The sequence below is a fragment of the Aegilops tauschii genome, chromosome 4 (genome assembly GCF_002575655.3).
Source record: "Aegilops tauschii subsp. strangulata cultivar AL8/78 chromosome 4, Aet v6.0, whole genome shotgun sequence".
Classification (NCBI taxonomy): Eukaryota; Viridiplantae; Streptophyta; class Magnoliopsida; order Poales; family Poaceae; genus Aegilops; species Aegilops tauschii.
The window spans coordinates 470,262,846-470,334,934 of NC_053038.3; the positions used below are offsets into that span (position 1 = coordinate 470,262,846).

General features: G+C 45.3%; 3 protein-coding genes across 3 annotated transcripts; all 3 read right to left on the bottom strand.

The window, feature by feature from the left end:
• Nucleotides 1-10,704: 10,704 nt before the first annotated feature.
• On the bottom strand, nt 10,705-25,614 carry LOC109733100 (probable ubiquitin-conjugating enzyme E2 24). Its single transcript, XM_073497833.1, has 4 exons — nt 25,573-25,614; nt 14,875-15,072; nt 11,481-11,559; nt 10,705-11,384 (listed from the first exon to the last, which is right to left on the bottom strand). The coding sequence occupies exons 1-4, from the start codon at nt 25,612-25,614 to the stop codon at nt 10,705-10,707; spliced, it is 999 nt and encodes a 332-aa protein (XP_073353934.1).
• Nucleotides 25,615-41,063: 15,449 nt separating this feature from the next.
• Nucleotides 41,064-42,044, bottom strand: LOC141021967 (probable ubiquitin-conjugating enzyme E2 23). Its single transcript, XM_073497834.1, has one exon. It carries the CDS (start codon nt 42,042-42,044, stop codon nt 41,064-41,066), a length of 981 nt encoding a protein of 326 aa, XP_073353935.1.
• Nucleotides 42,045-43,669: 1,625 nt separating this feature from the next.
• LOC141021552 (uncharacterized) lies at nt 43,670-44,812 on the bottom strand. Its single transcript, XM_073497375.1, has 3 exons — nt 44,452-44,812; nt 44,156-44,373; nt 43,670-44,052 (listed from the first exon to the last, which is right to left on the bottom strand). The coding sequence occupies exons 1-3, from the start codon at nt 44,705-44,707 to the stop codon at nt 43,774-43,776; spliced, it is 753 nt and encodes a 250-aa protein (XP_073353476.1). The 5' UTR covers nt 44,708-44,812; the 3' UTR covers nt 43,670-43,773.
• Between the last annotated feature and the right edge of the window lie 27,277 nt (nt 44,813-72,089).

Genomic DNA, 72,089 nt, shown 5'->3' on the forward strand with positions numbered 1-72,089 from the left:
TATGATAGATTGAACGGAAAGAATAGCTTCATGTTATTTTAATACGGACTCTTGAATAGATCGATCAGAAAGGATAACTTTGAGGTGGTTTCGTACCCTACAATAATCTCTTCGTTTGTTCTCCGCTATTAGTGACTTTGGAGTGACTCTTTGTTGCATGTTGAGGGATAGTTATATGATCCAATTATGTTATTATTGTTGAGAGAACTTGCACTAGTGAAAGTATGAACCCTAGGCCTTGTTTCCTAGCATTGCAATACCGTTTGTGCTCGCTTTTACCACTTGTTACCTTGCTGTTTTTATATTTTCAGATTACAAAAATCTATATCTACCATCCATATTGCACTTGTATCACCATCTCTTCGCCGAACTAGTGCACCTATAAAATTTACCATTGTATTGGGTGTGCTGGGGACACAAGATACTCTTTGTTATTTGGTTGCAGGGTTGTTTGAGAGAGACCATCTTCATCTTAAGCCTCCCACGGATTGATAAACCTTAGGTCATTCACTTGAGGGAAATTTGCTACTGTCCTACAAACCTCTGCACTTGGAGGCCCAACAACGTCTACAAGAAGAAGGTGGTGTAGTAGACATCAGCCCCTGTTTCGAGTTGCAAATATGAGCAACAGAACCAGTATCTAATACCCAGACGCTACTACGAGCATTAGTAAGGTACACATCAATAACATGTATATCAAATATACCTTTCACTTTGCCATCCTTATCCGCCAAATACTTGGGGCAGTTCTGCTTCCAGTGACCAGTCCCTTTGCGGTAGAAGCACTCAGTTTCAGGCTTAGGTCCAGACTTGGGCTTCTTCTCGGGAGCAGCAACTTGCTTGCTATTCTTCTTGCAGTTTCCCTTCTTCCCTTTGCCCTTTTTCTTGAAACTAGTGGTCTTGTTAATCATCAACACTTGATGCTCTTTCTTGATTTCTACCTCCGCGGCCTTTAGCATCGCGAAGAGCTGGGGAATTGTCTTTTCCATCCCTTGCATATTATAGTTCATCACGAAGACTTTATAGCTTGGTGGCAGTGATTGAAGAACTCTGTCAATGACACTATCATCAGGAAGATTAACTCCCAGCTGAGTCAAGTGGTAATGGTACCCAAACATTCCGAGTATGTGTTCACTGACAGAACTATTCTCCTCCATCTTGCAGTTATAGAACTTGCTGGAGACTTCATATCTCTCAACTCGGGCATTTGCTTGAAATATTAACTTCAACTCCTGGAACATCTCATATGCTCCATGACGTTCAAAACATCTTTGAAGTCTCGATTCTAAGCCGTAAAGTATGGCACACTCAACTATCGAGTAGTCATCAGCTTTGCTCTGCCAGACGTTCATAACGTCCGGAGTTGCTCCTGCAGCGGGTCTTGCACCTAGTGGTGCTTCCAGGACGTAATTCTTCTGTGCAGCAGTGAGGATAATCCTCAAGTTACGGACCCAATCCGTGTAATTGCTACCATCATCTTTCAACTTAGATTTCTTTAGGAACGCATTAAAATTCAAGGGAATGGTAGCACGGGCCATTGATCTACAACAACATAGATATGCAAAAAACAATCAGGTACTAAGTTCATGATAAATTAAAGTTCAATCAATCATATTACTAAAGAACTCCCACTTAGATAGATATCCCTCTAGTCATCTAAATGATCACGTGATCCATATCAACTAAACCTTGTCCGATCATCACGTGAGATGGAGTAGTTTTCAATGGTGAACATCTCTATGTTGATCATATCTACTATATGATTCATGTTCGACCTTTCGGTCTCAGTGTTCCGAGGCCATATCTGCATATGCTAGGCTCGTCAAGTTTAACCCGAATATTCTGCGTGTGCAAAACTGGCTTGCACCCATTGTATGTGAACGCAGTGCTTATCACACCCGATCATTACGTGGTGTCTCGGCACGACGAACTGTAGCAACGGTGCATACTCAGGGAGAACACTTATACCTTGAAATTTAGTGAGGGATCATCTTATAATGCTACCGCCGTGCTAAGTAAAATAAGATGCATAAAAGATAAACATCACATGCAATCAAAATATGTGACATGATATGGCCATCATCATCTTGTGCCTTTGATCTCCATCTCGAAAGCACCGTCATGATCTCCATCGTCACCGGCTTGACACCTTGATCTCCATCGTAGCATCGTTGTCGTCTCGCCAACTATTGCTTCTACGACTATCGCTACCTCTTAGTGATAAAGTAAAGCAATTACATGGCGATTGCATTTCATACAATAAAGCGACAATCATAAGGCTCCTTCCAGTTGCCGATAACTTTTACAAAACATCATCATCTCATACAAAAACTTATATCAAATCATGTCTTGACCATATCACATCACAACATGCCCTGCAAAAACAACTTAGGCGTCCTCTACTTTGTTGTTGCAAGTTTTACGTGGCTGCTACGGGCTTCTAGCAAGAACCGTTCTTACCTACACATCAAAACCACAACGATTTTTTGTCAAGTGTGTTGTTTTAACCTACAACAAGGACCGGCCGTAGTCAAACTCGATTCAACTAAAGTTGGAGAAACAGACACCCGCAAGCCACCTGTGTGCGAAGCACGTCGGTAGACCAGTCTCATGAACACGGTCATGTAATGTCGGTCCGGGCCGCTTCATCCAACAATACCGCCGGATCAAAGTAAGACGTTGGTGGTATGCAGTATGACTATTATCGCCCACAACTCTTTGTGTTCTACTCGTGCATATCATCTACGCATAGACCTGGCTCGGATGCCACTGTTGGGGAACGTAGCATGCAATTTCAAAAAAATTCCTATGATCACGCAAGATCTATCTAGGAGATGCATAGCAACGAGAGGGGAGAGTGTGTCCACGTACCCTCGTAGACCGAAAGCGGAAGCGTTATATTAACGCGGTTGATATAGTCGAACGTCTTCAGGATCCAACCGATCCAAGTACCAAACGTACGGCACCTCCGTGTTCATCACACGTTCAGTTCGATGACGTCCCTCAAACTCTTGATCCAGTAGAGGGTCGAGGGAGAGTTCCATTAGCATGATGGCGTGGCGTCGGTGTTGGTGATGTGATCCGCGCAGGGCTTCACCTAAGCACTACGACGCTATGACCGGAGGCGTAAACTGTGGAGGGGGGCACCGCACACGGCTAAGACAAATCTTGGTGTGCCTTTGGGGTGCCCCCGCCCCTGTAATAAAGGGGGGGGGAGGAGGAGGCCGGCGGCCAAGGAGGGGCGCACCAAGGGGAGGTCCTACTTGGACTCCTAGTCTAAGTAGGACTTGGCTCCCCCTCCTTCCTTCCAATGGAGGGGGAAAGGGGAAAGAGGTGGAGAGGGAGAAGGAAAGTGGGGCCGTGCCCCCCACCCCTTGTCCAATTCGGATTGGGCTTGGGGGGGGGGCGCCACCTCCTGTGGCTGCCTCCTCCTCTCCACTATGGCCCATGGGGCCCATTAACTTTCCCGGGGGGTTCCGGTAACCTCCTGGTACTCCAAAAAATCCCCGATCTTCTTCGGAACCATTCTGGTGTCCGTATATAACCTTCCAATATATGAATCTTTACCTCTTGACCATTTCGAGACTCCTCGGCATGTCCGTGATCTCATCCGGGACTCCGAACAAACTTCGGTCACCAAAACACATAACTCATAATACAAATCATCATCGAACGTTAAGCGTGCGGACCCTACGGGTTCGAGAACTATGTAGACATGAGCGAGACACATCTCCGGTCAATAACCAATAGCGGAACCTGGATGCTCATATTGGCTCCTACATATTCTACGAAGATCTTTATCGGTCAAACTGCATAACAACATACGTTGTTCCCTTTGTCATCGGTATGTTACTTGCCCGAGATTCGATCGTCGGTATCATCATACCTAGTTCAATCTCGTTACCGATAAGTCTCTTAACTCGTTTCGTAATGCATCATTCCGCAACTAACTCATTAGTCACATTGCTTGCAAAGCTTATAGTGATGTGCATTGCCGAGAGGGCCTAGAGATACCTCTCCGATACACAGAGTAACAAATCCTAATCTTGATCTATGCCAACCCAACAAACACCTTCGGAGACACCTGTAGAGCATCTTTATAATCACCCAGTTACGTTGTGACGTTTGATAGCACACAAGGTGTTCCTCCGGTATTCGGGAGTTGCATAATCTCATAGTCAGAGGAACATGTATAAGTCATGAAGAAAGCAATAGCAATAAAACTAAACGATCATTATGCTAAGCTAACGGATGGGTCTTGTCCATCACATCATTCTCTAATGATCTGATCTCGTTCATCAAATGACAACACATGTCTATGGTCAGGAAACATAACCATCTTTGATCAACGAGCTAGTCAAGTAGAGGCATACTAGGGACACTCTGTTTTGTCTATGTATTCACACATGTACTAAGTTTCCGGTTAATACAATTCTAGCATGAATAATAAACATTTATCATGATATAAGAAAATATAAATAACAACTTTATTATTACCTCTAGGGCATATTTCCTTCACCCTGGAATGCCCTTCTTTCACTGGAAGAACGATGACGATAGCGGCGGCAGCAATGGCAGAAGATGACGACGGATGTGCCGGCGGCCTCAGATCGTCAAGTACATAGCTTACTTTAGTTTAAGTTTAATTTAAATCTCGTTCGGTGTAGTTGAACTTTATTAAATTTAATAAATATCATCCGGTTTACATGAATTTTGTCCATCTTTTTGATGTTTTTGGTTTGAACTAGCGTGGATATTTGGTGCACGCGGTTGGATGTTTGGCTCTCAACAGACAGATCCAAACACGTTCGCGGTCATTTGGTGTGTCCGTTTTGGTGAACCGTGTTGAAGTTCCATCATACTACAAATTATCCACCAAGTGTGTATTCTAGTGGGCTGTGGATTCCTCTAGGCGCCGGGCGATACTGAATGAACACTAGTAGAAAAAGAGGCTTCCATACGCCCCCATTAGTCCCCAAAATAATCGAACCGCGACCAAAGGGGTCTTTAGTAGCGGTTCGGGAGGAGACCCGCGACCAACTATCTGGGCCCAGCGCGCTCGGTCGACAGCTGGCGGACGGGAGGGGCTTTAGTCCCGGTTGACCTGGCCAGCCGGGACTAAAGGTCCTCAGGCTGGCCCGAAGGCCTTTAGTCGCGGTTGGCCAGACCAACCGGGACTAGAGGTTAGTCCTTTAGTCGCGGTTGGCCAGACCAACCGGTACTAAAGGGCCCATCAAACTCTACCCCCCCCCCCCCCCCCGCGTGGACCGCCTTTTCAGTTTTAGAAAAACCAAAAGAAAATGATGGAAATGTCAAAAAAATAAAATAAAATAAGTTTCTCATGTGATATGTGGTCTAGTTGTTGGGAAAATTAACAAATATGAATTTCGACTTTATTTGCAAAATCTCTCTGGAATTTCTTAAAATGGGCATAACTTTTGCATACGAACTCGGATGAAAAAGTTTTTTATATGAAAAATCATCTACTCGAAAAGTTACATCCGAATTACACCGGGGAAACCGCGTTAAACATTTTCAAAATCCTCAAAAACCTAACAGAAAAAAGATACGGGGCTTTTAAGATCTGGAGAGGCAAAAAAATTCAAATTTTTTTAAATTGTGGTCAAACTATGGTCAAACAATGGTCAAACTAATTATTCTAGAATATTAGTGTTACTAAATAATTATTTCAGTTTTTTTTAAATTTTGGTCAAATCTGGTCAAACTGTGGTCAAACAATGGTCAAACTAATTATTCTAGAAATATTAGTGTTACTAAATAATTATTGTTTTTTAAAACAATAGTTTCAAACTCAAACAGTGAAATGTGTCACTTCATGGTCAAGCTAAATTCCTGAGGGTTAATAGAATTGACATCCTACTATTGTCAGGAAAACAACAAGTGCAGACTTGGAAACGAGGGAGAATAGAACCCGGAAGTTAAGCGTGCTCAGGCTGGAGTAGTGAGAGGATGGGTGACCGTCCGGGAAGTTAGATGATTTGGAATGATGAGGGGTGATTAGATTTTAGAGGATAAATTGAGCAGTGATGAGGGGTGGTGATTAGAGATTAGAGGTTAAAATAATTCAGAAATTTGAAAATAAAAAAAATTAAAAAAATTCGCAAAAAAACCAGGTTTAGGGGGGCTAAAACCCTAAACCTGCGGAGGAGGCCTTTAGTCCCGGTTAGCCACGAGAACCGGGACTAAAGGTCCTCCGCCCCGACGGACCCCTGGCGCCCACGTGGACGGGTCTTTAGTCACGGTTCGTAAGAGGCGCGACTAAAGGGGGGTCTTTAGTCGCCCATATTTAGTCCCGGTTGCACAGTCGGGGACTAAAGGCCTTTGCGAACCGGGACTGAAGGCAAGTGAACCGTAAGTGGACGAATAGGAACTCACTGTAAGATCCACTAACGTTGAGATGTAGATCGAGGATAGCAGGATGCACGCTCCTAGTTTAACCACAACTCCACAAGTGTCACAGGTTTCTCGAACCTTCTGGTGCACTTGCTCGTCACCGCATTGAAAGTTTCAAACCAGAGGATCCGGAAAACAACCAGTAGAATTAATTGCTAGCTGCCCCATCGGCCCACTTGCAATCCTCATCGTCAGCTTAACAAAGACGGGAGCACACACTCATTCACGAGCTCTACCATCAAGAGAAATCAGAGAGCCCGTGAGATCCGGATAAACACACAGCCAGTGGCAGTGCTAATCACAGGATAATGAATGGAGCGGCCGGTCGTAATCGCGCGTCGCGACGTACGCTAATTAACCACGCGCGGCTGGCTGCTGAAGGAAGTGAAGGAAGCCACGGTGCACGCGAGGCCACGGCACTTGGGAGGAGAAAAGCAGAAAGCAGCGCGGGTTCTCTGCACTTTCAAACACCACCGCCCGATTAATATACTCTTTACTTTCTGATCGAGGTGATTAGAATACCGCGCCTTCGCCAACCTTGATGCTTATCCGCTGTAACAATGGCCGAGGGTTTGGATTAGGTATTTTATGTGGATTGGACGACAAAGGTGCGCAACGTACGTGATGGGCTCCTCAGTCCTCACCCACCTCGAGCTTGAGGATGTTGGAAACGGCCTGCGGCCGGCCACTGATATTATCCAGTTTCTTCCGGGCTGGTAGATAACCAAACAATATCATAGTGTAAAGTTGTCCTGAGACATGGCGTCGATCCAGAAAGCTATATGCATGCAGTGCGTGCCGAACCCGGCGCACTGAAGGCGGTCGGGGCTCCGGCGCAAAGGAAAAGCGCGGCTAGCCCACACCCTCTGGTGAAAAGTCAAGATTTTCTTTCCCGACTCGCCTTCCATCTCCCGCGCCCTCGGCCGCCACTAGCTATATCCCGATGCCGCCCGCCGCCCTTCACCGCTAGATAGCCATTTCCCGCCGGAAAAATAGCAGAGGTTCGCCGCGGCAGCCCCTCCAACAGCAGCTGGGCGTTTCCGGCCGCGGAGGGGCAATTTAGCGGCGGGTGCACGCCCACCGGGCGCAAGGTGTTCGGCGATTTGCCTGCCTCGGCGATGGACTCGGATGACGAGGAAGCGCTCGCCGCGCTGCTGGAGGAGGAAGCCGAGGCCGACGTCCAGGAAGAAGAGCATCTGATGATGCTCGCCGCCCTCGCCCAGCTGCCGGCGAGCAATGAAAAGCTGCGGCGAGGTGGCTCGGCGCCGGGGCGGGTGAAAGCAAAAAACCGGCATCGTCTCGAAGGCTACTGCATGCTCTACTCCGACTACTTCGCCGATGCCCCGCTCAGACCTGGTCGAAAGATCAAATGTGGGAGATTATGACTTGCTGTGTCATCTTGCACAACATGATCATCGAGAGCGAGCAAGAAGACCCAGTGTTTGACACTGAACCATACTACAGGCAGGGTCCTCTAGCCGAAGTTGATCACCAGCTACCGGCAACCTGGACTGCCTATCTCAGTATGCGTCAGGAGATCCGAGACCCAGAGGTGCATCATCAACTGCAGAAAGATCTGATTGAGCACCTATGGAGGCTCAAGGGAACACCGGGCGCGACGTGTGATGAAATATGAGTTTTTATTTATTGAACTATATAATTTGTACTGAACTATTTGTTGTTGTACTATTTTGTTGAAGTATTTGATTTTTCTGTGATGAAATAAGTTATAAAAAAATTTACATTGATAATTGAACGCCCAGCCACGGCGAACCACGCCGAATTTGGGCCTATTCTCGCCCATATGGGCCCTTTATTCGCCGAAATGGGGCTGAAAAATAGACCAATTTCGGCGTCTGGGTCCGACGACTGGGCGCAAAACCGCCCCAGCGCCGTTTGTGTGGCCGGCTCACCCCAGGAGCGATTTTTATGCGTCCAGGGAAGATGGTGATGCTCTAAGGTCGCCGTCGGTCGCAAGAGCCAAGATAGTGCGGATTATTACTCGTATCAATAAGAAGATGGTGGGAAGCAAGCGCATCAGAGTTGAAGTTTAGATTGGACGATTGACTGACTGACGTTGAAGCCAAAAAACAGCATGCAATCCCGGCTTTTCGTGGAATCAATGGAAACAGTGTGTCAGTGTACCCATAATTTATCAAGATTGAATGAATGATACCAGTCAGCTATGTCTGCCATGATTCACATGCAAAGACGTAAGAAAGGTGATTGTGATTGATAGGGGACCATACACTCCAAGTCAACACCACCTTCAGAAAAAAGGGTCAACGCCGGTGTCAGTGCTCGATGGTGCAACTTGAGGGCCCTGTTGATTATCATTTCAATCTCTTTTCTTCCCGTACTACTTGGTGCTTTTGGTGGTCTCATGCCTCTCTTTCGTCCTAGAGTTAAGAGCTGAAAAAAAAAGAGTGAATTCCGTTTTTTACCCCATATTTTAACATTTTTGACACTAATTACCCTATTTAGCATGATTTCATCAATTTTACTCCATTTAGCAAAAGTGTTGCCACAGTTTATCCTATTTAAAATTTTGTGTGCGTTCTGACCGGCTGGTCCCAATTGTCGGGTCCAGGCCACACCGACGGGTTTTTTCCTACCTATTTTGTTACTGATATAATCTGAAATCATGTATTTTTTTCTTAATATTATCATACACGACCTTAAGTATGATTCCATGGATCAGATTAAAAGTGGTGTAAATATACTACTTTACTAACTCTGATGCACCTACATATCTGAATATTTGGACGGTGATGTAATCGATTAGGAGTGAGCCAGTTGCGTAGCAAGGATCAATGAACGCCCGGGCCAACCTTGCATCTACACTAGCTACAGTGGTGAATAGTAGCTGTAGAAATGAACAGTATACAAAGGATTATGTCTCCACGCCCCCAAGCCAAGGCCCCCCTTGCCTGGGGCTTGTCTACACCATTAGCAAATTCTAACAAAACTTTTGCTAAATTAGGTAAATTTCATCCGTTTACCCCATTTACTCAACGCAAGCTAGAAGCGCCTGGAGGCGAGGGCGGCACGAGGCTGACTCAGACGTTGTGACACGACGCACGCGACCTCCATCCACCCTGGCCGGTTGGGAGAAGTTATGAGGACCGGTTCATCAAGGAGAAAATTAGGCAGGGAAAATATGTTGATGTGGCATGCTAGCTGCACTTGACAATTGGGACATGCTGACAGAACGCGCACAAAATTTTAAACAGGGTGAATTCTGGCAAAACTTTTGCTAAATGGGGTAAAACGGATGAAATCTCGCTAAATGAGGTAATTAGTGTAAAAATGTCATGATCGGGGTAAAAACCAGAATTCACTCTTTTTTTTATCTCTCCACACTCTCTTGCTAGGCCCTCAAGATGTTGGGGCGAAGACCTTGTTTTTTTTATGAAGACCTTGTCAGGATACCGCCAGATGCTAATAGAATGATTAGTAATTTTTTTAAGGGTGATAGAATGATTAGCACTCCACATTTATCCACAAGATGCCGCCACGAAGGAGTGAGATCAATTTCTTTTTGTGGTGAAAGGAGTAAGATCGGTTTTTTTTTTAGACAAAGGAGTAAGATCAAATGATATACCATAGCGTGAAACTTTGACCCTGGGCCGGGAATTTTGGGCCAGACGTTAAACAGCCCAGTCTGTAAATATCAAGCCCGAGTACGACCTGTCCTGGCCCAAAATATATAAATAATAAAAAATGAGTTTTTTTACAAATTAAAATACACTATTAAGCCTATTTTGAAATTAAAAATTGTGAGGCGGGCTTGGAGTAGAAAACTGGAGTCGAAACTTTCTACCACCTACAAATCTTCGCTCAAGCAATAGTTCACACATGCTGATATTATTTTTCAACCCACCATTAATTTTTTTCGAAAAGGAACCCACCATTAATTGCTTAACTAAAATACATTTTTGTCCAAAGTTTCAGTTCATTACACAAACTAAAGATAAGCTAACAAGCAATAATTGATGGAGGGAAAGGGGACAACGAGTTGAAACAGTAGCAGGAAAAACCTGCTGCCAAGAGCTCAACATCAAAACTCTAGCCATAGGGCGAAAACCTGCTATTGACACATGCTGGATGGTTTAATAATCATTAGACAATAGTAAACATTTTGGCTGAAGCAATAGTTGACACATACTGTCTGCCGGTTACGAAGTTCAAAGTTTCATTGCTCGTAGTCATCTTATGTTAACATTACTACTTCCTGCCTGCCTCCAGTGGTCTAACCCAAGTAGCGTGTCATACAAGAATATCTGGATTTTAATGCTTGGTGGTAGTGCAGTGGTCGCACCCTAGGGCGCCAATCTGCGCGAATGCTGTCGTGAGCTTGGGCATGACATTTGCAAGCGCGGTCCTAAAGCCGGTCGAGCACGGCAGCTCCATGCTCCCATGACCGGCGTCCACGCATCCCTGCAGGTACGCCTCGCACGTTTCGAGCACGGACCTCCCACGTCGGCGGAAATGGTCCATGACAAACCCATCGAAGCCCTGCGGCGGCCGGCGCAACAGGTGGATCATGGTCCGGAGAGTGAGCAAGAAGGCGTTCTCATTATAGGGCAGCTCATGGCGGTGGCCCTCTGGTCTGTCGATCAGGTGCTCATAGCCGGCCTCGTTGTAGAAGGGCTGGCTATTGAGGACGAGGGCCTGGATGGAGACGACGACCTGAAGGAGGCTTGATGTCCCTGGCACCCAGACCTCGGTGCCCTCGCCGCTGAAGGTATTGAGCAGGCTTAGGCACACCGTACCGTCGGTATACAAATTTGGGTTCAGACGGAAGCCGAAAGCGTGGTAGTAGACTTGCGGTGGCACGTCCGGGTAGGACGGCGGCATCTGCAGGTCAAAGAAGAAGAGCCCATCCTGATACGGCGTCCCACTGGCGCCCACCATCGCCACCCGGAGCAGGTCCATACGGTCCTCGAACGCCTGTACGTAGATCGTGTCTGCATACATAGATTGATATACCAACTATTGAAATATCGAGACATATACATTACATGCAAATGCCAATCTCGGGATTGTGTCACACTGCACCGTACCTGGTAAGCTGTCGTGTAGTATTTTCCACTCCTTGTGCACCCTTTTTACGTGTACCGACCCCTTTCCGCTGCTGCTGCCCTGCAGTTCATTTGGTAAAAGAAAGGACACTGGTTAATGCATGTTTAATTCCGGTTTGTCGTACCATGACATGATTTAGATTTTAGAATATATTTCGTTATAGGAAACCCTACTATATATACTATAGTTTTTTTTTGGCTAGATATATTATAGTGCATTGACACCAACCAACGATGTCCTGGATGTAGTGATCTCAAGTGTTCAACCTAAAGGACCTGACTAGATAGAACTACCAAATACATTTTTTTTGCAGGGTATAAGATATATTATATATTGTGAACTGGCCCATCAGGGTGCAAGTCCTACACCATATATTAAATGTTTTGTTATCAATAGTAGTATCTTAAGATAAATATTAATTGTTACCGCCTCCATGCTAAAATATAAGGTGTATTAGTTTTTCAAAAAGTCAAAGAATTTTATGTTTAAGCAATTCTATAGCAAAATATATCCACATCTATGATACAAATAAGTAAAATGTAGAAATATATTTCATGATAAACCTAATGATAATGATTTCATATTGTGGACATCAATATTTTTCTCCCATAAACCCGGTCAAAGTTAGAGAAGATTATCTTTTTGAAAACTAATCCAACTTGTTATCTGGAACAGAGGGAGTATATACTTTTCCAAACTATTAATTAGGAGTTGCCTTTGCATTCCCAAACTAAAAATTTAGGGGGGGGGGGGGGGGGGAGTTAAAGTTCATCTTCTTTTGTAGAAAGTGAGATGCACGCCTTTTTGGCTTTTAAGTTACATATACGGGAATAGTTAAGCCATTAGAAAAGGAGAAAAATTCAACTCGACAATTTACAAGATAACCCGCGCGTTGCAGCGCGAGTGCTAACTAAAAGTAATAGATAAATCATGTGGATTTCACATGATAAGATCATGCTGATGACGTGGCAAACACACATGAATTATTAATGTAGATGCATTACATGGATAAGAAAAATATGTATAAATTATGAGGATTAACTATAATGAGATGTCATGTTGATGACATGGCGAACATGCATGACTCATTGATGTGAATGAGTTGCATGCATAGAGAAGATAGGTATAAATTGTGAGAACTAACTATGATGAGATGGCATAGGCTGGTGATGTGGCAAACATGCATTACTCATTGATGTGGATGGGTTGTATGGATAGCAAAACCAGACAGTGAGATAGATCATGCAACTAAAAAATAGGAAAAATAAAATAATTAATGATGTCATGTATGATGAAGTGGCATATGTGCATGTTGAGAGGAATATAAGTAGTGGGGATCAACTATTTATGTATACTAGATGATACCTCGCACGCTGTTGCAAGAATATTTTGCAATATATTTTAATGATATTTGATCATATGTAACATAAATATTCAGAGTAATAATATAAGAACTAAAACTAAAAATAACATATCCTTTTATTGTCTTTGATTAGTGTATAGTTGTATTAAATATAAATAGTGTTGTGAACGAAAACTTCCATGGATGTTTGCATATTGTGGTGAACCTTTTTCCATGCATGTTGTTGAGGTGTCATGCTTATGTTGAAACAATATGTTAGCGTAGGCTAGCTATTTAGGTAAGTATATAAGATAGGAAAAAGAAAAGAATATAAAGAGAGTACTTTTTTTGGTGCATGCACCAACCTGGTCTGCGGTGTCAAGGTAATGATGATCCGGAGGGCTCTTCACCACATCAAAATTTGGGAACTTAAACGGGCGCCATCTCCAGTGGCATCCGTGGCCTTGAACACCACATCATTGGCAGAGTCATCACTAGTAGAAAACAGGGCTTTGGTCACAGGGCAGTATTCACATTAGTCCCGATTCAGTCATGAACCGGGACTAATGTGAGCATTCGTCCCGGTTCGTGCGGCTAAGGCATTAGTCCCGGTTGGTGCCACGAACTGGGACTAAAGGGTGCGATGCCCATTAGTCCCGGTTGGTGGCACCAACCGGGACTAAAGGTCTAACCTTTAGTCCCGGTTGGTCCCACCAACCGGTACTAATGGGCTTTGAGGCATTAGTACCGGTTCATGGCACGAACCGGTACTAAAGGTCCCATTTTCAAACTCTACCCCCCTCCCGTGGACCGCCTTTTCAGTTTTAGAAAAAACAAAAGAAAATGATGGAAATGTCAAAAAATATAAAATAAAATAAGTTTCCCATGTGATATGTGGTCTAGTTGTTGGGAAAATTTACAAATATGAATTTCGACTTTATTTGCAAAATCTCTCTGGAATTTGTAAAATGGGCATAACTTTTGCATACGAACTCGGATGAAAAAGTTTTTTTATATGAAAAATCATCTACTCGAAAAGTTACATCCGAATTACACCGGGGAAACCCCGTTAAACATTTTCAAAATCCTCAAAAACCTAACAGAAAAAAAGTTACGGGGCTTTTAAGATCTAGAGTGGAAAAAATCGATTTTTTTCAAACTTACTACCATTTGCTAGGTGCGCCACTAGTAACAGAAAAAATATAGTTTCAATTTTTTTTGGAAAAAATGTGGTCAAATCTGGTCAAACTGTGGTCAAACAATGGTCAAACTAATTATTCTAGAATATTAGTGTTACTAAATAATTATTTCAGTTATTTTGAATTTTGGTCAAATCTGGTCAAACTGTGGTCAAACAATGGTCAAACTAATGATTCTATAATATTAGTGTTACTAAATAATTATTTCAGTTATTTTGAATTTTGGTCAAATCTGGTCAAACTGTGATCAAACAATGGTCAAACTAATTATTCAAGAAATATTAGTATTACTAAATAATTATTGTTTTTTAAAACAATAGTTTCAAACTCAAACAGTGAAATGTGTCACTTCATGCTCAAGCAAAATTCCCGAGGGTTAATAGGATTGACATCTTACTATTGTGAGGAAAACAACAAATGTAGACTTGCAAACGAGGGAGAATAGAACCCGGAAGTTAAGCGTGCTCAGGCTGGGGGAGTGGGAGGATGGGTGACCGTTCGGGAAGTTAGATGATTTGGAATGATGAGGGGTGATTACAGATTAGAGGATAAATTGAGCAGTGATGAGGGGTGATGATTAGAGATTAGAGGTTAAAATAATTCAGAAATTTGAAAATAAAAAAATTCAATTTTTTTTAGAAAAAAATCATAAAATTTCCTTTAGTCCCGGTTGGTGTTACCAACCGGGACTAAAGGTGGAGCTCCACGTGGCCGCAGCCTTTAGTCCCGGTTCGTGTAAGAACCGGGACTAAAGGGGAGAGGCATTAGTAACGACCCTTTAGTCCCAAAAGCCCCTTTTTCTACTAGTGCGTCCTCGCTATCATCGTTACTTACATCGCCTCTTGTCACTAGATCAACGAGGTCGGCCTCGGTGGCAGCGCCACCAACATCAGGATCTTCGTTACTACCCGTGGGTGCGTGCATGGGCACTTCCGCATTCTGCCTGGTTTCAGCAGGGCCATATAGTTCATTCACAGAACCGTCATCACCTTTGACGTTTGTAGCATCTGCTGGATCATGTGGATCATTGACCTGTAGTTAAATATGTTCACATCATTTAAACGCTAATGCATGCTACACTAGTAGGAAAAGGGGCTTAGGTCACAGGACAGTTTTCACATTAGCCCCGGTTCAGTCACGAATCGGGACTAATGTGAGCATTGGTCCCGGTTCGTGCGGCCAGGGACCTGCCGAGCCTCGTGGGGGCATTGGTCCCGGTTCGTCCAGACCCTTTGGTCCCGGTTGGTGGGACAAACCGGGACCAATGGGCCACGCTCCTGGCCGACCACCCTTTAGTCCCGGTTCCTACCACAAACCGGGACTAAAGGCCTGGTCCTAGTTGCGGCCAGTGTTTAGTCCCACCTCTCCAACCGAAGGGCGCTCACATCAGTTTATAAGGCCGTCCCTCTCTGCCTTGTTGAGCTTCTCTTAAAGTGAAAATAGATGCCCTTATACAGGAAATTTGACCTAAATTCATAGTAAATTTCATAGAAATTTATTATGAATTTAGGTTGAATTTTCTCTATAAGCGCATCTATGTTCATTTTTTTATATTTATAAAATAAATAAACCTTAATAAAATAAATAAAACTAAATAAACCTTAATAAAATAAAATAAAATAAACTATAGTAACTACAATAAATAAACCTTAATAAATTAAGTAAAAATAGTAGCAGTAAAATAAATAAAAATAGCAGCAGTAAAATAAATAAAAATAAAATAATTAAAGTAAAATACATAAGTAATTAGAAATAAAATAAATAAGTTTTTTGTTGTAAGTAGAAACAAAACAAAACAAATAAAGTAAAAGAAAAAAAACACGAGCCATCAACTCCATAACCGCCATATCTGGGATAGAGAAGGGCGATCCCTTGGAGTGGGATTCACATACAGTTGCCCGTAACATCTACCATTCGAGCCTAGCAGGTGGAACTCGGATCTGTCAACAGTGTCAAAGCGGCAAATAGCAGGCGGAGGAGAAGCCACCGATGTCATGTGTAGATCCCTTCTAGGTCTTGCGGATCGTGCTATTACAGCAATTTGGTTGGTTGATCCCAAAAAAAGGAATTTGGTTGGTTTTCTTGAAGCCCTAGCTTGTTGTGCCGTCCTATTTTCTCAATGCAATTTAGCAAATGCTACTATAGTACAGTAAAGGGCACAAAGAAAAAGCACGCAGTGAAGGAAAATACCTCCATATCAAAGCTGCTACTTATCTTGTTGGTTATCAGGATGTGGATATGTAGAATTTTCTCTAGCCACGGCAACAGACATGCATTCATCGAGGGGGTTCACTACAGAACAAAATAAATGCTGACGTTAGTTGTTGAGGGTACGTTTGACATCCCTGAGAGACTAGATAATGAAAAGATGAATCGTCAAACCTGGATGAACAAAGACACTACCAAGTGGATGAATCTGATGGCCTGTCCTCCCTTGAAGATCATGCGTCCTCCCTTAAAGGCGCCACCAGGGCCATCGACGCCTCATACACCGCCGCCGACGTGTTGTAGTGATGAGGTATCTGTTAGAAATATGTCCTAGAGGCAATAATAAATTGGTTATTATTATATTTCCTTGTTCATGATAACCGTTCATTATCCATGCTAGAATTGTATTGATAGGAAACTCAGATACATGTGTGGATACATAGACAACACCATGTCCCTAGTAAGCCTCTAGTTGACTAGCTCGTTGATCAATAGATGGTTACGGTTTCCTGACCATGGACATTGGATGTCGTTGATAACGGGATCACATCATTAGGAGAATGATGTGATGGACAAGACCCAATCCTAAGCCTAGCACAAGATCGTGTAGTTCGTTTGCTCAGAGCTTTTCTAATGTCAAGTATCACTTCCTTAGACCATGAGATTGTGCAACTCCCGGATACCGTAGGAATGCTTTGGGTGTACCAAACGTCACAACGTAACTGGGTGGCTATAAAGGTGCACTACAGGTATCTCCAAAAGTGTCTGTTGGGTTGGCACGAATCGAGACTGGGATTTGTCACTCCGTGTAAACGGAGAGGTATCTCTGGGCCCACTCGGTAGGACATCATCATAATGTGCACAGTGTGACCAAGGAGTTGATCACGGGATGATGTGAGTTACGGAACGAGTAAAGAGACTTGCCGGTAACGAGATTGAACAAGGTATAGGGATACCGACGATCGAATCTCGGGCAAGTAACATACCGATAGACAAAGGGAATTGCATACGGGATTGATTGAATCCTCGACATCGTGGTTCATCCGATGAGATCATCGTGGAACATGTGGGAGCCAACATGGGTATCCAGATCCCGCTGTTGGTTATTGACCGGAGAACGTCTCGGTCATGTCTGCATGGTTCCCGAACCCGTAGGGTCTACACGCTTAAGGTTCGATGACGCTAGGGTTATAGGGAAAGCATGTACGTGGTTACCGAATGTTGTTCGGAGTCCTGGATGAGATCCCGGACGTCACGAGGAGTTCCGGAATGGTCCGGAGGTAAAGATTTATATATGGGAAGACCTGTTTTGGTCACCGGAAAAGTTTCGGGTGAAATCGGTAATGTACCGTGACCACCGGGAGGGTCCCGGGGGTCCACCAAGTGGGGCCACCAGCCCCAGAGGGCTGCATGGGCCAAGTGTGGGAGGGGACCAGCCCCAGGTGGGCTGGTGCGCCCCCCCACAAGAGGCCCAGGGCGCAGGAAGGGGGGGAAGGGGGAAACCCTAGGCACAGATGGGCCTAAGGCCCATCTAGTGGGGCGCCCCCCTCTCTCCACCCGTTGGCCGCCCCCCCAAGCCCCATCTAGGGCTGGCCGCACCCCTTGGGGGGGGACCCTAGATGGGGGCGCAGCCCTCCCCCTCCCCTATATATAGTTGAGGTTTGGGCTGCCCAAGACACACGAGAACGTCTCTCTTTCGGCGCAGCCCTACCCCTCTCCCTCCTCCTCCTCTCCCGCGGTGCTTGGCGAAGCCCTGCGGGATTGCCACGCTCCTCCATCACCACCACGCCGTCGTGTTGCTTCTGGACGGAGTCTTCCCCAACCTCTCCCTCTCTCCTTGCTGGATCAAGGCGTGGGAGACGTCACCGGGCTGCACGTGTGTTGAACGCGGAGGCACCGTTCTTCGGTGCTTAGATCGGAATCAACCGCGATCTGAATCGCTACGAGTACGACTCCTTCATCCGCGTTCTTGCAACGCTTCCGCATCGCGATCTACAATGGTATGTAGATGCACTCCCCTTCCCCTCGTTGCTAGATTACTCCATAGATTGATCTTGGTGATGCGTAGAAAATTTTGAATTTCTGCTACGTTCCCCAACAGTGGCATCATGAGCTAGGTCTATGCGTAGTTTCTATGCACGAGTAGAACACAAAGTAGTTGTGGGCGTAGATGTTGTCAATTCTTCTTGCCGCTACTAGTCTTATCTTGTTTCGGCGGCATTGTGGGATGAAGCGGCCCGGACCGACCTTACACGTACGCTTACGTGAGACAGGTTCCACCGACTGACATGCACTAGTTGCATAAGGTGGCTAGCGGGTGTCTGTCTCTCCCACTTTAGTCGGAACGGATTCGATGAAAAGGGTCCTTATGAAGGGTAAATAGAAATTGGCATATCACGTTGTGGTTTTACGTAGGTAAGAAACGTTCTTGCTAGAAACCTATACAAGCCACGTAAAAACTTGCAACAACAATTAGAGGACGTCTAACTTGTTTTTGCAGCATGTGCTATGTGATGTGATATGGTCAAAAGGATGTGATGAATGATATATGTGATGTATGAGATTGATCATGTTCTTGTAATAGGAATCACGACTTGCATGTCGATGAGTATGACAACCGGCAGGAGCCATAGGAGTTGTCTTAATTTATTGTATGACCTGCGTGTCAATGAAAACGCCATGTAATTACTTTACTTTATTGCTAACCGTTAGCCATAGTAGTAGAAGTAATAGTTGGCGAGACAACTTCATGAAGACACGATGATGGAGATCATGGTGTCATGCCGGTGACGAAGGTGATCATGCCGCGCCTCGAAGATGGAGATCAAAAGGGGCAAGATGATATTGGCCATATCACGTCACTTTATGATTTGCATGTGATGTTTATCATGTTTACATCTTATTTTCTTAGAACGACGGTAGCATAAATAAGATGATCCCTCACTAAAATTTCAAGAGACGTGTTCCCCCTAACTGTGCACCGTTGCGAAGGTTCGTTGTTTCGAAGCACCACGTGATGATCGGGTGTGATAGATTCTAACGTTCGAATACAACGGGTGTTGACGAGCCTAGCATGTACAGACATGGCCTCGGAGCACATGCAAAACACTTAGGTTGACTTGACGAGCCTAGCATGTACAGACATGGCCTCGGAACACAAGAGACCGAAAGGTCGAACATGAGTCGTTTAGCAGATACGATCAACATGGAGATGTTCACCGATGATGACTAGTCCGTCTCACGTGATGATCGGACACGGCCTAGTTTGACTCGGATCATGTATCACTTAGATGACTAGAGGGATGTCTATCTGAGTGGAAGTTCAATAATCAGATGAATTTCATTATCATGAACATAGTCAAAAGGTCTTTGCAAATTATGTCATACGCTTTAGTTCTACTGTTTAAGATATGTTCCTAGAGAAAATTTAGTTGAAAGTTGGTAGTAGCAATTATGTGGACTGGGTCCGTAAACTGAGGATTGTCCTCATTGCTGCACAGAAGGCTTATGTCCTTAATGCACCGCTCGGTGTGCTGAACCTCAGCGTCGTCTGTAGATGTTACGAAACATCTGACATACACGTTTTGATGAGTACGTGATAGTTCAGTGCGGTTTAGAATTGTGGCACCAAAGACGTTTTTGAAACGTCGCAGAACATGTGAGATGTTCCGAAGACTGAAATTGGGATTTCAGACTAGTGCCCACGTCAAGAGGTATGAGACCTCTGACAAGTTTCTTAAGCCTGCAAACTAAGGGAGAAAAGCTCAATCGTTGAGCATGTGCTCAGATTGTCTGAGTACCACAATCGCTTGAATCGAGTGGGAGTTAATTTCCCAGATGAGATAGTGATAGTTCTCCATAGTCACTGCCACCAAGCTAGTAGAGCTTCGTGATGAACTATAGCATATCAGGGATAGATATGATGATCCTTGAGCTATTCGCGATGTTTGACACCGCGAAAGTAGAAATCAAGAAGGAGCATCAATTGTTGATGGTTAGTAAAACCACTAGTTTCTAGAAGGGCAAGGGCAAAAGGGATACTTCATGAAACAGCAAGTCATTTGTTGCTCTAGTGAAGAATCCCAAGGTTGAACCCAAACCCGAGACTAAGTGCTTCTTAATGAGGGGAACGGTCACTAAAGTAGTACTACCCTAGATACTTGGTAGATGAGAAGGCAGACAAGGTCGACAGAAGTATATTGGATATACGTCATATGAATGTGTACTTTACTAGTACTCCTAGCAGCACCAGGGTATTAGATACCGGTTCGGTTGCTAAGTGTTAGTAACTCGAAATAAAAGCTGCGGAATAAACGAAGACTAGCTAAAGGTGAGATGACGATATGTGTTGGAAGTGTTTCCAAGGTTGATGTGATCAAGCATCGCATGCTCCCTCTACCATCGAGATTTGGTGTTTGCGTTGAGCATGATTGGATTATGTTTATCGCAATACGATTATTCATTTAAGGAGAGTAATGGTTACTCTGTTTATTTGAATAATACCTTCAATGGTCTTGCACCTAAAATGAATCTCGATCGTAGTGATACACATGTTCGTGCCAAAAGATATAAAATAGTAATGATAGTTCCACATACTTGTGGCACTGCCATTTGAGTCATATTGGTATAGAACGCATGAAGAAGCTCCATGTAGATGGATCTTTGGACTCAGTCGTTTTTGAAAAGATTGAGACATGCGAACCATGTCTATTGGTATATATGCATGAAGAAACTCCATGCAGATGGATCGTTTGGACTCACTTGATTTTGAATCACTTGAGACATGCAAATCATAGCACATGGGCAAGATGACTGAAAGGCCTCGTTTTTAGTAAGATGGAACAAGAGAGCAACTTATTGGAAGTAATACATTTTGATGTATGCAGTCCAATGAGTGCTGAGGCATGCAGTGGATATCGTTATGTTCTTACTTCACAGATGATTTGAGTAGATGCTGAGTGTATTTACTTGATGAAACACAAGTCTGAATTATTGAAAGGTTCAAGTAATTTCAGAGTGAAGTTGAAGATCGTCGTGACAAGAGGATAAAATGTCTGTGATATGATCATAGAGATGAGTATCCGAGTTACGAGTTTGGCACACAATTAAGACATTGTGGAAAGTGTTTCACAATTAATACCGCCTCGAACACCATAGTGTGATGGTGTGTCCGGACATCATAGCTGCACCCTATTGGATATGGTGCATACCATGATGTTTCTTATCGAATTACCACTATCGTTTATGGGTTAGGCATTAGAGACAACCGCATTCACTTTAAATAGGGCACCACGCAATTCCGTTGAGACAACACCGTTTAGAGAAACCTAAGTTGTCGTTTCTTAAAATTTTGGGGCTACGAAGCTTATGTGAAAAAGTTTCAGGCTGATAAGCTCGAACCCAAAGCGGATAAATACATCTTCATAAGAATACCCAAAACAGTTGGGTATACATGCTATTTCAGATCTGGAAGCAAAAGTAATTGCTTCTAGAAACGAGTCCTTTCTCGAGGAAGAGTTTCTCTCGAAAGAATTGAGTGGGAGGATGGTGGAGACTTGATAAGGTTATTGAACCGTCACTTCAACTAGTGTGTAGTAGGGCACATGAAGTTGTTCCTGTGGCACCTACACCAATTGAAGTGGAAGCTTATGATAGTGATCATGAAACTTCGGATCAAGTCACTACCAAACCTCGTAGGACGACGAGGATGCGTGCTACTTCAGAGTGGTACGTGATCCCGTCTGAGATATCATGTTGTTGGACAATACTGAACCTACGAGCTATGGAGAAGCGATGGTGGGCCCATATTCCGACAAATGGTTAGAAGCCATAAAATCCGAGAGGATCCATGTATGAAAACAAAGTATAGACTTTGAGAGTACTACTTGATGGTCGTAAGGCTGTTGAGGTAAATGGATCTTTAAGAAGAAGACGGACATGGACGGTAATGTTACCGTCTATGAAGCTCGACTTGTGGCAAAGAGTATTTCCACAAGTTCAAGGAGTTGACTACGATGAGATTTTCTCATCCGTAGCGGTGCTTATGTCCGTCGGAATCATGTTAGCATTAGCTGCATTTGTGAAATCTGGCAGATGGATGTCAAAACAAGTTTCCTTACCAGTTTTCGTAAGGAAAGGTTGTATGTGATACAATCAGAAAGTTTTTGTCGATCCTAAGGATGCTAAAAGGTATGCTAGCTCCAGCGATCCTTCCATGGATTAGAGCAAGCATCTCGGAGTCAGAATATACACTTTGACGGAGTGATCAAAGTTTTTGGGTTTATACAAAGTTTGTTAGAAACTTGTATTTACAATAAAGTGAGTGGGAACGCTACAACATTTCTGATAAGTATATGTGAATGACATATTGTTGATCCGAAATGATGTAAAATTTCTGGAAAGCATAAAGGGTTGTTTGAAAGGAGTTTTTCAAAGGAATACCTGGATAAAGCTGCTTACATATTGGGCATCAAGATCTATAGAGATAGATCAAAACGCCTGATGATACTTTCAAAGAACGCACACCTTGACATGATTTTGAAAGAGTTCAAAATAGATCAGCAAAGAAGGAGTTCTTGGCTGTGTTACAAGGTGTGAGTATTGAGTAAGACTCAAGACCTGACCACAGTAGAAGAGAGAGAAAGGACGAAGGTCGTCCCCTATGCTTCAGACGTAGGCTCTACAGTATGCTATGCTGTGTACCGCACATGAAGTGTGCCTTGCCATGAGTTGTTCAAGGGGTACAATAGTGATCCGGGAATGGATCACATGACAGCGGTCGAACTTATCCTTAGTATCTAGTGGACTAAGGAATTTTCTCGATTATGGAGGTGAAAAGGAGTTCGTCGTAAAGGGTTACGTCGATGCGAACTTTGACACTAATCCGGATGACTCTGAGTAGTAAACCGGATTCGTATAGTAGAGCAATTATTTGAAATGGCTCCAAATAGCGCGTGGTAGCATCCACAAGATGACATAGATATTCGTAAAGCACACGCGGATCTGAAAGGTTCAGACCCATTGACTAATAACCTCTCTCACGAGCATAACATGATCAAACCAGAACTCATTGAGTGTTAACCACATAGAGATGTGAACTAGATTGTTGACTCTAGTAAACTCTTTGGATGTTGGTCACATGGTGATGTGACCTATGAGTGTTAATCACATGGTGATGTGAACTAGATTATTGACTCTAGTGCAAGTGGGAGACTGTTACAAATATGCCCTAGAGGCAATAATAAATTGGTTATTATTATATTTCCTTGTTCATGATAATCGTTCATTATCCATGCTAGAATTGTATTGATAGGAAACTCAGATACATGTGTGGATACATAGACAACACCATGTCCCTAGTAAGCCTCTAGTTGACTAGCTCGTTGATCAATAGATGGTTACGGTTTCCTGACCATGGACATTGGATGTCGTTGATAACGGGATCACATCATTAGGAGAATGATGTGATGGACAAGACCCAATCCTAAGCCTAGCACAAGATCGTGTAGTTCGTTTGCTCAGAGCTTTTCTAATGTCAAGTATCACTTCCTTAGACCATGAGATTGTGCAACTCCCGGATACCGTAGGAATGCTTTGGGTGTACCAAACGTCACAACGTAACTGGGTGGCTATAAAGGTGCACTACAGGTATCTCCAAAAGTGTCTGTTGGGTTGGCACGAATCGAGACTGGGATTTGTCACTCCGTGTAAACGGAGAGGTATCTCTGGGCCCACTCGGTAGGACATCATCATAATGTGCACAGTGTGACCAAGGAGTTGATCACGGGATGATGTGAGTTACGGAACGAGTAAAGAGACTTGCCGGTAACGAGATTGAACAAGGTATAGGGATACCGACGATCGAATCTCGGGCAAGTAACATACCGATAGACAAAGGGAATTGCATACGGGATTGATTGAATCCTCGACATCGTGGTTCATCCGATGAGATCATCGTGGAACATGTGGGAGCCAACATGGGTATCCAGATCCCGCTGTTGGTTATTGACCGGAGAACGTCTCGGTCATGTCTGCATGGTTCCCGAACCCGTAGGGTCTACACGCTTAAGGTTCGATGACGCTAGGGTTATAGGGAAAGCATGTACGTGGTTACCGAATGTTGTTCGGAGTCCTGGATGAGATCCCGGACGTCACGAGGAGTTCCGGAATGGTCCGGAGGTAAATATTTATATATGGGAAGACCTGTTTTGGTCACCGGAAAAGTTTCGGGTGAAATCGGTAATGTACCGTGACCACCGGGAGGGTCCCGGGGGTCCACCAAGTGGGGCCACCAGCCCCAGAGGGCTGCATGGGCCAAGTGTGGGAGGGGACCAGCCCCAGGTGGGCTGGTGCGCCCCCCCCACAAGAGGCCCAGGGCGCAGGAAGGGGGGGAAGGGGGAAACCCTAGGCACAGATGGGCCTAAGGCCCATCTAGTGGGGCGCCCCCCTCTCTCCACCCCTTGGCCGCCCCCCAAGCCCCATCTAGGGCTGGCCGCACCCCTTGGGGGGGGGGAACCCTAGATGGGGGCGCAGCCCTCCCCCTCCCCTATATATAGTTGAGGTTTGGGCTGCCCAAGACACACGAGAACGTCTCTCTTTCGGCGCAGCCCTACCCCTCTCCCTCCTCCTCCTCTCCCGCGGTGCTTGGCGAAGCCCTGCGGGATTTCCACGCTCCTCCATCACCACCACGCCATCGTGTTGCTGCTGGACGGAGTCTTCCCCAACCTCTCCCTCTCTCCTTGCTGGATCAAGGCGTGGGAGACGTCACCGGGCTGCACGTGTGTTGAACGCGGAGGCACCGTTCTTCGTTGCTTAGATCGGAATCAACCGCGATCTGAATCGCTACGAGTACGACTCCTTCATCCGCGTTCTTGCAACGCTTCCGCATCGCGATCTACAATGGTATGTAGATGCACTCCCCTTCCCCTCGTTGCTAGATTACTCCATAGATTGATCTTGGTGATGCGTAGAAAATTTTGAATTTCTGCTACGTTCCCCAACAGTATCGTGCAGGATCTAACACAGGATCACCTTCAGGCAAGATGAATAGGTCTTCAGGGGCACGACGGCGGCCACAACAGGCCCCTGCCATGGACGGCGCCGCCCGAGCCACAGCCGCTCGCCAGCTCGCCTCTGGAGCAGTCCAAGCTTATCCGCGAGCTCGTCCACTAGTGGCCGTCGCCGCCACGACGTCCTGCAGGCTAGAGAACGGCGGTTCGCCGTTCTTATCCACGGCCGCCGTTGGAACCGACTCCGGCCGCCTATATAAGGAGCCCCCGAGTCCGTCCAGTCCCTTTGGCGACCTCAAGCCACCCCACCTAGCACCCCCATAGCAGGCAATCGACCAGGGAGGGTCTTCTTCCCCATCTCCGGCCAGTACAGCCGCCGCCGCCCTCCGGTCCATTCAGTCGCAACCAGAGCCCCCCCGTCCGTATAGCACCACCATCCTCCTCCCCTCAACCGTGCGGAGCTGCCCAAACCCTCAGCTGCGTCGGGGAACCACCGTAGGCCAAAGCCCCAAACCTCCCGAAGCTGCCGTCCGCCGCGGAGCTCGCCGCCGGCGACTCCCTCCATCCCCGCCACCTCCTCGACCACCGGGAGGACCGCCCCGGCCTGGCGGATCCATCCCTGCCCTCAGGACCCCGCGAGGAGCCGCCGTTCGCCGGCGTTGATCGCCGGAGCCCTGCCTCTGTTCGGCCAGAGGAGGAAGGAGGCGGGGGCGACTGGTCAAACCTGACCAGTGGGCCCAAGGGACCCACTGTCAGTGACCCACGAGCCGGTCCACGCGGGTTAAGTGGAGGATCTGACACAGGATCACCTTCAGGCAAGATGAATAGGTCTTCAGGGGCACGACGGCAGCGGCGGCGCCATGGCCGGGACTGGTGACGACGGCGGCGGCGAGCGAGCGGGAGGGTGGCGGCGGCTGCGTGCGAGTGGGAGGCCGGAGGATCACCACTCATTGTGCTCGACATATCACTACAAGAAACCTGTTAATCCATGACGGATTTCTAATGACATTTTTGGAAACTCTCATCGATGACCTGGTAAAACCCCACAAGCCCGGTGAAAGCCCGCTAAAGCCCGTCTAACCGTTCCCGTATAAAAACTTAACCCTAAATTCCCTCCTCGGCCCCTGCATCGTGTCCCACAGCACGCAGCCACCCCTCGTCCCTCCCACAGCTCGTAAACCTTAATAAAATAAAATAAAATAAACTATAGTAACTACAATAAATAAACCTTAATAAATTAAGTAAAAATAGCAGCAGTAAAATAAATAAAAATAGCAGCAGTAAAATAAATAAAAATGAAATAATTAAAGTAAAATACATAAGTAATTAGAAATAAAATAAATAAGTTTTTTGTTGTAAGTAGAAACAAAACAAAACAAATAAAGCAAAAGAGAAAAAAACAGAGGAAAAAAATTATGCCACCTACTAGGCCACCACGGCCTGAATACGACTAGAAACCCATCCATGGGCCAGGATTCAGGCCCGCAGAAGGCCCAGTAGGCCCACAGGCAAATAGTGACAGAATAGGCCCGTAAGCCTGCATTTGAGAGGAGCTCGAAGTGGTCAGCGCAGCTGCGCTTATAAACCACTGTCGAAGCCTCTCGGCTAGCGAGGTGGGACTAAACATCCCACCGCACCGCGCCAGTTCCAGCACAAGGCCTTTGGTCCCGGTTGGTGCCACCAACCGGGACTAAAGGGGGCATTGGTCCCGGTTCGTGGCACCAACCGGGACCAAAGGCCTTTAGTCCCGGTTGGTGCCACCAACCGGGACCAATGAGTTCCCTATATATACCCCATCGCCACAGCAGAGCACTCCAGAGTGCTCTGTTTTTTCTGGCCGGCGAGGGGAGGGCATTTGGGTGCTTTAGCTCACCTCCTATGCACATGAGGTGTTCGATGAAATGTCTGAGCCACACTAGTTAATCTTAGTCCTCTCGAAACTCGACCTCCGAGCTCCATTTTCCCCGAGATTTGTCTAGGTTTAGCGGTCCGTCACGTCCCGTCCCTGTCTTCACCGCCGTCGATCGCCCGCGCCGATCTCGTCGCCAGCACCACCGTGGTGAGCCTCTTGTTCTTATCTTCTTTCTGAAAGGAAAAAATTCTTACTTTAGATAGTTAGTTGTCTAATTTTGTTACTTTTATTATTCCTTCTTATTACGTAGTGCGATGGTTTTGGTATCCGCCCCCGTCGGCCCTCGTCCTGTCTATGATTCGGATGTGGTATATATTATCTTTTTATAACTATTTGGTTCATTTATTGTTTATGACAAATATACCGACCAACGTGACATAGATTTTATTTATCTAGGAGGTGGTTGAACTGGAAATTCTAACCGACCCTGTTGTCGAGAGGTTAAATTTAGTTGAAGAAGAAAACAATTACTTGAAGGAAAAAATAAAAAAATTGAGGAGGAGAAGATGATATTGGAGTTGCATGTTGCGGATGTCGTCGATGATCACAAGATCAAGATGGATGCAACGCGCTTGAAGATTAGAAAGATTAGAAAATATGCCATTCATACCGAGGCTTGGTATCATTATGCCGTTGGATCAATTGTTACCTTGGTTGCGATTATGATCGCATTTGTTTTCGCATTGAAATGTTTTACATAGTTTCAATGTATGGTTTAATTAATTAGATGCTCTAGAGAGCTATATATATATATGTTGTTAGATGAGAACTATGTATGTACTTTGGTTCTAATGTGATGATGAACTTCTATTAATTTGGTCACTTAATTATCTATTCATGATGTTCTGTAATGGTTTTTGACACACTTAATTATATATAATGCACGCAGGTGAACCGGCAATGGATGTACGGTGACAGACACACCTCCGAGTACATTAAGGGCGTGCATGATTTTCTCGAAGTGGCTGAGGCAAACAAGCATAATGGTTTTATGTGTTGTCCATGCCCTATATGTGGGAATACGAAGTCTTACTCTGACCGGAAAATCCTTCACACCCACCTGCTTTACAAGGGTTTTATGCCACACTATAATGTTTGAACGAGGCACGGAGAAATAGGGGTTATGATGGAAGACGGCGAAGAAGAAGAGGACGATGACAACTATGTGCCCCCTGAATACGGTGATGCTGTAACGGGGGAAGCTGCTGAAGATCAAGAGGAACCAGACGATGTGCCCAATGATGCTGCAAGGGGGGAAGCTGCTGAAGATCAAGAGGAACCAGTGCCCGATGATGATGATCTCCGCCGGGTCATAGTCGATGCAAGGACGCAATGCGAAAGTCAAAAGGAGAAGCTGAAGTTCGATCGCATGTTAGAGGATCACAAAAAAGGGTTGTACCCTAATTGCGAAGATGGCAACACAAAGCTCGGTACCATACTGGAATTGCTGCAGTGGAAGGCAGAGAATGCTGTGCCTGACAAAGGATTTGAGAAGCTATTGAAAATATTGAAGAAGAAGTTTCCAAAGGATAACGAATTGCCCGACAGTACATACGCAGCAAAGAAGGTCGTATGCCCTCTAGGATTGGAGGTGCAGAAGATACATGCATGCCCTAATGACTGCATCCTCTACCGCGGTGCGTACAAGGATCTGAACGCATGCCCGGTATGCGGTGCATTGCGGTATAAGATCAGACGAGATGACCCTGGTGATGTTGACGGCGAGCCCCCCAGGAAGAGGGTTCCTGCAAAGGTGATGTGGTATGCTCCTATAATACCACGGTTGAAACGTATGTTCAGAAACGAAGAGCATGCCAAGTTGATGTGATGGCACAGTGAGGACCGTAAGAAAGACGGGAAGTTGAGAGCACCCGCTGACGGGTCGCAGTGGAGAAAAATCGAGAGAAAGTACTGGGCTGAGTTTGCAGCTGACCCAAGGAACGTATGGTTTGGTTTAAGCGCGGATGACATTAATCCTTTCGGGGAGCAGAGCAGCAATCACAGCACCTGGCCCGTGACTCTATGTATGTATAACCTGCCTCCTTGGATGTGCATGAAGCGGAAGTTCATTATGATGCCAGTTCTCATCCAAGGCCCTAAGCAACCCGACAACGACATTGATGTGTACCTAAGGCCACTAGTTGAAGAACTTTTACAGCTGTGGACTGGAAACGGTGTACGTACGTGGGATGAGCACAAACAGGAGGAATTTAACCTGCACGCATTGCTGTTTGTAACCATCAACGATTGGCCCGCTCTCAGTAACCTTTCAGGACAGACAAACAAGGGATACCACGCATGCACGCACTGTTTAGATGACACTGAAAGTATATACCTGGACAAAAGCAGGAAGAATGTGTACCTGGGCCATCGTCGATTTCTTCCGACCAACCATCAATGTCGAAAAAAGGCAAGCATTTCAAAGGCGAGGCAGATCACCGGAAGAAGCCCGCCATGCGTACCGGTGATCACGTACTTGCTATGGTCAATGATTTACACGTAATCTTTGGAAAGGGTCCCGGCGGACTAGCTGTTCCGAATGACGCTGAGGGACACGCACCCATGTGGAAGAAGAAATCTATATTTTGGGACCTACCCTACTGGAAAGAGCCAGAGGTCTGCTCTTCAATCGACGTGATGCACGTGACGAAGAACCTTTGCGTGAACCTGCTAGGCTTCTTGGGCGTGTATGGGAAGACAAAATATACACCTGAGGCACGGGAGGACCTGCAACGTTTGCACGAAAAAGACGGCATGCCTCCGAAGCAGTATGAAGGTCCTGCCAGCTACGCTCTTACGAAAGAAGAGAAAGAAATCTTCTTTGAATGCCTGCTCAGTATGAAGGTCCCGACTGGCTTCTCGTCGAATATAAAGGGAATAATAAATATGCCAGAGAAAAAGTTCCAGAACCTAAAGTCTCATGACTGCCACGTGATTATGACGCAACTGCTTCCGGTTGCATTGAGGGGGCTTCTACCGGAAAACGTCCGATTAGCCATTGTGAAGCTATGTGCATTCCTCAATGCAATCTCTCAGAAGGTGATTGATCCAGAAATCATACCAAGGCTAAGGAGTGATGTGGCGCAATGTCTTGTCAGTTTCGAGCTGGTGTTCCCACCATCCTTCTTCAATATCATGACGCACGTCCTAGTTCATCTAGTCGACGAGATTGTCATTCTGGGGCCCGTATTTCTACACAATATGTTCCCCTTTGAGAGGTTCATGGGAGTCCTAAAGAAATATGTCTGTAACCGCGCTAGGCCAGAAGGAAGCATCTCCATGGGCCATCAAACAGAGGATGTCATTGGGTTTTGTGTTGACTTCATTCCTGGCCTTAAGAAGATAGGTCTCCCTAAATCGCGGTATGAGGGGAGACTGACTGGAAAAGGCACGCTTGGAGGGGGGGACTCAATAATATGCAGGGACGGATATTCTTGGTCTCAAGCACACTACACAGTTCTACAGAACTCTACCTTGGTGACCCCGTATGTCGATGAACACAAGAACAGTCTGCGCTCCAAACACCCGGAGCAGTGTGACGACTGGATTACATGTGAACACATCAGGACTTTCAGCAGTTGGTTGGAAACACGTCTCAGAGGTGACACCACTGTTTGTGATGAGTTGTACTCGTTGTCCAGGGGACCATCTTTGACTTTATTGACTTACAAAGGATACGAGATAAATGGGAATACATTTTACACGATCGCCCAAGATCAAAAGAGCACCAACCAAAACAGCAGTGTCCGCTTTGATGCAGCAACCGAGAGGGGAAAGGACACATATTATGGTTACATAATGGACATATGGGAACTTGACTACGGACATGATCTTAAGGTCCCTTTGTTTAAGTGCAAATATCTGTCAGGAGGCGGGGTACAGGTAGACCCACAGTACGGAATGACAACAGTGGATCTGAACAATCTTGGGTACACTGACGAACCGTTTGTCCTAGCCAATGATGTGGCATAGGTTATCTATTTGAAGGACATGTCTACCAGACCGAGGAAAAGAAAAGATAAGGAAGCGAATACATCATACGATGAGCCAAAGCGCCACATAGTTCTTTCAGGAAAAAGGGACATTATGGGAGTGGAGGGCAAGACAGACATGTCTGAAGATTATGAAAAGTTTCATGAAATTCCTCCCTTCAAAGTCAAGGCTGACCCAAGCATCCTGATAAACGATGAAGATTATCCATGGTTACGGCGCAATAAGCAAATGACACAAGCGAAGAAAAAGTGAAGACTTTCTCCCGCAACTATTATGATGATACCATGCCAACTTTGTAATAGACGAGTATGATACCATTGTCCGTTTTGTACAAGAAGTGCATCTAGTTTTTGCACCCTCTCAACTTTCTTGCACATGCTATGTGGATGAAATGATGATACCAAGCCAACTTTCAACCTTTTCAGAGTTCATTTGAGATGCTTTTCAATTTTAGGGTCTTATAGCTCAAAATAATTAGTAAATGCATGAAAAATAACAGGCCAAAAATTAAAAATTATGCCACCTACTGGGCCACCACGGCCTGAATACGATTAGAAACCCATCCATGGGCCAGGATTCAGGCCCGCAGAAGGCCCAGTAGGCCCACAGGCATGTACAGAGAGGTTAGGCCCGTAAGCCTGCTTTAGAGAGGAGCTCGACAGCTCAGGCGCACCGCACCTTATAAACAGGTGCGACTCTCTCTTAGCTAGCGAGGTGGGACTAAACTCACCACCACGCCGCTGTGCAAGGCCATTGGTCCCGGTTGGTGGCACGAACCGGGACCAAATCCACCCTTTGGTCCCTGTTGGTGCCACGAACCGGTACTAATGAGGCTGTGGCCCCACGAGCACCTTTAGTACCTGTTCGTGGCACGAACCGGTACTAGAGTTTCTTACTAAGCAGTTTTTTAGTCCCACCTCGCTAGCTGAGAGGCACTAAGAGCGGTTTATAAGCCCTGAGTGCAGAGACGATGAAGAAGAGGCGCAATGCTCACGTTGCTTAGCTTCAAGCCTTGAGGAATAAGGTAGACTGCATCGAGCTATGTGCAGTGCAGGCTACACTATTCCGAAAGGCTTGAAGCAAATCAACGAGCATTGCGCCTCTTTTTTATTTTTAATCATTAAAAGCAAAAAGAATTTTCATAAAGAACTTTTTTTGATAGAAACTTTAATAGCAAAAAGAATTATCATAAAGTAAAATAAATAAGTAATTAGGAACAAAATAAAATAAAATAAATAAGTTTTTTATTGTAAGTAGAAACAAAACAAAATAAATATAGCAAAAAAGAAAACAAAAAAACTAAATACAGCAAAAAGAATTTTCATAAAGAACTAATGGCACTAATAGAAAGTTTATATTTTTTCTAAAACTAATGGCACTAACAGACAGTTTATAATTTTGCTGACCTAAAAGCAAAAAGAATTAAAAAATAAAGCAAAAAACAAAAGAAAATAAATAATGCAAAAAACATAACCAAAAAACTGGATTTTTTTTAAAAAAAACTGCCACCTATTGGGCCACCACGGCCTGAATACGACTAGAAACCCAACCTGGGCCAGGATTCAGGCCCGCAGAAGGCCCAATAGGCCCACAGACAGCACAGTGTGACATTAGGCCCGTAAGCCTGCATTTGAGAGGAGCTCGAGAGGGCAGCCGCAGTGGGGCTTATAAACCACTCCGAGCCCCTCTCAACTAGCGAGGTGGGACTAAACTTTTGGCCGCGGGCAGCGCAAGGCCTTTGGTCCCGGTTGGTGGCACCAACCGGGACCAATGCCCCCCTTTAGTCCCGGTTGGTGCCACCAACCGGGACCAAAGGCCGCCGCTTCCCGCCCTTTGGGCTGCTGAAAAGGGACCTTTGGTCCCGGTTGGTGGCACCAACCGGGACTAAAGGGTGGCATTGGTCCCGGTTGGTGCCACCACCCTTTAGTCCCGGTTGGTGCCACCAACCGGGACCAAAGGTGTGCCTATATAAGTCAACACTTGGGAAATTTTCACATACCTCGCGAGTTGCCCCCGACGCCGCCAGGCTGCCCGTGCTCGCTGTCGCCGCCCGCTCCTCGTCGCCGTCGCCCCGCGCCCTTGCCTCGACGGGTCGCCGCCCGGTGCTCGTCGCCATCGCCCTGCCCCCACGCGCCGCCCCGCCTCGTGCTCCCCTGCTCGCGCGCGCCGCCTCGGCGCCCCGAGCCCCCTGCCCGACCCGCGCGTGCTCGCCGGCGCCCTCGCCGCCCCCGCCCCGTTCCGCCCCCGCGCGCCGGCGCCCTTGCCGCCCCCGCCGTCGCCATCGTCCTAGCCGCCCCCGCTGTGAGAGCCGCCGCCCCGGCTCTGTTTTTTATTAGTTAATTGTTTTTTGATCATATATATATATATAATGTATATGTGTATGTATGTGGCTATATGTTTTTGTTCATATGTAGCTATATGTTTTTTTATTAGTTTAATTTTTTTGTTCATATGTGATGTATATGTGTATGTGGCTATAATGTATATGTGAACAAAAAAAATTTGTATGTATGTAGATGTTCAAAATGTATGAATATATATGTCAAAAATGTTTTTTTCTTCATAGAAAGTTTTTTGTTCATATATAGAAAGTTTTTATATATGACAATGGATATATATTCGATATATATGAGAAATGATGATACACATGGAAAAGTTTTATATATGCAAAAGTTACAATTTTAGAAAAGTTTTATATATCTAGCTAGGAAGGGAAGAAGAAGAAAAAGAAGGATAGGAAAGAAGAAAATAAGAAGAGGAAAGAAAGAAGAAGAGGAGAGGAAGAAGAGGAGAAATAAATAAGAAGAGGAAAAAAGAAGAAAAAGAAGAGGAGAAGAAGAAAGGAATAGAGGAGAAGAAGAAAAAATAGAAAATTTTCTATTTTTTCTTCTTCTCCTCTATTCCTTTCTTCTTCTCCTCTTTTTTTTTCTTATTTTTTTCTTCAATCCTCTCCTCTATTCCTTTCTTCTTCTCCTCTTTTTATTTCTTCTTCGTTTTCTTATGTTTTATCTGGTCTGTCGTCATCGATATATACCCCTCCCGATAACTTCAACACGAGGGGGGATAACTTCAACACGACGGGGGTCGATATACCCCCTCCCCGATAACATTATTTTCCTGTGTATATATGTCGTCGTTGTCGATATAACCCCCTCCTGATAACTTCAACACGTGGGGGGGGGGGGGGGGTCGATATACCCCCTCCCCGATAACATTATTTTCCCGTGTATGTATGTCGTCGTTATCGATATTACCCCCTCCCGATAACTTCAACACGACGGGGGATAACTTCAACACGAGGGGGGTCAATATCCCCCCTCCTCGATAACATTATTTTCCCGTGTATGTATGTCGTCGTTGTCGATATAACCCCCTCCCGATAACTTCAACACGTGGGGGGGGGTCGATATACCCCCTCCCCGATAACCTTATTTTCCCGTGTATGTATGTCGTCGTTGTCGATATATATAACTCCCTCCCAGATAACTTCGACATGATGGACGGTCGATATGTATACCCCCTCTCGACCGTGATAACTTATACCACGGGAGCACCCCCCGGCCCTCTCGCTCGACCAAAACTCTCGAGGACACCCAAACCCTAGAAAAAAACGATGTCGGTCTCCTACCCCCTCCCGCCGCACCCCTACCCTTGAAGCGTTGCCTAGGCCACCCCAAACCCGGAATAAGCTAGGTCTACGTTTGCACTAATATATCCACATGCTGTCATGTTTGTGTAATAATTGCCATGTTGTAATATTTGCAGAAACAATGGAGCACGGACGAGATGAGCAAGCAGAAGAGGTGTTGGGGGACATAATCTTAGCCGGAGGTGATATCTTGTCGTATCTTAACGACAATGATGGTCTGGAAGAACAGGGTGAAGAAGCAGGCTACGGTGATCGAAGAGTGGAGGAGGAAAGACATGATTATGATGGCTCCGGTGACCCAATGCTGGTGCAAGAAGGAGCCCGTGGTGACGGCTCCGGTGACCGAACAGAGTCCGGCCAGGTAAATATATTAGTTAAGCCTGTGCTGAATAGCTAATTGATGCATTCATTGTTTTGGTATGTACACATATTAATTAACACTCGTCTTTCTTCTTTTTTCTAGCCCTCCAGATCGAGCACAACTGCGGTAAAGAGACGAGACCCGAAGAGAAAGTTGCGCTCGGATGAAAGGTTTGAGATCACAGCAATCGCACGCGATGGCCAACCGATTGAACCCCTCCGGACAAAGGATGCTTTTGCTGCTCAGTGCGGGGTTCTAGTTAGGGACAAGATCCCGATCAGCATCCACCAATGGTATAAGCCTAAGAAGGAAGACCCTGAGGTGTCTTATGTCAATGATATGCAGAAAGATGATCTTTGGACTGAGCTAAAGGCAAATTTCACCCTACCGCCAGAGGAGGATCCGGAGAAGCCAGTTATAGAGCAATTAATCAAGTCTCATGCTCTTAAGAAGATGGCAGACCTATTCAGGAGGTGGAAGAATGAGCTGAAAACGTTTGTCGACAAAGAAGAGACACCAGAATTCATCGGCCGGTATGAGAAGATCAGAGATCACTGGCCCGCATTTGTGGCCCACAAGACATCGGAAAAGAGTAAGAAGATGTCAGCGACAAACAAGAAGAATGTTGCGAAGAAGAAGCTTCACCATCGCACGGGGTCAGGTGGCTACCTCAAAGCCCGGCCTAAGTGGGCCAAGTCTGAGAGGGATCTGCTTGATAAAGGGATCGAACCAGAGACAATGAACTGGCCAGACCGTTGCCGGACTTGGTTCTTCCGGGCTGGCGGAACCTTGGACCCTGTATCAGGGAGGTGTCGTTGGACGGACGAGCAACTTGCAATACCCGTGAAGAAGCTTAAGCACTATATCGATGCAGCGCAGCAAGGGACGTTCGTTCCAGACAGAGAGAACGACGAGCTCACAATGGCCCTCGGGAATCCTGAGCACCCTGGACGGACACGAGGCACGCCAGGCTCCGTTCCGTGGAAGGCTGGTTTTTCGGACGCGGGCGGTTACAAAACCCAGGAGAGGAGGAAAAAAGTGGAGCAAATCCAAATTCAGAAGCTGCACGAAAGGGTTCAAGCGCTAGAGGAACGAGACGGCAATCGAGATGCCGAAACTGCCCCCGAAGCTACACCGCCATCTCAGCGGAGAAGCAGCGTGGCTTCCACCGAGCTGCCTTAGCTGGAGCATGCGGCTCCTGCTAGCTACCCCATGGATGTTATCACGGAGTCTCAACATTGCCACCTTATGGCGGAATGGCAGAACTTGAAAGTCAAGGCGGCTGTTGGCTCTGTTTTACCTACTGAACCCGGCGCAACCTACCACTGCCGGCCGATTCCAGAAGGATATGCTAGGGTGATGGTGGATGAAATAACGGAGGGATTTGAGGAGCTCCAGCTTGACCACCCTACCGGTGAAGGGGAGACTTGGCTGGGTTCTGCTCTGAAGACTCCATGCCTATGGCGAAAGGAGCTCATCAAGCTTCCGAACTGGACGGCTCCGGCGAGTAAGGGCACTCCGCCTCCTCCTCCGCCTCCTCCTCCGGTGAGTGATCAGGGCACTCAGCCTCCTTCTCCGGCGCTTTGCGGCACTCCGCCTCCTTCTCCGCAGTGCCGGTGCGCCAGAGCAGCCAGCCTCCTCCTTTTCCGCCTCGTCAGCAAGGGCGGAAGAGACCCGCCGCCGCTGCGGCTGCTCCGGCGCGTCATAGTCCTTCTCCTCCGGCGCGTCATAGTCCTTCTCCTCCGCCTCGTAAGCAAGGAAAGAAGACAGCCGCAGCCACTCCGTCTGCTCTGCCGGCGTCTAGCAGTACAGCTGCCAGAGGCGGGAGGCAATACAGATTCGGTCCTTCTCTGAAGACTCCAGAGAAGTTACCATACGAGAGGACCGAGGAGGAGAACGCGAAGATCGTGCGAGCCGAAGTGAAGAACTTCTTTGAAGGGGTGAAAGCAAAGAAACATCCACCTCCAGAGGAGAAGGTAGATCCGGTGAAAGCAAAGCGCACTCTGGCTGCCCTGACAAAACCACCAAAGTCTTCGCCGAGAGGCAACTATGAGCGCGTTCTTGCAAAGACATATGCCGAAGCAGAGCGGTCGGGAAGTACTGTTAGTGATAAAAGGATGAAAGAACGACGAGCTGGGAAAAAAATTGCCCAGCTCGGCGAACAAGCGAACCAATCGTGCCCCCCGCTCAAGGTGTCAAAAGACATCGTCGCTAATGATCCGAGTATGATGCCCGGTTATAGCAATCTTGGAGATTACCTGCCCGACGATGTACATTATGAAATCATGGAGGTGGACGGACACAAATACCATTACGGGAAGCCTCTCGTCAAAGATGAAAGATCTCTAAGCACGATGATGCGAAGACTACATGATTGGTACATGAAAACCTGCAGAGAGTCTGATGGGATGAGTACTTTGACGCTGAGAGTTAAACCGGAGCATGACCTTGTTGGAATTGAACTGCTGAATGTTCCATTTGAGGATTTCTTCCAGTTTTACAATCAAAAGGCCCTCGATAAAACAATGATCACTTGCTACTGTCTGTAAGTAGTACTACTTCTGTCATTAAGTCTCTATATAGGTCAGCTCTTTCATTGCATGTATTTATACTTATCCTCACTATATTATGCAGATTGAAGATCGCCGAATTGAAGAAAAGACAAATCGGTGATATTGGGTTCATTAACACAAATCTCATAGATGCATATACGGTTGAAAAACATCCCAAAGAAGCCGAGGCCAACTTGCTACAATCGTTGGTATTAAATCAAAACAAAGATATAATACTCTTTCCTTACAACTTCAAGTGAGTGTTACTGTCTTGTGCATATTCGGTTTCCCTTATTAGTCCAGGTTATGGTAATGTAATTGATGACTTATGCATGCATGCGCAGCTTCCACTATATTCTCCTAGAGATTAAGCTTGAGCCGGGAGTAGTAACCGTCTTAGACTCGAGACGAAAAGATCCCCAGGACTATGTGAACATGACTCAAATGCTCGAGAACTAAGTTAAATCGATCATTATCCACCATATCAGCAACTTTGTTCATTTCCTGCTATCAAGTAATTGTTTTCTTTGTCTGGCAGGGTTTGGAGAAAATTCACCTCAAAAGCTCCGGGACTGCCGAAGAAGCTGCAATTTAATCACCCGAAAGTAAGTACTATAGTAGCATGTTCCGCGCATCTCCTAGTGATTCAAGCGCTAGTTTCATCAATACCATTTAGCATGCTTGCTTATCAGTTTGATTAACCTCTATTTCTTGCAAAGTGGTTGTGGCAGGAACCCGGGAATAATTACTGTGAATACTACGTTTGCGAGTCCATCCGCTACACGACCTGTGAGCGGGGCTACACTGAAGAACAATATGAAGTGCGTAAGCAATAATATTCACAATTTTATTTTATTACCATCATTTGTGTTGAGTTTCATTTATTCATATATATATATGTATTGACCCCCTTCTTCAAATTAGATGTTTCGGAAGCGGGATGAACTCCTAGCAGAAGATCGTATGCGAGGAATTCAAGAGGAATTGGCGGCATTCTTCCTTGACCACGTGACCGCTGGAAACGGAGAATACTATGTGGACCCTGTGTTCCTACAATTTAATTAGGAGATTGTATTGTAAGAGATAATTATTGTATATATGTAGCCGGTGGTGTCGGATAGATATACGAGAACTTGTTGTTCGATCAATATCTCGGAGAAGGAGAGGTGGTCGATATCACTTCTCTCTGTATGCATATGTTCATGACGATCTTATGTTTCCTTCATTTGATTACTAGCTAGCGTGTCTACTCCTCTCCATACGTATATAGTACGTAGCGTCGACCAAGCACGGAGATAAGAGAGGACACTTCTCTCTATTAATTAGCTAGCTAACACAATATATGAAACACCTAAATTAACCCCCCCAAACCCCTAAACCACCCCCTTTCAAAAAAAACAAAAACCTCAGCTCGTGCCAGCTGCCGACGCGTGGATGTCTATTGGTCCCGGTTGGTGACACCAACCGGGACAAAAGGCCCTGCCTATTGGTCCCGATTGGTGGCACCAACCGGGACCAAAGGCCCTCCTGCCTGGGCTCCCCGCACCGGTCACGTGGACGGCCTTTAGTCCCGGTTCGTGCAAGAAACGGGACTAAAGGGCTAGGGCATTAGTAACGACCCTTTAGTCCCGATTCCAGAACCGGGACTAAAGGCCCTTATGAACCGGGGTAAAAACCCCTTTTCCTACCAGTGATAGTACTCCGTATTTGTGATCTAAAAGATCTTATATTAGTTTACAGAGGGAGTATAAGTTAAGGTGCTTCGTGCATGCATGCGATAACGTTTGAGAATGGATTTTGTACTTCCGAGCGCATGCACACACGTTATCCTGGCCGCTGGTAGACAGCAGTACATCCTCGAGATACTAGCTAATCTCTGGCACACGAGTGCGTCTTATAGACAAGTTTCAATGAGAGAACAGCGGCAACAGTGCCAAAATTTGATGCCCGACAGCTATGCTAGGCCACTGTTCATGCATGTCAAAATCGATCGGATTGACATATCGAGAGGAACATGTAAAAGTAAGCTGAACACGTAAAACAGTAACCTGCTCATGCTCTGTACCATCTCCTGTCTCCCTCCAGTTTTCTCTCTTAAAAAATGCATGCGCTCTCTCGTTCTCTTTTCTCTCTCTATACTCCCGCTCTCTCTTTCTCTCTCTAACCCTCTCTCTCACACAACTCTTTTCTCTCTCTGTCTTCCTGCTCTCTCTCTAATCCTCTCTTGTGTGTTCTCTCTACTCATTACTTCTCTCTCACACACGCTTCAATCTTCTCTCTCTCCTTCCTCATTTCTGCCCTTTCTCACAGCTGCTCTTTCACTCGTCCCGATGCAAGCGTTGGAGCTTGTGTGAGGCAGCTTTTCACGTGTGGTAAGAGTTGAAAAACAGCTCATGTGGTAACAGTAGCATGTCCTGCCAAAAGTTGACACTTTGACTTGTCAACTCAAATGGCGCATCAGCTATAGCGGTCAGTCTGCGGTGCTGACAGCACCGTCCTCCCATAAGCTACTGCCTAGCACTGCATCCCTAGTAGAGAAGGAGTAAAAAAATCTAATTGACCCAGAAAACAGCCGCCAGGCTACAAATGACCTGCACTGTGACAGCTTGTGGCACGAATCTCTCGGAAATCGACGGACTGGATAACGTGCGTGGGTGCACTCGAGCGTAGCGGCACCTTTCCGATAACGTTTCCAGGTAGACAGAGACCGTGTTTGCAGCATCCAATTCTTGAGGAGCACCGACATCGTCCTCCTCCACCCAGCCAGCCATTTCATCCCGCAGTTGCATGTAGCTCTCCTTGTTGGCGACACTGATCTCATGGGGTAACACCTGAAACATTTATATGGAAATTACGCAATTATATTTAAGTCGAGTATTAATGCCCTGCGTGCTGCGTGTCTATACCATCGACGTGCTGCCGTCACTCCACTTGACTTGGACGTGGCCCTCAAGTAGGTCAACAACGCGCCCAACCCATGGAACATCGGCGGGGGTGCTCGTGGCCTGTGGTTGCTGCGCCGCCAGTGTGCTTCCGGTGACGGTTGATAGACGAACGACGACGTCTCCATAGACAACATAGTGGTCAGGGTCCCTGACCAGATCATAGGCACTCACGGTATCGTCACACTCGACCTCCAAGCTGCTGGCCTCGTTGCCGGGTCGCGTTGACGCCGCCTTGAACCACGACAGGTGCACCATGTGGTCTTTGTGATCCACGCTTCTGACGACCCCGACGCGCCTTGTTGATCCATTGGCGTCATCTCCGGCAGCATCATGGACGGCGTCGCTAGGAGCGTTGTCAACAACGTGCTGCCCAGGAAAGAAGTCGTGCTCCATCATCACTCATAGGGGTACCCATAGGGGTGGAGGTACGTTGATCTAGCCCCATACTGCCGCGTGCCGTCCTGCCACAGCACGTCGACGGTGGTGTTGTGGTTGGCAACGGTCATGGTGGGCAGCGGCGCCGAGTGCGCCTGCAGTGAACTTGCGTTGTGCTGCTCGACATCGTCGTTAAGAAAGCAGCGGTCGCCTAACGCCCAGCGGCAATCGGACGCGGAGCAGTAATAGGTCAGGCTGCTAGGGTGCTGGTGAGTAGGAGGAGCTGACTCCTGGACGAGTTGTTGCTTGGTGCCGTGTTGCGCCGACGCGATCCAGTAAACGGAGACGCCGGCCATCTCCACGTTGACCACCGTGCCTATTTTGTGGTCCGGCTTCCAGTGGCCGTTCAGCCACCGCGAGCCTTCGAAGGAGCCGCTCGTGACACGCCCCCCAGGGTAGAAGGGGACGTTCGTCTGGGGGAAGTGATGGACCTTTTTATTACTCGCCGACTTTAGCACCTTGGGCCCCGCGTCGGTGACCCTGCACACAGCGCCGTCGTCGAACAAGACGTCGACGTCCACAGACACCTCGACCACCCGGCCCAGCCATGGCCCGGACAAGACGTAGTCGCCGAGGCTGAGCGCTCTGACGCGCCGCACGCCGGCCGTCGACACTCCCAGGATCTGCTTGCCCACCTTCCCACGGCCGTCGATCTGGGCGACGTGGAGATCGGTGGCGACGCCGGTGACGACGCCGATTTGGCCACCGGCGTCCGTCGTCGACACCACGAACTGGCCGACGTGGATGGAGCTTCTTTCGAGGACGGGGATTTCATCAGCCTTCTTGGTCACCATTGTGCCGTCGAGGCGGAACAGCCTATACGTGTACGTGTCGTTCTCCGTGGCATACGAAATCACCAGGCCGCGGTCGATTATGCCACGCTTCGAGAGGAATTGCACAAGGTCTAGCTGATAGACATGGCAGCGTACCGCGGCTTCCATCTCGGTCATATTTTCTTCTCGATCGATCGATCGATGGGTGCGAGAATGTTGGGCAGGACCATGGTCCACCCGAACCCACGCTTGGAGACGTTGATCCCTGGACACTGTTTCTATGGATTTGTGTATGGTTGAGTAAACAATGCATGGCGGGAAGAGTTTGGGTGCTAAACAATGCATGGCGGGAACAGTTGGAGGAAGCTGGTGGGAGTGGTCATGCATGGCGCGAGTTGTTTAGTCTAGGTCATGAGCTATGAATTGCTAAGCAAGCCTACTCAATTGTTTATACACTAGGCAATACAGTAGTCAGGTGCATCGGGCATGGCAATGGCTTCTTCATGCATGACCAACTGTTCACTACTTGTTTATTTGCTTGATATGCGTGACAACTCTGCCCCCAAGAGCAGCATTGATTAGGCTAAGGTATCCGATGCAATCATCTTCCTCACCCCAGACCTCCTCCTCCTTTCATTTATCCACTATAAGGCTCACAAGGTCTCAAACATAGTTTTTCTCCAGAAAGGAGTGCGCCAGTGCGAGTGTGTGACTGCGTTCGCGGCCATCGGGACAGTGCAGCCTCGCCTGCCCGGGACTGGTCTAATACGGCGGCGGACCTTGGTATGTACCTAAAACAACTTGCTCATGATGTTCTATCTCTATTCTTGCCGGTTCTAGTTAGCCGGAGCTCAAGATGTTCTTTCTCTGTTCTTCGTTCCGTTTGTGTACATGGATACGACTGTAGTTGGGCGAGGAAGAAGCGACTAGAGTAGAATGTAGGTGAAAGCGTCCTCAGTTCAGAGATAGAAAATAGACAAGCCGGTATACAGTAAGAAATTATGGGAGAAATTCAGCGGTAGAAGTACTAAGAATAATACCTTTTTTGCTTTATAAATAAACTCCGTGTATCCAGAATAATACGTTGTTGCTTTATTAATAAACTCGATAACAAATAAATAACCACACGTATGCATCTCTGATATCTGTTGATAGGTTTGTGGTCACTAGTAGAAAAAGGGCCTATTGTCCCGGTTCGTGAGGGCCTTCTGTCCCGATTTGTGAACCGGGACTAAAAGGTCGTTACTAATGCCCTTGGCCTTTAGTCCCGGTTCTTACACGAACCGGGACAGAAGGTCCTCCACGTGGCCGCTGCGGCCAGCCCAGGACGGAGGGTCTTTGGTCCCGGTTGGTGACACCTACCGGGACCAATAGGCATCCACGCGTCAGCATTTCAGGGGCTGGGGTTTTTGTTTTTTTTTGAAAGGGGGGGGGGGGGTTTGGGGGTTTTGGGGGGTTAATTTAGGTTGTTATTAGGTAGCTATTAGAGAGAAGTGTCCTCTCTTATATCTCCATGCTTGGTTTACCAACGCTACGTACTGCTATGCCTAAACATGGCTTAGATTGAAGTGAAGGCAACATGTGGTGCATGTCGAAATTATACTAATCCGGACTTGATCAAGTTTGTATTGTACTACTTTCGACACGCACCACATGCATGTTGCCTTCACTTCAATCCAATCCATGTTCATTTCACCCGCTGATATATAATAACTCTTCATGCACGCATCATGCATCATCATATATAATAACAAGTCCTACTAATCATCATCATACAACTTCTACTCGTTATTAATAACAAGTCATACGATCATCATCCTCACAGTCATCGAACCAACCCTACTTAATTGTTCTTAGCACATGATCATCAGTATTAGGTAGGACCGAAATACCCTTTTTAAGGTAAAATAGCATAAAACAATATAGACCCTGACTCTCCATTATGGAGAATGGAGATCATCCTGTCTCCAATTCTTGCGCCTCGCTTCCTTTTGCTTCCAAGAAGCTCCTTGCGACTGTCCATACATTTTTTCCATTCTTTGATTTGCATGTCTCCACTTCTTTTAGAAATCCGGTATGGACAGTTGAGATTCGTAGGATGACCTGGTTGTATATTCAAAACATCAAGCCTACCATTCTGATACATCAAATGAGGCACACAATCCTCTGGGATTATCTGTTGAAAAACATAGTAATATCTTCATAGTTAGCAATGATAATGCACTAGTTTTAGAACTATGCAAAATATGCACGGATGTCGTAATAGTAAGAAATCTTACCAGGGTATCTCCATAGTAGTTACCGTAGTTCACCACGTGCACTAGTGGCACGTATGGAGGACCATAATGATGAGGAGTTTGATTGTAGATATTGTAATTCTCAATATCAGTACAAAATCCGACCAGATGAGTTTTCTCCTTATAAGTTAACTCAGAGCCATCGGTGTAGTAGGTTCTGTCTACCATGTTCCGCACATTGTTTGAACAATCAAAATAAGCTGTCAATGAAAATAAGCTGTCAACTAGTTTGAAATGAACAATATAAATTAGCTAATAACTATGTTTGAGAAACTCACATAGCGGTAGAATTGGAGGCGTATCAACAAGGACCCAAATGTCCATATTGTCTTGCTCGATGTCAGGATCACCAAGATCCATGGTGACAAGCATACCCTCATCAAAACCATACATCTTGCAAAATGCTTCCCAATTTTTGCAACCAAAATGGGTTACGCTCTCAGAATTATACAGATTTACTTCAAAATCTATATCATGATTGGTCCTTAGGTGAATTTTCTTTGTTTCCATACTTTCATGGTCTTCAAAACCCATCCTCTCCAAGACGTAGCGTCTTGCCTGGCATGGGATAAGCTAGCCGAATTGTAAAAGATGAAAAGTACACGTTGAAATAGTTGAAGTCGTGCTTAATTACGAAAAAATAACACTTGTCGTCGTTGCGTACCGTTTCAACATCGAAGGTCTCCTCCAGCTTAATACTGAAGCGCCGATCTTCGTCCAGGTGAGGCCTGTCGCACTGACCTTGGTCGTCGTGGCACCAGTCGCACTCCCCCGGGAGACTTTCGTCGTCCGAGTACGATATTTCCTATGTTCATAATTCAAATATTAAACATCTACAATTAAGTATATGTACTAAAAAACCTAAGTTAGATCATTATTATTCATCACGGGTTGACTATCGGTTTGTCGAGTCTTTTCTTGAAAACTCTCAGCTCACGTGGTGTATACATTCGACTGTTGGTGATGGTCGCTCCTCCCTTTGTCCCCTTGTGCATTACACCAAAATGTCTAGCACACGGGAACAAAGGAGAAGCGACCCCCACGACAACAGTCGGGATTCTTCGTCCTCTCATATATATATGGTGGAACTCTCCCTCACTGATTCCTCTCTGACATTTGCGACCGTCGGTGATGGTAGCTCCTCCTTTCGTTCTCGAGTGCATTACACCAAATTGTCTAGCACACGGGAACGAAGGAGAAGCTACCCCCACGACAACAGTCGGGATTCTTCGTCCTCTCATATATGGTGGAGACTCAACAGACTTACAGTCAACCCAAAATATCGTTTAATTATCTTTCTAAAAGAGGATTTTGCTGGTCTCACCTCGATGTCAAAGGGGCGGTGACGGGGACGACGGCGGGGATGATGGAGGGGCCGGGGGCTCCTAGATTTCTGCAAAAACAAAAACCCTATAAGCTATCAACTAATCATAGTGCTCTCCAATTTTAGCATTCAACGTAGGATCGGAGTAGTTTTCCACTCTGAGCATTCAATAAGCAAAATCAAATCACAAGATAAAGTAGTATTCAAATTAGGATGCATTCAATTATAAGCAAAACTACATCATCTCCATGTGTCCGTACATCGTCGAATATTATCACTAATACACCTCGAATACTATCATACATATAGCATCGCTAGTACAGCTAGAACAGTAGCGCCCGACGGGTATCGGCGCGGGCGGTGGACACCCAAAGGGACGGAACCATCACAGGATCATAGCTCCAGTGAGATCCCTGAAGAACCTGCCAGGTATTGTCGAACCTGCCCTCCAACGCAACCATGTAGCGACGGACGTGCTGGTCCTCCTCGCTGACACGGTGACGTACCACCTCCGCGGTGTCCGGAAGCCTCGGCACCGTCACTGGCCCACGCGAGCGCCACCAAACAAGGATCGGGTCAACGACGGGCTGGTTCCTCACCAACCTACGCCCACCGGAAGGTAGCACCTCCCAAAACCAGCCCGGCGGAGCCCAGTCCCGGACATGGCCCCTCTGATCAAGCCGGCCTCCTCCGCCGAGTCGACGACGAGGATGCGGGATAGGCATCGTCGACGTCGATGCGGGAATAATTGCTTTAACTAAAAAAACAAACTAGTTCTATTAATTTCCTTGCTAAAAATAAACTACTTCTATAGTAAAATAAACTAGTTTTGTTAAATCAACTAGTTCAACTACTAATTAAGCACTTACTATAAATAAAATAAAGTAGTTTTATTAATTAATCAACTAGTTCAACTACTAAGCACTTACTATATGTAAATAAAATAAAGTAGTTCTTACTAAAAATAAACTACTTCTATATATAGTAAAATTTAATAAAATAGTTCTATTAATTAATCAACTAGTTCAACTACTAAGCACTTACTATAAATATATAAAATAAAGTAGTTCTTACTAAAAATAAACTACTTCTCTATATAGTAAAATTTAATAAAATTGTTTTATTAAATCAACTAGCTATTTCAACTACTAAGCACTAACCTAAAATCGATATGTACTAATAATTAACCTCAATAAAAAATTAATACATATATGAAAAAACGTATATAAACAAAAAAATTGTATGAACATTATATTCATACATACATAGCCACATCCATTCATCATATAGCTACCACACACACACACACACATATATATATATATATATGAAAAAATGCAATGAACAAAAAAATAATACAAATTATATGAAAAAAATAAACAGAGCCGTGGCGTGGCGGCGGCTCACCTCGGGCGACGGAGGGCGACGGCGTGGGCGGCGGAGGGCGGCGGCGTGGGTGGCGGAGGGCGACGGTGACGTACGGGCGACGGCTCGGGGGCGCGCGGCGGAGGCTGACGGCGACGACGGCGGGGGGCGGGGGACGACGGCGATGGGCGATGGCGTTGGCTCGGGGGCACGGGCGACGGCGATGGCGGCGGGGCAGCCTGGCGGCGTAGATCGAGCTCGCGGCGTCGTCGGGCGGGGGAAACTGACGATGGAAATCTGAAAAATTCCTAAGTGCTGGCTTATATTGCAAAGGCTTTGGTCCCGGTTCAACGCACAAACCGAAACCAATGACCACCCTTTAGTCCCGGTTGGTGGCACCAACCGGGACCAAAGGCCTCTTTTCACCAGCCCAAAGGGCGGGAAGCAGAGGGCTTTGGTCCCGGTTGGTGGCACCAACTGGGACCAAAGGGGAGCATTGGTTCCGGTTGGAGGCACCAACCGGGACTAATGTGCTGGCGCGGTGCGGTGCGGTGGGAAGTTTAGTCCCACCTCGCTAGCTGAGAGAGCTCAGCACCTGTTTATAAGCTGCGTTGCAGCTCAGGTGCTGAGCTCCTCTCTAATATGCAGGCATCACATGCCTACCTTTGTCACTGCCATGTTGGGCCTATTGGGCCTGCGGGCCTGGATCCTGGCCCATGTGCAGATGGGTTTCTAGTCGTATGCAGACCGTGTGGCCCATTAGGCGGCATTTTTTTATTTTTTCCAGTATTTTTTTGTTTTTTGAATTATTTATTTTCTTTTGATTTTTTCTTTATTTTTTTATACTTTTTGCTTTTAGCTCAGAATAATTATAAACTTTCTGTTACTCCATTAGTTTCCAAATTTGAATAGTTTAAATTTTATACGGAAACTCGTATGTTACAAAGGGATTTCATTTTTTAAAACTTATTTGAACTCCTGACTTTTTGTGTGTTCAAAATGCACCATTCAAAGCCACATCATCATTTTTCAATCCTTTCTGACTTCATTTGTTATTTTTCATGCATTTACTAATTATTTTGAGCTATAAGACCCTAAAATTGAAAAGCATTTCAAATGAACTCTGAAAAGGTTGAAAGTTGCCATGGTATCATCATTTCATCCACATAGCATGTGCAAGAAAGTTGAGAGGGTTACGGCAAAAACAGGATGCACTTCGTGTACAAAACGGACAATCTCTTTCAAAGTATCAGGATTTCATACGGAAACTCGTCTGTTACAAAGGGATTTCATTTTTTAAAACTTATTTGAACTCCTGACTTTTTGTGTGTTCAAAATGCACCATTCAAAGCCACATCATCATTTTTCAATCCTTTCTGACTTCATTTGTTATTTTTCATGCATGTACTAATTATTTTGAGCAATAATACCCTCAAATTGAAAAGCATTTCAAATGAACTCTGAAAAAGTTGAAAGTTGGCATGGTATCATCATTTCATCCACATAGCATGTGCAAGAAAGTTGAGAGGGTTACGGCAAAAACTGGATGCACTTCGTGTACAAAACGGACAATCTCTTTCAAAGTATCAGGATTTCATCCGGAAACTCGTCTGTTACAAAAGGATTTCATTTTTTAAAACTTATTTGAACTTCTGACTTTTTGTGTGTTCAAAATGCACCATTCAAAGCCACATCATCATTTTTCAATCCTTTCTGACTTCATTTGTTATTTTCATGCATTTACTAATTATTTTGAGCTATAAGACCCTAAAATTGAAAAACATTTCAAATGAACTCTGAAAAGGTTGAAAGTTGGCATGGTATCATCATTTCATCCACATAGCATGTGCAAGAAAGTTGAGAGGATTACGGCAAAAACTGGATGCACTTCGTGTACAAAACGGACAATCTCTTTCAAAGTATCAGGATTTCATATGGAAACTCGTCTATTAGAAAGGGATTTCATTTTTTAAAACTTATTTGAACTCCTGACTTTTTGTGTGTTCAAAATGCACCATTCAAAGCAGAGACTGATTTTGAATGGTGCATATTCAACACATAAAAAGTCTGTAAAGATCGCCAACCCCAACATAAAAAAATTAGCATAGATACGCTTATAGAGAAAATTCAACCTAAATTCATAATAAATTTCTATGAATTTCAGAGAAACTCACTGTGAATTTAGGCCAAATGCCCTGTATAAGGGCATCTATTTTCATTTTGAGAGGAGCTCAACAAGGTAGAGAGGGACGTGTTTTTTTTTCTCTTTTGCTTTATTTGTTTTGTTATGTTTATACTTACAACAAAAAACTTATTTATTTTATTTCTAATTACTTATGTATTTTACTTTAATTATTTTATTTTTATTTATTTTACTGCTGCTATTTTTATTTATTTTACTGCTGCTATTTTTACTTAATTTATTAAGGTTTATTTATTGTAGTTACTATAGTTTATTTTATTTTATTTTATTAAGGTTTATTTAGTTTTATTTATTTTATTAAGGTTTATTTATTTTATCAATATAAAAAAATGAACATAGATGCGAATATAGAGAAAATTAAACCTAAATTCACAGTAAATTTCAATTTACTGTGAATTTAGGTGAAATTCCCTGTATAAGGGCATCTATTTTCACTTTAAGAGAAGCTCAACAAGGCATAGAGGGACGGGCTTATAAACTGGTGTGAGCGCCCTTCGGTTGGCGAGGTGGGACTAAACACTGGCCGCAATTAGGACCAGCCCTTTAGTCCCGGTTTGTGGTATGAACCGGGACTAAAGGGTGGTGGGCCAGGAGCGTGGCCCATTGGTCCCGGTTTGTCCCACCAACCGGGACGAAAGGGTCCGGACGAACCGGGACCAATGCTCACATTAGTCCCGGTTCGTGACTGAACCGGGGCTAATGTGAAAACTGCCCTGTGACCTAAGCCCTGTTTTCTACTAGTGGGTCTTGTATTGAACAAATCATGGATATACCAGACTGGTCGGACGAGGATTTTGAACGCAGCGATGGCAGTTGTCCGACATCCAGGTGCTCCACAAAACTCGTATTCAAGGTCATATCCTCCTTTGATGATTTCAAAAGGAAAATTGTTAACGAAATGGGGTTTGAAGGTTTACTGAAATTCCCCTTGCTGAACAAACTGAACTTGAAGTTTTCAGTATGGTTGCTGAGCAAAGTGGATGAGATTAGACGTATGATAATTATAGATGGAAGTAGGCAGTACAAAATGAGCCCTAAAGATGTGAAAAACGTTTTCGGCATCCCATGCTCCGGAAGGAGGGTACTAGAAAAGATTTCTGATGGCAAGCAGGGCATAGTTTATTTGATTAGGAAGCGTTTAGGCATGGAGAAGAAGGATGGTCATAGCCTCAAGGCTGCACAAAAAATACTAGAGAAGCAGTATAGGAACCCAATGTCACAAGAGGAAATAAAAGTTTTCAAGACAGCTTTTATAATCTTCATAGTTGGGCATCTACTTGCACCTTCTAGCAAGCACGATTACGGCACCTTTGCGTATTGGCACGCACTAGAAAACACCGATGAATTACAGTGTTGGAACTAGGGAGAATTTGTCCTAGATGCACTTTGTCAAGCAGCAACGAGGATAAAGAACGAGTTGACCAATGGAAGCAACATAAGCTACATAACGGGATGTACATTGTTCCTACAGGTACGCATTAACAATTCTTTTCACATAACATGTTTCTTTCGAACGGACAGTTCAGTGCGTTTAACTAATACTTGTTTTTTCAGGTTTTCTATCTGGACAATGCCGACCTTGGACCGATGAACATGGACCAAGGTATTCTTCCAAGGATATCAGTATTCAACAATGATATACTGAAAAACATGATTCAGTCTGACAGGAAAGTAATGGGCGAAAGATCTGAGCCTACATTCGGCAAATCGTTGGTTAGTTCTTACTCTCTCGAATTGTCAAGTTAGCTTGGGGTTAACATCCCTCTAACTTTTACTGTATGAACCAAATGCAGCCAAGGAGCAGTGTTAACCCTACCACTGATGGAGAAATTTGGAACGCAGCCTGCAAACTTGCAGATGATATGAGGTTACCGATAATGGTATGAACATAAGGTATTATGTTTTTTGAATACTTTGATAAGGTACAATCATTGTATGCTATGATAATTGTCATTTCATTTTTCGAGCAGTGCGGTGCTAGTATTTACAGAGAGCTAATGACCCATAATCAACGTTGTGCTGAGAGACTAAATAAGATAGTTGAGTATGAGACAGTGCAGCTAATTGGTAAGTTAGGAGCTTTGGGAAAACAATGGAGGCATGTAGATAGCTCAACTAAAGACGGAACTGTGTACGACACTTATGAGCAAGATAGGGATGCAGGAAGAAAGAGAAATAAATCAAACAACAGCGGCTCCTTGAGCACAAGTAAGTTTTCAAGATTCTTATTTTGTGTCCGCATAGCTAGACAGAAATAAATATGATGATCAATGAAAACTCCATTCTCATATGTGCAGGAGAGAGCAAGCAAAGAGGTAAAAGGGTTGTCTCTTTTTCTCAATTCTTGTCGTCTCGTTCGCCAAATGGGTCGACCAAAAAGACAAGACTTTTTGAGAATGATGACCAGAGACGGCTTATAGAAGACTGCCCAAGTTTCAGTTTGGGAATTGATTTTGACAGCCCGGTTTCAGCGAAGAATAATGATGCAGATAATATGATCGGAATGACAACACCTGAACCTACAGTGGGAGGAGCAATGTCAATAAGCCAGATTTCACCTCCTCGATCAAGGAGAAGCCCATCAACAAATAACTTACTGGAACAACAAATGTATGTATATGAAAGAGACACTAGGTTCATGGACACGGTGAATCTAAATGCGAGGACTCTGGAATTTGACATCAGCTCTTCATCATTCGTCAAAAGAAGGGCTAGATTGTTAAGTACGAACTAGCGACAATGTCAACCGGCACACATATGGCATTATCAGCTCGATATATGCAAGAATTTCAAACAATGGTTGCAAAAAGTCAACGACAAAAACACATGTGAGAGGTAAATAAGTTCTCCATGCATACATCGATTTTTGAAAAAGAGGTAAACCATGTCGAATGAACTTTTTTATTTTTTGATTCATTGATATTCACTGTTTTAAATCGGCATGCAGCTTGTGGATTATGCACTACAACCCGAGGTATATCGAGATCTCTGCTGGCACAGTAAGGAGACACTTGTGCATGTTCGAGGACATGGAACATGATTTCTTTGACATTGTAATAAGAAGATTCAAACAATATGACAAGGAAAGGACAAAAGAACCTCAGTCTTCCATTGTGAAACACTTCATGGAATCAGACGTTGCGGTAACTAATCACCATCATTACTTTTCAAATTTTTTGCCCTGTACAACTTTCAGGCTATGACCATCATTACTCATCCTTTGTTTTTTTGTTTCAGACATGCATAATGGCTCAGCATTCAACATCAGCGTATTTAGCAGTAAGGGAACAGTTCATCGGACCACATGTAAAACACGACCTACCGAATTGCAACCTGGTACATGCTTAACCCTTTTTATCGATGATAAGCTCACACATGATGCTACTTCCAGGGAAGGTCAATTTCACATGGGTGTGCTACGCTTTTGACTTTAACAAGTCAAGGATACTTGTTTTTGACCCAACAATATGCATGGATGGCGGTAGCTCATTGCCAGAGCTACATATGAAGATATGCACCCAGATGAGGACGTCCCTGAAGCAATGCGCCACGGATTTTTTTGAGAACTGGCAGTATGATTGGGAAAGCATGTCAGTCCACATATTGCAATGCAAGACAACAACTACACTAAGGTAAAAGATTGCTTGAAAACTTTTGTTACATTTTCTTAACCATACCTCCCCTCCATGACTAATCAAGATGTTTTACATGTACCAGAAACTGCATGGGCTTAGCCACACTGATGTTTTGCAGATACTTTGAAGGAAATAATGATAATTTCCCAGAGGTTTGTGTCCCATAATTATTTAAATTAGAAGAGCGGTACACGCCGGCATTGTTAATGTTGACGATGTGTACTTTTTTTGTTGATACAGTTGCAAAGTGATGCAAACGAGTTCGCGTCTTTCATCCTCTACGACATTCTTCATCTCCGAGGAAACAACGGTTATCTACCTAAGGAGTTCGTTCAGACGGTTAGCGATTAACCAGCTACGAAACTAATATCGATGTTCGCTAAAGTGGCAAAACGTGTTTGTTTGCGGCCAAATAGAACCTTCATTTCCGTGGTGTCAAACTTGTAATTCACTGATAATTTAAGTAGAATTTGCGTATGTATTTTGGATAATTCCCGTAATTCAGTTAAGATGTTTTTATGGCTATCAATTCAATTTATAAGGCTTGACAACACCAGATCATCAGCTGTACATATGAAAGGGGTTGCGCGCAGGTGGTGGTCCGCCCTGGATCTGAAGAAAATCTAAGAAACGTACGGCCACATCATAAAATTTAATAATTTTGCTAGAATGTTGATTATAACCCACCGACAATGTCAACAAGCCTATGAATGGTTGCATAATGTAACAACCCTATTTTCGATATTTGTTGGATATGGCCACGTTTATTGCCGTTGAGTAGGTAGAGAGAGGGAGAGAGATTGGCATGATCCACTCGGAAGAGGTACCGATCTGCAGATCCATGCGGGGGCACCATCTAGGTGCAGTCAGCCATCTAGACCTAAACGTATCCTTCTACTCTCTTGATGGTACATTGAGGTCATTCCCGTCGATCTGCATGAAGGGGGGGGGGGTCAAAAGTGCAACAAGCCCTAGAGAAATGTTGTAGAAGTCGCCACAACAGACTAGTTTGCCGACAACCATGTGACAACGGAGCAAAGTAGGCTGGACTGGGGTGGGGGAATATAAATGTCGGCTTTGGCAGCTTTTCAAGAAGTATGTACCCTTCTTCGCCTTCTTTATGGCGCCGAAGGTTCAACATCACTCATTTATATGCTTGGTGGAAGGGGGGATGGCATCAGGACATCTAAACCTGAATGTATCCTTCTACCTACTTGATGGTATATTGAGGTCATCCCCGTTCATCTGCATGAAGATCCCCGGCTAGGAACACATTCGAGGTGAGGAAAGCTACTACCTCTGGCGTCAGTGAGGTAGAGAGATCACTGGGGATAAAGAGATCCACTGGGAAGAGGTACCGATCGAGTTAACTACATGCTGGGGCACAACCCAGGAGAAAGATAATGTCGTAGATACTAGATAAAAACCGCCTAATATGTAGGCAACTACGTGATACCAGAGTAAAACATGCTGTATGTTGGTGGTGATTTTCACATTTAGTTTTTATACATATGTATATAAATATAATCATTTCAATAATATGCACGCGTCCTCAATACTATAACAATTTCCGTAATTCAGTTAAGATGTTTTTATGGCTATCACTTCAATTTCTAAGGCTTGACAACACCAGATCATCAGCTGTACATATGAAAGGGGTTGCGCGCAGGTGGTGGTCCGCCCTGGACTTTGCTAGATCTGAAGAAAATCTAAGAAACGCACGGCCACATCATACAATTTAATAATTTTGCTAGAATGTTGATTACAACCCACCGACAATGTCAACAAGCCTAGGAATGGTTGCATAATGTAACAATCCTATTTTTGATATTTGTTGGATATGGCCAACGTTTATTGCCGTTGAGGAGGTAGAGAGAGAGAGAGAGAGAGAGAGAGAGAGAGAGAGAGAGAGATTGGCATGATCCACTGGGAAGAGGTACCGATCTGCAGATCCATGCTGGGGCACCATCTAGGTGCAGTCAGCCATCTAGACCTAAACGCATCCTTCTACTTCCTTGATGGTACATTGAGTTCATCCCCGTCGATCTGCATGAAGGGGGGGTCAAAAGTGCAACAAACCCTAGAGAAATGTTGTAGAAGCCGCCACAATAGCCTAGTTTGCCGACAACCATGTGACAACGGAGCAAAGTAGGCTGGATTGGGGTGGGGGGAATATAAATGTCGGCTTTGGCAGCTTTTCAAGAAGTATGTACCCTTCTTCGCCTTTTTTATGACGCCGAAGGTTCAACATCACTCATTTATATGCTTGGTGGAAGGGGGGGCATCAGGACATCTAAACCTGAATGTATCCTTCTACCTACTTGATGGTATATTGAGGTGAGGAAAGCTACGACCTTTGGCGTCAGTGAGGAAGAGAGATCACCGGGGATAAAGAGATCAACTGGGAAGAGGTACCGATCGAGTTAACTCCATGCTGGGGCACAACCCAGGAGAAAGATAATGTCGTAGAATACTAGATAAAAACCGCCTAATATGTAGGCAGCTACGTGATACCGGAGTAAAACAGGCTGTAGTTTTCACATTTAGTTTTTATACATGTGTAATAAATATAATCATTTCAATACTATGCACGCGTCCTCAATTGATGGTATCAATACCAAAAACATCGACTAGGGATTTGTTATGTGTTCTGATTTTCGATGTTATAGTTTTTAAAATTTTATGTCAAAGAGGTTTAGTTTGACCACGATCGAGAACGGGAAGAATGCAAACAAAAGTAGACTAAGGAGTGGCCCCACCTTTTATCGACGATTCTCCTCTATTCAATTGAGCAAGTATTATAAACACCATAATTACAATTCCCTTTGTTCAAAGTAAAGCACACAAGTCAATGCGGTGTGCTAAAAAGAAATAAGGGGTGCTACACTAAAAAAAGGAGAGTTCTTGTATAGAGAACTTTTCTTTGTAGTACAAAGTACTAGCAGGTACTAGCCAACGTGATACATAGCTTAATGTATGACTTAATTTTTTGGCTATAGAACTGAACTTATAATTATTATTTTTCTACGGGCATTGTAACTATTCTTATTTGTGAAGACTATTTTTTTCTATATGCATAGATATGTCGCCGATATTGTTCTGCAATGAATGGCCTGCGGATGCTATGGATTATTCTTGCCTACTACTTACCCTAGAAAAATACAGTACTTGCCAACGACTTTTTTATCTTTTACTATATTGTAAAGTACTTTTCTGTGCTAACGTTGTCTTTGTAGGCCCTTTTTGCACTGTACATTTGATAGATGCCCGAAGTGAAGGCATCGCGCGCGACGTGGACACCATGCATGAGATAGGGGAATCCTATGCCTTTTTATACTGTTCCAACGCTGAATATAAGGTTGAGGAAAGCAGTAGTTCGTCTCCACACACAGAACCTCATATCCTGAGAGCTGCTTTTCTCCTTCCATCTGGTACTAGATAGTATCTCTACTCCTTGACCACCGCAGACATGAGTCACTCCAGGCAGCATAGGGCTCCCGGCGGTGAGCGGGCGCCGTTCCTATGCCCGTATTGCTCTGCGGAGGTGTACGTCTACCGGTCAAACACCTCTCGCAATCCAAATAGATATTTCTTCAAGTGTGTGAACCATCCGGTAAGTACAAATCTTTCGCATCTCAACAAATACGTCCAGCGTGGCTGATGTTGATAATCAAGTGCCAATCTCGCAGGATTGCCCTTTCTGGCGTTGGGTCGATGAGTACAATCCAGCTGCGCCTCCGGCACCACACTTCGCACGCAACGTTCCGCGTACTGCCGGTCAAGGAGCGGAACTCGTCGGCATGGTCGAGCTTCTTCGTATGCTGAACTCGTCACTGTGGATAGTTCTCGCCATTGTGCTGTCATATCTAGTGTTCAAGTCTTAGGTGTGGGCGAGCCAATGTGATGGTCATATGTACCCCCTTCATTTACTTTCATTAGCGTCGTTGTGTGAGCTTAACCACGAATGTACCCGCCCGCCTCATCCGCCCTAGAAATTTATGTTTTTCATGTCCTTAATCCACCAACATTCTCCTGTGCCCGCTTCAACTTATTTTTATAGTTTAAGCATGATATATCACTTAATCATATGAAATGCAAAAAAAAAAATCAATAAAGAAGGAATCAAGAAACAGCATAATGGAAGCGAATCTGAATAATGAAAATACCAGGGTAATTTAAAACATTGGTAATATAGGGATCATCACAGATGGAACACTAATGCAACAGTCCTGAGGTTCTTAAACCTAGTACAATACTCTTAATCTTAAATTATTAGGGAGATCGATCGAATGCTTCCTGAAAGTTTCAGACAACAATATTGGGAAGCATGATCAAAAAACGACAACAGTACTACCGAAACCCTTTGGAAATACTACTACATTAAGGGCAGCTCACATGCTTCACCCCAAAGAAAGGTAATTCTTTTCTCAAATCGCCTTGAAATGGTTCTTGTCCACCGTTGTGTAAATTTCTCCAATCTCAAGCAATATGTCCAAGGCCTCCCTGCACCGTAAGAACACAGATTTGATAATTTTAATTCGTTTCCAATACAAGTAAATTGCCATTCAGAAAAAAGTAAATATATAACTATTTTACCTCGCCACATGCTCCTCTATTTTAAGCGTTTCTAAGATGTAACCGATAGGTGTACGTTTCTCCCCATCGCTGCCAGACAGCATATATTGTCAATAATACACCTCGCAATTAAACGACCAGCGCTCACAGTAAAAAAATATACCTATGCTCAAACTCCTTTATGGTTTAGACCACGTTGACAATGTCATCAGATGTTGGTTTTTTAGTAGATGCACGAGCATTAGCGGCGTCAGTCTGCCAACAAAAATACACCTATATATTAGTCTAAGAGATAAAGTAGAGATTATACTCAAAACAACTTCAATGTATAAATATTAATCTTGCCTTTGAAATATCCAGGTGCTCATATATAGCTTGGAGGAAATGGTGGGTGATATCATTGTAGTTTGTCACTTTACTGGCGATTTTTTTTAAATATAGAGCCATGAAAAAAATCAGCATAAAAAAATATCAGGTAAACAAAAAATGAAGTTATAATCATACTTACTGTATGTTATAGATACATATATGAGGCCCATCGCTCATCATATTAGGCCTTCCACTCACTTTGACATAGTCATGGTCCCTGTTTAGTGAAGAGTTTTTATACAGGTATGTTATACATAAAAAAATTGCCATAACTTCGTTCAGACTTTAATTATTCACCTTAAATTCTTTATGATTGCCTCTTCCACTGGCGAAGATAACCTGTACATGAAGACAGGAAAAATCATATACAAACTTGTGCAAAAGGTTTTTTTTTTTTGCAATCATAAACTCCAGAAAGCAGTACAACATATTTTTTTTGTAAGATAACAAATTTGTCGACTACAGCTTTTAGAACCCCCACCATAATTTTGCTTTGACACGTCCCGTGCCGTCATCTAGCACACAGCTGAACTGGTACGCGTCTGATTTGCTTCTTAGTAGCCGCGCACATAGTCGTAACTGAATCAGACAAAAAACATTCAAACCATAAATACTTAAAAACAGTTTTAACATACTCGTATAAACCATTAATGAGCTAATAAGCAGTATCTAACCATGCTGGGGCGGCGATTGTTTATGACAGGGTCATCTCCGTGCGCAGCTCCCTTCACCCCATCCCAAATCTGCTTCACTGTCACAGAGAGGATGATGTCGTCCCTATATTCCTACATCAAGATCATGCAGTGTTAGTAGGATAATTTTACCATACGTAATTTTTCTTTTCCAGATATTAGATTTCTACCTTTGCCACATACAATGGCGAGCTGTCACGTTTCTGACGCTGGGTCTCCTCTATCTTAGGCTCGAACACCTCCTTCCCTGCATGCTTCGCTGGTTCCAACATGTTTTTGGTTTTCTTTCACCTACGTTTTGAGCTTTGAGGCCTTCACCCCCGCCACTTTTTATAGTGCTGCATCTCTCACTGGTCCCATGCAACATTAGTAAAATGACCCTCTGCGTGGTTGGTTGAATGAGTCGGTGTGACTAAGTGGGCTCGGGCTGTGAACATTTTCTTGCAATTTTTTATTCGGCCACACGTTGAGGTGATGTGCCACGATGATACTTCCATTTACGTACCGTCCACGCTCGTCCAGTGCACCATTGTCATGCCGCTGCGGTAGTACAGTTGGATGAAAGCTGTACCGCGGCGCCGATGCAATCTATAGTCAACGTCTCGACGACTGTGCTGGTACTGTTCCAGCCTGCTCATACGAACGCGCAGGCCAAGGCTGAGCCAGTAAGCATAATGTAGCTCGATACCCTCTGCCAAGAAGCCGCCGATCCGGCTGGCCGTTCAACGCTTAAATCGTGTTGATGGCTATGCAACCTATATTAGTAGTATGTTATATGTCCTATGGTACACATCTCAACAATCGTGTCAGCTTTATACTGAGCCATGCTTTACTCGATACCGAGTCGTGCATGTGATAGGCTCGTAGGGTACACCTCTCAACAAACGTACCAGCTTTATAGCGAACCAAGGCTCATAAAAATAACCATTCTGACGAAGTTTTGCATGGCCACCCATAGCTGCATGCATCCAAATTTTTAGTCAAACTAAAATTAATTATTTAACCAAACGATTATCAAAATACAGGCCAGAACACCCGCCAACAAATGGAGTGACAGCTTTTTTCTCGGCATCCTTGTTATCGAAGCTGTTCATAATAACGAATAAAGATTTAACTTCTAATTCTAATTGGGAACGGACATTAATTTCATGACCCTGCTAACAATACATTTTATCACTGTAAACCAAATGTTTAATGACTGTGGAAAAGTAAATAAAAAATGCCATGCTGTGGGTGTAGTTCTTGGTACTGAGCATTGGAAAGCAGTCACATTCAATGCAAAAATAAGTATAGTTGACTTGAGTGGATAGGAACAATTAAAATCGACTATTGCTTAAAACTATTGAAAGAAGTCTCATCGCCCTATATATAGAGGAGTGCTCAAGGATATGCCATTATACATGTGGCACAGATAGTGGTTTAGATGGACGCCAGCGGCAGCGGCGCAACGTACATCAATACACATAACCACGGCGATGAATCATGTGCCTGCGTGCATCCTGGGTGTGGCTTCGCCGCCACACCACTAGCTCTCGTCCGACACTTCAATAGCAGCCACTCCATGCCGATAACCAAGGTGAACTACGGCAAGGTATTTGAGCTCCATGTGCCGGCGTTGTTGGATCCTCCCTACTTGCTGCTCGCCGATGATGACAGCCGCGTGTTCCTCCTTGTGGGTGGAGTGCACGATCTTGGTGCGGTGGTGTCAATGGTGTGCATCAGGTCGCCGGACTCGCTCTGGCCGAGGTACAGGGCGAGTATTGGGTCGCACACTCCCCATGATAAAGCATGGAAGGGTGACTCTATGATGGCAGACATGGAAGTGGCAAGTAGCACGTGTCCTGGAGACGTCGAAGTTGAGGATCTCACATACCTGGAGCTGCCTCCCAAGATGCTCGTTCATGTGGGAGGGGATAAGATGATGCCTCTCAAAATTTGTATAGAGAAGATAACTACCGATGCGTGTCCCATAGATCAGTAGTTCCCTGTATTATGAGAAATGGATATCATTTGTAGTTGCTGGTGAGATGTCAAGTATTAGGTCCGGTGTTTAGTGTTGTATGATTTGCATCCGTTTTTAATTTTAACTTGCTGTTGAAACAGGCCGAGGTTTTTCAATTGATTAACGGTCAAAAAACATTCTTTTTTTAATGATGCCCTTTGCAGATTTTTATCAATAACTTTTAAATAATATGTACATCACATAGGAAGAATCACCCCCACCATGATTTATAATGAACATACAGGTCTTTTTTGTGTGTGAAATTTTTTAAGCCATGAATGACGAAGAGGGAGGACAAAAGCTCAATGATGCACTACTACAGTTCTATACTGTTTGGGCATTAGCTCTTGCTGGCGATGCGTTTCGCGAGTGCGTCTAAATTGTGTGCTGGTCATGTGGCTAGATGGCGGGCGGACTGTTGGCGAGGTGGATGCACGGGGTGGTTATATCGGTCATTTTACAGACAAAAGAATAATTAGGTCGTGCAGATGTAGTTACCCGAGATGGGCAAGTGTTGTTGTCAGAGATGGAGAATGTCGTAGAGTTGTCGCGGTCGCTTGGGGTGGGGGTGTGGTGGGGGGTTGCGGTGGTGGGTTAGACCTGGGTTCCCCAATAGTACAAGTTCAACTGCTGCAGAGCAAGCTGGATCCGGGGTAGGGTAAGCAAGGTGCCTCACCATTCGCGTATGTAGTTGGGATATTTTTTACGCGATGCAATTAATAATTTTTTATGGTTGTGAAAACACCTGATTCACATTAGTTATTTATGTGAAGAAAGGTGATGCCCGTCTTGAAGAGAGGTGAGCTACAAACATTGGCGTTAAAGGGTAGAGAGATCACCGGGGAATAGAGAGATCCACTTGGAAGAGGTAACGATCTAGACGCGCTGGGAAGAGGTATAGATCACATGCGGGGGCACTATCTAGAAGCAGTCAGACATGGAGACAGATAAATGACGGGATTTGAGGTTGTAGCTTTAGTTGAGCCATGAGAACTGGGGGTGTGGTGGAGGGTTGCGGTGGTGCGTTTGCTTAATAATGCAATTAATAATTTTTATGGCTGTTAAAGCACCTGATTTTATTAGTTTTATATATGAAGGGCGGAACCCTAGATTGTGAAGCAAGGTGATCCCCGGCTTGGAGCTCCTTCGAGGAGAGGTACGACAATTGCCGTCACGGAGGTGGCAAAATCATGGAGCACGTGTCACCAACGCTGTCATTACGACTTCAATAAAAAAGGTGGTTCTAGGTGTGTAGGAAATTCTACAATTCTATAATAATATGTATGGCGCTCGCTAGCAACACGTGATAAGAGGGAAGGGAGCTGCCGCTTGCTTTTGCATGAAAGGGGTCGAAAGTGGTTGAGACGAATCTTTAGGAAAAAACACTAGTTACCGAAGAAAGGTTATGCCCGGCTTGGAGCACATTCGAGGAGAGGAGAACTACGACCATTGGTGCTAAGGAGGTAGAGAAATCACCGGGGATAGAGAGATCCACTTGGAAGAGGTAACGTTATAGATCCACGCAGGGGCACCATCTAGAAGCAGTCAGCCCCGGAGACAGATAAATGTTGGGATTGGAGGATGTAGCTTTAGTTGAGCCATGAGAACGAAACGCGGCATAGACACCAATGCAAGGTAAGGTAGATTGAGGAGTGATCCCTAGTAAGAGATGACCACTAGTTAACGAAGAAAGGTGATGCCCGTCTTCAAGAGAGGTGAGCTACAAACATTGGCGTTAAGTTAGTAGAGAGATCACCCGGGATAGAGAGATCCACTTGGAAGAGGTAACGATCTAGTCGCACTGTGAAGAGGTACAGATCACATGCGGGGGCACCATCTAGAAGCAGTCAGCCCCGGAGACAGATAAATGTTTGGATTTGAGGATGTAGCTCTAGTTGAGCCATGAGAATGGGGGGTGTGGTAGGGTGTTGTGGTGTTGGGTTGCCGACCTAGGTCCCCCCCCTAGCACAAGTTCAACTGTTGCAGAGCAAGCTGGATCGGAGGTGCGGGAAGCAAGGTGTCTCACCAATCGCGTATGTAGTTGTTTATATGAAGGGAGAAACCCTAGGCGGCGAAGCAAGGTGATCCCCGGCTTGGAGCACTTTCGAGGAGAGGTACGACCATTGCTGTTAAGGAGGTATACAGGTCATGGGGCACAAAAAGATCCAATGGGAAGAGGTACTGATGTACATATCCACACGGGGGCACCATCCAAATGCAACAAGTCTCGGAGACATGCAATACAGCATGGTATACAAACAACAATGCGACAACACAACAAATGTTTTGTGGTGTGGGGGATATCTAAGCCATTTATTGACATTTTTATCTTTTTATGTCTACATAATGCTCAACAACAGTTGATTTATCAGTTGTATAAACGAAAGGAGAATCCCTAGTTAGCGAAGCAAGGTGATTAACGGCGTGGAGCACGGTACGACCATTGCCGTCAATGAGGCATAGATGTCACAAGGAATAGATAGTTCCAGTAGGAAGAGGTACCGATGTGAAGATCCACACCGGGGCACCGTCTAGACGCATCATTCCCAATAGACAGACAATCTCATAGAAGCCGCCGCAACAACCTAGTATGACGACAACCATGCGCAAAGCAGGATGGATTGTGGTGTGGGGGAAATACAAGTGACCTATTTGGATGCTAATGTAGAAGTATGTACCCTTCATCACTAGTTTAGAAATCTAAGGCTCACCACTCATTTTTGTGTGCCGATGAGGGAGAAAAAGTAAACATGTCTTTTCAACCTACCTGATGGTACATTGAGGCCATTCACATGGACCTGCATGGGTGGGTCAAAAGTGCTTGAGACAGATCTCAAGGAAAAAAACACCAGTAACCGAAGAGAAAGGTGATGCCCGGCTTGGAGCACATTCAAGGAAAGGAGAGCTACGACCATTGGCGTCAAGGAGGTAGACAGATTACCGGGGACAGAGAGATCCACTAGGAAGATGCACCGATATGCAGTTCCATACTGATCGTGGATAAAAACAGCCTGGTCTACAGGCAACCATGTGACAGCGAAGCAAAGCATGCTAGACTGGGAGTAATGTCGGGTTTTGTCACTTTTCAAGTAAAGGGCGATTGCGTAAAGTTGAAGAAAGGTGTACCCTTCTTACATGAATTTGGATGGTGTTTCCCGGATGAGTTTTTATACATGTGTGTTATATATGTAATCACTTAGTGGATGGTCTCAAGATAGAAATGTCCTTAGTGGATGATATCAAGACAAAAACCGTGAGAACGGGAGGTAGGGAGGGCACTGCGTCCTGGCTGCCACCAAGATTTAATATGGTGCCATGACGTGGAGATGTGCGGTACTTGACATCAGCTCTTCACTCATTCATCCAAGGGTATAAGAAATGAAGAAGTACGTACCACTAAGCACGTGTCCTTCTGATTGTAGGCACGAAGCAATACCTTTCCACGAAGCACATGTCGTTGACTCGGGTTAGTTTGCCATGTGTTTTTTTATGATTTTGATGTGGGGATATGTAAGTGTCTGCTTTGGATGCTTTTCTAGAAGTATGTACCCTTCATCGCTATTTTGGACATCTAAGGCTCAACACCACTCATTTTTTGCGTAATGGAGGGAGAAAACCTAAGCGTATACTTCTCCGTACTCGATGGTACATTCAAGCCATTTCCCATCGATCTGCATGAAGGGGGTCGAAAATAGTTGAGACAAATCTTCAGGAAAACACTAGTTACCGAAGAAAGGTGATGCATGGCTTGAAAAAGGTGGTTCTAGGTGTGCAAGAAATTCTATAATTCTATATCATAATATGTGTGGCGCTCGCTAGCAACATGTGATAAGAGGGAAGGGAGTTGCCGCTTGCAGCACGTTCGAGGAGAGGAGAACTACGACCATTGGTGCTAAGGAGGTAGAGAAATAACCAGGGATAGAGATATCCACTAGGAAAGGGTAAGGATATAGACGTGCCGGGAAGAGATATAGATCTAAGGGGGGTGGCACCTTCTAGAAGCAGTCACCCCCGGAGACACATAAATGTTTGGATTGGAGGATGTAGCTTCAGTTGAGCCATGAGAATGGAACGCGTCATAGACACCAATGCAAGGCAAGGTAGTTTGAGGAGTGAGCCCTAGTAAGATCGAGCATGTTGTCCGCAGCATAGTCACCGACGTTGTGATTATGACTTCAATAAAAAAAGGTGGTTTTAGGTGTGCAGGGAATTCTATAATTACGTCATAATGTGTGTGGTGCTCGTTAGCAACATGTGATAAGAGGGAAGATAGTTGCCGCTTGCTTTTGAATTTTGTATCGATTGGTCGATAGAACCATGCCTTTTATCGAAGATTTCCACCTTCAACTGAGCAAATACTGTAAGCATCATGCATATTTTATTTTGTATCACATTGGTGTGGTTTGTTAAGGTGCTTATGATGAACTTTTATAATAAAACGTGTGTCGTCGACACACACAAAAAATAATCATATTAGCTCAACGGAAAGAAAAAAGCTACCCAACATGAAAAAAGGCTGTTTTGATAACATCCCTTTTTAAGGTGTATATTAGTTCTCCTTTGGAATAAAAAAAAGTTTTAATAGGTATCAGACGAATATACTTTTTCAAAGGCGTACCATGATACGTGTGATTTTTTCATTTTACTATACCGATCTATTAAATATATGGTTCTTGATTTAATAAATAATCACTCCATCTTAAAATATATGGTTCTTGATTTAATAAATGCTTGCTCCGTCTTAAAATAAATGTCTTAACTATAGTACAGAGTTGGCACATTTATGTTTGGACGGAAGAAAAAATAAACACCCGACCCGGTTTTTGCCAAAGCCGTGCATGACAAGTTAGCATTGCAAGCTTGCCAGCACATTTTTTTTTCGTCCAAGATGCATGCCGCGAGTACGTCTGGATGCTTTTTTTCTGCTGGTACAAAGAACTACTTCGGGAACATACCATCTGAACCTTGTTGTACTACTAGCACAACTTGCTTGGTACTGCTTCTACCGGTAAGAGACTCCCGTACTGCAAGTGCGTTTTTGCCAATTCAACTATGCGTAACACGTGCGTGATTCGTCAATTTTACAACTATGCATGCCCGACTAGCCGAAGACAAGTACGACTGCTCTTGGGTACCACAAAAGATGCTGCATCGGGTAGTGGGTTAAAAATTCAGGATACGTTTGCATGCTGCAGACATCAACAAATTAGGTGTTTATTTTAACATTCAGGCTAGGTGACCACGTGGGACATGGATTTGCATGCAGACGGGCGTGTCGGCTGTGCGACTATATTAAGAGAACCACAAGCCGCCCACCTATCCACACATACCACATTGCTTGGCACCCTCCACTTCTCCTCCATCGCGCCCTCCCTTTTGCATATCGCTACCATGAGCCACTCAGCACCGCCAAGAGCTCCACGAACCGAGCGTGCGCCGCTCGGCTGCCCGTACTGCTCGGGGGAGGTCCACATCTTTCGGTCCAACACTTACCTTCTCGTGACCCATCTGGGTCAACCAGGGGAGACGCCACCCAATGGTTGCCGATTCCGCGACCAAGCAAGCCTCATACATAGCCAACCATATCATCTGCTAGTTACCCCTAACGTTGCCTGCCACGATGTCATCCCACTAACGCAAAACGTGACAACGTGCTCTGAGTCCGAGAACCATTCTAGAATTGTAACAATAACTATATTGCATCATGTTACTAAGCTAGTCAGGTTTCATAAAGTACTCAACCGCATAGCTTGTTGTGACGATATCACATCCCAACGACGATATGCCGTCACACTCAGATGTATAGCAATCACAGGAGCATGCAAGTTTTTGTTCGACAACTTAAAGGGGAGGCAATGGTCGAGCTATCGCGATTTTATGGTAACCTCACATGTGCGGCAGGGAGGTTGGTAGAATTTTTATCTGGTTTACACACGTAGAGAACCCCCGTCATAATACAACCATTAATTTCGCCATCACTTATAAAAATATGTGTTACTTTTAATTCTTATTTTTATTCTCAAATTCGTACTGGTGTCATTTTTTTCGTCAATGAATTATATATGTACAGAGGTAACGCAATGGTATTTTTAAATGTTTTCTGACTATTGGGTCAAGCCATTTGTGGAGTATAGACTGGGGGTGGCCTGACCACAGATGCTATAAATATAGCTTCCCCGAGAGCAGTGTCACACCCTGCAGCACTTCATAGAAGAGTAGCTTGCGTTCCTAAGCCAGCAGAGCATGTCATCCAAACAGGAAGAACCGAGTGTTAGTATCCGGACTCACATCTTCATCCTTTTTACATTTACGTTTCCAGCTTTGCCTTTTACAATTTTTGTTTTTGTCTTCTTGAACATTGTGCAGATGAGGGACCTCGCAGCAGCGTGGGACAAAATTTACTTACCTTACGACGAGGTGGTGGGAAAGGACAACGAAATGACTTCGCACTACACGGCGTTTTTTGCGTTTTTACAATAAATATCATTTTATTGCAAATCAATTTTTAATTATTTCATTAAAACTCATACAACCTTTTTTTAATGTCGCTGTAGGCACCTGATTACACCCAGCAAATTGAGGATTGGTCAGAGGCGGACTTCTACACATTAGAATCGTTAGCGCGTGACCTCAATAATGTTTGATCTATTGATTAGAGATAGCCTATGTGCTAATGAGTTGGGAAATCAAGACTATCATGTAAATGGCATCATCGATATCCATTTTGTACACGGACAAGTGTATGATAGTGTTGTAGATGTTTGCATGTCAACTTTCTTCAATAAATGGATTAAGTGGGCCATCGTTTATCATTGTGTGAAAAATATATCTATGTTTTTTTTAAACAATAACTACTCGCAAAAATCACACACTTTTAAAAAATGTGCATGTTTACTACTATATGCTTACTAAAAACAAAACAAAAAATACGGTGAAGAATGCACCATAAAACTATATTGTGGGGAGAGATAAATGATACGGGTCACGACTCCGGGCAAAGACTTCGAGAAGGAATATATTTTTCAATTAACTAGTAGGAAGGTGTAGGGCATACCCTTGTGCAAAACTTAAGGGATTGACTAGAAAAAACGGTCAACTAGAAAATCCAAAGTGGAATATTGATTTATAGGTTTCAATATAACCAACGGATCAAGATCCAACGTCATCTTCAACATCGGTTCTCTTCTTCGTCATCGTATCTTTCCCCTAGCGGCCACCACGGCCCCGCCGGCACCAGCGGCGCAACCATGCCGCTTCGCCGGTACGCACACAACGGAACCACCCCACACCACCATCCTTCTTCCGCCCCCACAACACGCCAAACGGATCAATATATAACGTCCAGGGGATCATCTTCAACATAGGTTCTCTTCTTCGTCACCGAATCTTTCAACTAGCCGACTGACCGAACTTCACATTTTAATTGACTAACCCAACTTCAAAAAACATTTGATAAAAAATGTAGCTATTGCGAAATGGTAATAAAGCATGCACAACTGCAAATCTTTTTTGTGTTAGTTGAACCAGAAAAATTGTAGCGCAAATACTTCTTCTTATACCGAAAAAGGGTTCCCCGCTTTGTAATACAAAGCAACCAACACCGATACAAGGAACGTTGTGGCAAATAGAACATCAAGCCCAGAGAAAAAGAAGAAGAAACAAATGCCAACAACGGCAACTCGACAAAGCGTGGATCACCCGCCACCGGTACACCCTCCTGACAAACAACCACAACCCAAGGCTCCGAACCGCCGCACACCAAGCAGCACCTCCAAGAAGGAATGCGACGTCGACGACGCTGCTGCCCAGACTTGTCCTAGGGGTTTCCCCCGGCACGCGGAGGGAGGCCGGGATGGATATCACCCGACACCCTCCAGGAATGAATGGTGGCACCCGCAGGGTCACCGCACCGGAGCCGAAGAAACGGCAAGGATTTCTCCCGCACTCCAACCCAACCGCCCAACGGACCGGAGGCGACCAGCCAGACCGCCGCCCACCACCATGCGCCAACGCGGATGCGCCGCCACCCATGCCGCCTCACTGCGAACAACAAGACGAGACCAAGAGGACCAAAGAGAAGCGCCCCGCGGAGGGAGAAGCAGCATCGAAGCCGAACGGGAGGGAACCACCTGCACCACCATCGTGGGGGAGGCCAGAACCTCCGGCGCCGTCGCGGTAGCCGTCTGGACGCGGCAGCAAGGCATGCCAGACCACCCCTGGCCCGGCCAGGTTCGAAACGGGCCCGCTTAGCCCCGCCGCCACGCTGCAGCAAGCCGGCGATGTCGCCGCCAGCACCCTGCCGCTCATCGCCTCTCCCCCGCCTACAGGAAGCCACGAAGCAGACACACCCCGCCGCCGGCCCGCCCAGGCCTAGATGGGCCCCGAAGGGCCAAGATCTGGGTCGAGCGGGAGCCGCCAGATCGCGCCGCCGTGTCGCCCCGCCGCCAGCGACGACGCCGCCGATCGTAAGCCCGCCCCCGCTCGCGCCAGGGACCCTCGCCGCCGCCTAGAGACACCCGAGAGGGGAAAGGGGAGGGGGCGCCGCCACCATCACCGCCCGGGCCAGGCCTGTAGCGGGCGCCGGCGCCGGCGGCAGGGAGGAAGAGGAAGGGGGGGGCGCACGGGGGAGGAGGATGGGCGCAGCCGGCCGCCCGCGGGGGCGGCGGGGTGGCGGGAGAGAGGGAGGGGCGGTTCCCCGAACCAGTCCTTTTTTTCAAGTTTCCAGAGTCTTCTTCTAAAATGGTATGCAGAAAAAAATCCCGTGTCATTCGAATATAATTAAACATAAAAACACCCGATGTGTTACCTTTTTTGAATAACACTCATTAATGCTTACGTTTTATAAGAAAAAAAATCAACCGTAGCAACTTCTTTTATGTCCGATAACTTTTTCATCCACTGTGCTATCTAAATCCTTGAATTATGGTCAATATAGACGCGCTACTTGTCATAATTGACATCTTTCTTATAATTTTGTGTAAGTATTTTCTTTGCCACAATGGCACATTTTTTCATCAAAGGGCGCGAAAAGAGCCAAGATGATATCTATACCAACTTTCTGACCTTGGGTAAGTATTTCATCTGCCACAGTAGCACTTTTTTCTTTACATCGTGAAGACAAAAGTCAAACTAGTATTTTACAAAACATTTTTTAACCTTTTGGACAAGTTTTTCACTGCCTCAGTAAATGACATTTTATGTTGGTTAAGTTTTCCCAGCCACAGAACCGACCATTTTACATCATGGTGAAAGGAGGTAAGATAGTGACTACATACCAATTTTAACCTTGGTTAACTATTTTTCACTGCCACAGTAACCCATTTTTTTACATCATGGTCAAAAGAACGAAGATAGGTACTCAATGTGCTATCCGTATCTAGCGGTCTACGATTGGAGGTACCTGCTCAAGATGACTGACGCAACGCTTCATCCAGTGCAGCTAGCACAGTAACCCATTGTTTTACATCATGGTAAAAAATACGAATCTAGGTACTCAATGTGCTACTCGTACCTAGCGGACAAGGCTTTGGCAGTACCTGCTCAAGAAGCCTCACGCAGTGCTCCATCCAGTGCAGCTACTATTTTACTCTATCGGCTCTATCGGCCAGCGTTGGTTGCAAGCACAGTTAGTCAACATGCAGCACTACATCCCGTGCGGCTCATATACTACCGATTGGTCACCGTGGGTTTGCAAGGTCAGGTCATGATGAGTCAACATGCAGCACTACGGCCCTGTTTGGATCACGGGGTTAGAGCTAGTTTGGGTTAGTTGGGGGCTCAAATAACCCAAAAGTATCCAAACAGGGAGGGTTAGAGTGGGTTAGTTCCATCTAACCCAACTATCCCGGTGGAGAGGTGCTTATTTGAGTTAGAGTGGGTTAGAAAATAACTCTAACTCTAACTGTGTTAGAGTATCCAAACAGGGCCTACATCCTGTGCGGCTCATATACTACCGATTGGTCACCGTGGTTTTGCAAGGTCAGGTCATGATGATAGTACGTGCCGATGCCCGCGTGCTGCACTGTGGCTCCCGTTAGCTTTGGAAACGAAAACTACGCATTTAATGCATTTGGCACAGTAGGTGACATCTCAATCCATCGTCTTGTCAAACGTTGCATGGAAACGGAGCCTATGGATGAAAAGGCGTGAACTGCGGTCACTGTATAGGTGAGATTAATTTTATAAATACTAGTACTACTAGTACATACGAACGAAAGAATATTAGTAGTATTAGTACTACCTGTTCCAAGCATACAACACCTTGCTGCAATATAGGGATTGTTAGCTTCAAAAAAACAAAAAACAATTCTAGAAGAATTTTCTCGATCAATTCCTGTGTTTTTATTATCTCAATGATGATAAGAAAAAAATAAGTTTTGCAAAAAAAGAAAAATCTAGACGTTTGAATTTCTAGCAACCGTCAGAACTTCAGGTACTGCAGGGATAATTACGAAATAGGGTTTCCCCCGCTTTATATTATAAAGCACGAACATCGATCACAAGGTAACTGCCTGGGCGAACGGCAAAACAATTCCAAAAGAAAAAGGAAGAAGACTAAAATGCCAACAACGGCAGCTCGACGAGCATGAATGGTCCGCCACCGCTGCGCCCTCCATCTACGTCCAACCACTCGCCATGGCACCGGACCTCCGCGTACCAAACAACACCTCCAAGAAGGAATGCGACGCCAACGACGCTGCTGTCCGGACAAGTCCTAGGGTTTCCCCCGGCACGCAGAAGGGGAATGGGGGATGAGTAGCACCGACGCCTTTCAGGAATGAATGGTGGCACCCACCGGCGTCACCACGTCGGAGCCAAAACAGCTGGCAGAGAATTCTCCCGCACCCCCATGCCCCGACACCCACTAGAACGGAGCCAAATCACCGTATTGCCACCCGCCAGCACACGCCACCACGGTCTTGGACCCATCCACGCCGTCTTGCTGCGAACACCACCATGAGGACAAGCGAGCATATCCGAGATGCACCTAGATGGCACGGACGGAAGCACCGGAGCCGAACGGGAGGGAACCGCCTCCACCGCCATCGCGCTGGAGGCCTCTGCCTCCCGCACCGATGCGGATTGCCAACCGGACACCGCAACCAGGGCAAAAATGGCGACCCGAGCCTGGCCGAGCCCATAGCGGGACCGCAAAGCCCTAGCCACGGCGCTGCTGCACGCCGGCAGCCAAAGCCGCCACCCCGCCACCAGCCGGACACCTCGCAACCGTCGCCCGAGAGCCCCGCATACGCCACGCCCGATGCAGGCCCGCCCCGGCCTAGATGGGGCTCGAAGGGCCCAGATCTGCGTCGGGCGGGCGCCGCCAGCCCGCGCCACCGCGCTGCCCCGTCGTTAACGACGACGTCGCTGCCCAGAGTTTGCCAGCGTCGCCCGGGCCAGGCCCGTGACGCGCGCCGGCGACGGCGGCGGGGAGGAGGAGGAGAGGAGAGAACGCTCGCTGCGAGGAGTGGGGAGGTGCGACCGGTCGCCCACGGGGACGACGCGGTCGCGGGGGCTACTGCAGGGATAATTACCATTAGGAGATTTTCATAGAAGGTACCTAGCCGGGTGATTTCTTAGTCCTTCTTAACAAAACTTAAAGGAAACATACAAGTAGACATTCTTTTCTTCACGCTGGTCAAGTACTATAGAGTACTAAAAAACCTTTTCAAGAAAAAATAAATATAATGCATGCAATCCCCAGCTAAAAGATACCCAACCAATGCACTTATGGTAAGTCGGATATAGGTT

Coding starts and splice junctions, on each gene's coding strand:
- LOC109733100 (XM_073497833.1), bottom strand. CDS start 25,614: ATGGGGAAGAAGACCCTCCCTGGTCGATTGCCTGCTATGGGG. Junction 15,073..25,572: donor GTCGATTGCCTGCTATGGGG/GTGCTAGGTGGG, acceptor ATTTAACTACAG/GTCAATGATCCACATGATCC. Junction 11,560..14,874: donor ATCTAGTGACAAGAGGCGAT/GTAAGTAACGAT, acceptor AATGAACTGCAG/GGCAGCAGCAGCGGAAAGGG.
- LOC141021967 (XM_073497834.1), bottom strand. CDS start 42,044: ATGGAAGCCGCGGTACGCTGCCATGTCTATCAGCTAGACCTTGTGCAA.
- LOC141021552 (XM_073497375.1), bottom strand. CDS start 44,707: ATGGGTTTTGAAGACCATGAAAGTATGGAAACAAAGAAAATTCACCTA. Junction 44,374..44,451: donor GCCTCCAATTCTACCGCTAT/GTGAGTTTCTCA, acceptor TTTCATTGACAG/CTTATTTTGATTGTTCAAAC. Junction 44,053..44,155: donor ACTACTATGGAGATACCCTG/GTAAGATTTCTT, acceptor GTTTTTCAACAG/ATAATCCCAGAGGATTGTGT.